Source organism: Papaver somniferum, unplaced genomic scaffold (assembly GCF_003573695.1).
Source record: "Papaver somniferum cultivar HN1 unplaced genomic scaffold, ASM357369v1 unplaced-scaffold_137, whole genome shotgun sequence".
Lineage (NCBI taxonomy): Eukaryota > Viridiplantae > Streptophyta > Magnoliopsida > Ranunculales > Papaveraceae > Papaver > Papaver somniferum.
The window spans coordinates 15,308,251-15,369,803 of record NW_020622934.1 but is presented as its reverse complement, the minus strand read 5'-3'; the positions used below and the strand labels follow the sequence as shown (position 1 = coordinate 15,369,803).

The 61,553-nt window shown below is 36.0% G+C and overlaps 5 protein-coding genes across 7 annotated transcripts; 4 read left to right on the top strand and 1 right to left on the bottom strand.

The window, feature by feature from the left end:
• Positions 1 to 3,448: 3,448 nt before the first annotated feature.
• On the top strand, positions 3,449 to 7,886 carry LOC113334427 (importin subunit alpha-like). Of its 2 annotated transcripts, none has more exons than XM_026580683.1 (10): positions 3,449 to 3,860; positions 4,698 to 4,794; positions 4,904 to 4,995; positions 5,096 to 5,227; positions 5,304 to 5,522; positions 5,638 to 5,801; positions 5,941 to 6,019; positions 6,289 to 6,417; positions 6,702 to 6,829; positions 7,200 to 7,886. In XM_026580683.1, exons 1-10 carry the CDS (start codon positions 3,576 to 3,578, stop codon positions 7,495 to 7,497), a joined length of 1,623 nt encoding a protein of 540 aa, XP_026436468.1. In that variant the 5' UTR covers positions 3,449 to 3,575; the 3' UTR covers positions 7,498 to 7,886. The 2 variants fall into 2 exon arrangements, with proteins under 2 accessions (XP_026436468.1, XP_026436469.1); XM_026580684.1 differs by having other exon boundaries at positions 3,450 to 3,860; positions 5,340 to 5,522.
• Positions 7,887 to 8,429: 543 nt separating this feature from the next.
• LOC113334428 (long chain acyl-CoA synthetase 1-like) lies at positions 8,430 to 12,884 on the bottom strand. The gene is made up of 19 exons (XM_026580685.1): positions 12,462 to 12,884; positions 12,237 to 12,300; positions 12,056 to 12,145; positions 11,896 to 11,952; positions 11,738 to 11,786; positions 11,552 to 11,628; positions 11,409 to 11,448; positions 11,210 to 11,304; positions 10,934 to 11,099; positions 10,713 to 10,825; positions 10,526 to 10,613; positions 10,346 to 10,412; positions 10,179 to 10,254; positions 9,942 to 10,059; positions 9,585 to 9,830; positions 9,351 to 9,490; positions 9,083 to 9,265; positions 8,863 to 8,982; positions 8,430 to 8,777 (listed from the first exon to the last, which is right to left on the bottom strand). The coding sequence occupies exons 1-19, from the start codon at positions 12,605 to 12,607 to the stop codon at positions 8,733 to 8,735; spliced, it is 1,980 nt and encodes a 659-aa protein (XP_026436470.1). The 5' UTR covers positions 12,608 to 12,884; the 3' UTR covers positions 8,430 to 8,732.
• Positions 12,885 to 14,512: 1,628 nt separating this feature from the next.
• On the top strand, positions 14,513 to 16,117 carry LOC113334612. Its single transcript, XM_026580828.1, has 2 exons — positions 14,513 to 15,446; positions 15,546 to 16,117. Exons 1-2 carry the CDS (start codon positions 14,513 to 14,515, stop codon positions 16,115 to 16,117), a joined length of 1,506 nt encoding a protein of 501 aa, XP_026436613.1.
• A 6,102-nt stretch (positions 16,118 to 22,219) lies between these two features.
• LOC113334611 lies at positions 22,220 to 23,008 on the top strand. Its single transcript, XM_026580827.1, has one exon. It carries the CDS (start codon positions 22,220 to 22,222, stop codon positions 23,006 to 23,008), a length of 789 nt encoding a protein of 262 aa, XP_026436612.1.
• Positions 23,009 to 40,014: 17,006 nt separating this feature from the next.
• Positions 40,015 to 43,735, top strand: LOC113334955 (metal-nicotianamine transporter YSL3-like). 2 transcript variants are annotated; one of them, XM_026581177.1, is made up of 8 exons: positions 40,015 to 40,108; positions 40,372 to 40,789; positions 40,922 to 41,094; positions 41,222 to 41,319; positions 41,406 to 41,540; positions 41,633 to 41,822; positions 41,934 to 42,042; positions 42,215 to 43,735. In XM_026581177.1, the coding sequence occupies exons 2-8, from the start codon at positions 40,417 to 40,419 to the stop codon at positions 43,153 to 43,155; spliced, it is 2,019 nt and encodes a 672-aa protein (XP_026436962.1). In that variant the 5' UTR covers positions 40,015 to 40,108; positions 40,372 to 40,416; the 3' UTR covers positions 43,156 to 43,735. The 2 variants fall into 2 exon arrangements, with proteins under 2 accessions (XP_026436962.1, XP_026436963.1); XM_026581178.1 differs by having other exon boundaries at positions 40,016 to 40,141.
• The last annotated feature ends 17,818 nt before the right edge of the window (positions 43,736 to 61,553 follow it).

Sequence of the window (61,553 nt, the reverse complement as noted above, 5' to 3'; positions counted from 1 at the left end):
ATAGTACCTCTGTGATGTTTTTGCCATGTTAAACCATTTCATCGATATGCATGTAATCGAACATATCCTTAAACAGGGTCAAAATCAAAACTACTTGTATCAAACATATTAATAAAACCTTCTTTTTTTTCCCTTCATCAGTCAAGCCTGGCCTTACGTCACTTATGTGTGGTTTGAGCTTGCCTTTTTTGACCCTCAAAAACAATGTTGATTTTGACATCTCAACAGCTGCCGCAAATGATCAAATATTAGTACGACGACACGATGGAACTCCTAATTTCAACACAAAATTGGTTAAAAAGATCAAAATCAACAATTCCTGGGTAAAAAGGATATTTAGATTTTGATATTGTTTAAATGGACAAAAATGTAAAAATAGTCAGGATGTAAACAGTTTCATCCTACCCATTTTCAAATACTTTTTCTTAATTTTAATTTACACCAGGATGCATCCAATTTCATCCTTATTATTTTTTAAGTTTAAGTCAGGATCCTTGCTATTTTTTTAGTGTCCATTTACCCATACTAATTTTTACTCGTCCATTTGAACCGTGTTTTAAAAATATTTGGACAAATGACCCATTTTTCATAATTTCAATACGTTTGCGACCGGCTCTTGTTGGTTTCCTAGAAGATACATCAATCAACATATTCAAATTTTGATTCTCTTTTTCTCGCAGCTATACGCGTTGCACAATACGATATGACATCTTGAAAATCAAGCAGTTATTGTAAAGGATCCCCCTTTTAGTTTTCCATCCTTGCTCATCTTCAACAAAAATTGGTAGACAGCTACCCATTCCTCATTTTTGGGTTCCCTTATTTTTTGTAGGATTGTGTTACAAATCATTTCTCCATGACTAGCAACCATCACTTCCCCATTAGAAAGTAACTATTCCTCAGCAATGATATCCTCATCATCAAAAACTAACTTTTCATCACTAGCAATCATTCTCTTCTTCTTCGTAATATGAAAATGAATTGTAAGGTTGGATGTTTTCTGAAGATGTATTCATGCTAATGGGAGTTGGAAGAGATAAAATGAGAAATGAAAGAGATAAAATGAGAAATTGAGTATATGGTAGGAAGATGTATTCTCTTCTTCCTCAGTAAAGAGCTAATGAGGAAAGTGTGATATTCAATTTGAAAATTTCAATCTGGGAAGAATAGGGGGGAAAGAAAGTTAATTTCAAATTTTGGGTTCAAACGAATTGTACTCATGTTTTGGTAAAAAAATTCAAATTAGTAGGAATAGGAGGGAACAAAGGAGGAATCAAAGAGAATTCTGATAGTCACGTAAATATGGAGGGAGTTTACAATCATTCTTTTGAGTTTTTCTTTTGACACAATTGTTTTTTTTTTTTTTGAGTTGTTCTAAGTTAAAAACAGAAAACTAGAATCTTTGAAAGCTAAGCACTTAAATGCTAGGCTTGAGTATTTGTGGAAAAATCTACGAAAAATGGGTTATTTGTCCAAATATTTTTAAAACACGGTTCTAATGAACGAGTAAAAATTAGTATGGGTGAAATGGATAAAAAAAAAAGCAAGGATGAAACTGAATTCATCCTACCTTAAACTTAAAAAATAGCGAGGATGAAACTGGATGAATCCTGTGTAAATTAAAAATAAGAAAATGTATTTGAAAATGGGCAGGATGAAACTGTTTACATCCTGGCTATTTTTACATTTTTGTCCATTTAAACAGTATCAAAATCTAAATGTCTTTTTCACCCAGAAATTGTTGATTTTGGTATTTTTAACTAATTTTGTGAAAAAACTACACTCTGTTACTATTTCGTGAGTCCGAATTTGTGCATACTCCTTAAGTAGTATGCACGTAACATCTCTATCTCTACCATTGATTTAATTTAGGGAATTATGTAACTAGGGTCAAAATTCTAAACATGAAGAGTAATTGAGGGTCGAGATTCTAAGCAATCAACCAATCAAAAGAATATGTTAAATATATACTCTTTAGAGGAGTGTGAACAAATTTGGACTCATATTTCTTAATCTTTTTGCAAAACCCTGTTAAAGCAAGTACTGTATAATAGGAAGGAGGGAGTATAAATGATGGGCCTTTTTTTGGAGTTTATTTAATAAAGGACTCAAATATGTAAATATATTCTGTGCAAGGGGCTACTCCTCGACAAAAATATCGTTTGGTCCTTTTTTAGGTGGTCCCAAGTCAGTTTGGTCCTTTAGGAAAACATCTTTACTGTTTGGTCCATAATTATTTAAAAATATTAAATGGACAAAAGTACCCTTCCGTGTTAATTTCTACTTATTTTTTTTCAGAAACCACCTAAAATACCAAAGTTCATTCCAGAAATGAATTCCATATAAAAACCTAAAAAAACAGAGTTCATTCCAGAAATGAACTCCATATGAAAACCTAAAACAAGGAATGAACTCCATATGAAAACCTAAAAAAACAGAGTTCATTCCAGAAATGAACTCCATATGAAAACCTAAAAAAACCAGAGTTCATTCCAGAAATGAACTCCATATAAGAACCTAAAAAAATAGAGTTCATTCCAGAAATGAACTCCATATAAAAACCTAAAAAACCAGAGTCCATTCCAAAAATGAACTCCAAATAAAAACCTAAAAAAACAGAGTTCATTTATGGAATGAACTGCAGCATCATCATTCGTCTTCAACAGCAAAACACGAGTTCATCTTCAACAACAACATCTTCATCACAAATCTTCGTAGTCTTCATCATCTTCATCGTCTCCACCATCTTCAACAACACTAGCAGCAAGAAAAAAGAAAAAAAAAACGCACAAATCTTCATCGTTCATCATCATGTTCATCATTTTCATCGTCTCCACCATCTTCAAGAACACTAGCAACAAGAAAAAAAGAAGAAAAACGCACAAATCTTCATCGTTCATCATCATGTTCTCCGTCTTCATCGTCTCCATCATATTCAACAACACCAGCAACAACAAAAAAGAAGAAAAACACACAAATTTTCATCATTAATCATCATGTGTTATCGTGTGCAAAAAAAAGAAAGAAAAAAAATGGAGAGGAGAAAACTAGATCTGAAAATAAAGAGGAGAGAATGTAAATCTGAGAATGAGATATATTATATTAATTTGTTTGTATATATGTGGTCCCAATAGGGTATTTCTGCCACTATAATATAAAAATTACATCATCCATGACGTCATTCTAGGACCAAACCATAATTTTTAGGAACAAACAATAATATTTATTTTAAAAAATGATCAAACAGACAATTGACTAGGTCAACTAGACCAAACTCACTATAATATATTATTATTAGGACCATGTGGTATTTCCTACCTCGACAATAACAAAATAAGAAATAAAAAGTAAGGACATAATTTTCAACAAATAAAATGACCAGACCCAATTCCGTCTGTTTGTTTATTCGTTTATTCTCTCCTAAATTAGTACTACTCGTGCACGAAACCGTTTCCACCTCTTCTGCTACAAATATCAGATTTCAGTACTACTAGTAATCTCTCTTTTCTTCACTCTCAAAACCCTCATTTGCAAAATTCTTCAGATAGTTTCAGAGAGAGAAGCAGTGAGCGAAAATGTCACTGAGACCACCAACTACGGCGGTTGGAAGTGGCGCCGGAAGGAGGGAGATGATGAGGAAAAAATCGTATAAAAGTGCAGTGGATGTTGAAGGCGGAAGAAGAAGAAGAGAAGATAATATGGTTGAGATTCGGAAGAGCAAAAGAGAAGATAATCTTAATAAGAAACGAAGAGAACAACTACCTTCTCTTCTTACTACTTTTGCTGTTTCTGGTTTTCGTTCCGATGGTAATCAGCAACAAGATGAACAAGGTTGTGCGATTACTGATCGTGCTAATCAGGTAAAATTTGTCAAATCACGATGTTTTTTTCTTTAGCGATTAGAATTTCAAACTGAATTTGCATTTGCTCTGCTTTTCGTTTCTGGTTTGAGTCTCGTTGATGTTTTGGAATCGAAGAATCTCAGATGGTGAAAGAACAAGAATGCTAGCATTTTAAGAGAATCTCAGGATTTTTTCGAAGGAAATAGAACTTTACAAGAAATAATTTGGATTTTAATGATTTTTTTAGTACAAATTGTATGTATGAATCTGTCTATATTTGGTCCTTCTGTAAAAAAAATGAGTGAGAAATGAAAGCATTGGGAGATTAATTAGGTCATTAATATGTAAACATGGTATTAGTACTGACTAAGTTGTGATTCTGTGGATTATGTTGAGAAATTAGGTATGAGGAAGTATTTTACATGCTGGTATAAGATTTCTTACTTTCGAAATCTCTGGACTAATGTGTAAAATGGTTTTCCTAGTTACGTTTTTGACATTTCATAACTTCATTACTTACTCATGAGGATATTTAGATGGGTTCCTAATAACACAGAGGCCACTGGCCTTACTGTACTCGTGTAACATGTTTGGTATGTTTAGTGTGTTTGGTGTCCCGGCTGTCCATACAGCATTGTTCTTCTTGGTTATTATAGACCTTGTTGTGTTAGTCAGCTGAAACTCCTAAAATTGATTGCATATGAAAACAATATTGTGAAATTATTGGATGCGAGCAATCTTTTAGTGAATCTGAGGTGCTTTAGTAGTATATGTTTGTTGCTGCATTCGGATTGAGATAAGTAGACTCATGATTTTTACAGTTTGGTAACTGAATGTCTTGTTTTCTGTTTACAGCTGGTAAAAATCTGGACAATGATAGAAGACATATGGTCTGGTTGTCCAGAAGCACAGTTGGAGTCAACCACTGCATATAGGAAGCTTTTATCGCGTGGTATGTAACTCTAAGATAAATTTCTATACAAGTGTGTATCCCAATTTTTTTGTTTCGCAACCTACTCACTTGCTTCATGGGTTTAAATTTGATTTACATATTTATGCAGAGTGTGATCCACTGATTGATGAGGTAGTTAGAGCAGGTGTTGTCCCACGGTTCGTAGAATTTCTTGCAAGGCACGATATGCCTCAACTCCAAGTATGAACCACTTACATGTATTTCTTCTTTAGGCTTATTCTAAGCAATGCAAAATTTGTTGTCTAATCTTGTCTAAAGCTTATTTATTTGTTCTGAGCAGTTTGAGGCAGCTTGGGCTTTGACAAATGTTGCATCAGGCACTTCGGAGCATACACTAGCTTTGATTAACCATGGTGCTGTTCCACTGCTAGTGAAAATTCTTAGCTCTGGGAGTGCTGATGTTTGTGAACAGGTCTACACCCGTATCTTAGCTTTTTACTAAAAACGTACTTCTTAGTCATAGACTCATAGATCCAGAAATTATACAGGGCCAATTTGGTTTTTGTTTCAAATCTAATCAACAGGCTGTGTGGGCATTGGGTAACGTTGCTGGTGACTCGACAAGCTGTAGAGATTTTGTTCTTTCTCATGATCCACTGTTGCCACTGCTATCTCAGTTTGAAAAGCCCAAACTATCTATGCGGAGGACTGCTACATGGACTTTATCTAACTTATGTCGTGGCCAGCCAGCAGTACCATTTGAGCAGGTGAGGGGGGTCGTTGTTGAAATCTTTGCTCGTCTTAATTAAGTGCTTACATTCAGTATTGATTGCTTTCTTTACTTTTATCTTTAGCTATTGTTTTTTCTTCACTTTTTATCAGGTCAAGCTTGTTTTGCCAGCTCTTCAGCACCTTATCCACTCAACTGATGAAGAAATTCTTACGTCTGCTTGCCGGACACTGTCGTATATCTCTAATGACACAAATGACAAGATCCAGGCTGTGCTTGAGGCGGGAGTCTGTCCACGACTTGTGGATCTTTTACTGTAAGAGGATCTATTTTGAAACACATACTCCTTTTGTGAAGCAAGAATCTGTGAGTTGGCCATTGAAGTGGTTGTTCTAAGAAGCTCGTTCTTTTTTGCTTCCTCTTTGGCTACTACTGATACGATTTACTTCTCTCAGTCATCCATCTCCTGCAGTTTATACACCATCTCTTCGAACCATTGGAAACATTGTTACGGGTGATGATGAACAGACTCAGGTAATTATCAAAGGTCTATGGTGCTATAGCTTGATGTAGGAGTCTTGAGTACAGTTGATTGGTTGGATACTGTGTTAGTTTAACTTAATTTCATCCGATGGTAGAAGGCCATTCTAACTGTGTCTGCCAGTTTGAAGCTTGTCAAATTATGTGTCTATGCATTTGTGTGCATTTGGTGGCATGCTCTTGTAGCATCATCTCTTTTTGACCTCTTTTTGTTTGCTTAGAGAGCATGGTCTAATCTTTTTGACCATTTTGTTTGTTTTCAGGTCGTAATTGACAATCAAGTGCTTTATTGTTTCCATCAACTTCTGACTCAAAATTACAGCAAGAACATCAAGAGAGAAACCTGTTGGGCCATCTCAAATATCACTGCTGGAAATATTGGTCAGATACAGGTCAAGTCACTGTTATTTCCTATATCTGGTTTAACCCGTTCAGAAATTTCAAGATACACACGTTATGCATATATGAATGCCGAAGGATTTTATGGTTACTTTCAACTTATGCTTGTCGTATAACACTAATTTTTTCAGTGGAAATGTTTTGTTTACAAGTAGCCCATTAATTTTGGGATCAAATGATAAACAGCCTATGCATAGTTACATACAGTGGTGCATCGATTATACGTGGTTTATGACATTGCTTGTAATGAAACTTAGATCACATGTATATGGAACAGGCTGTTATTGAAGCTAAGATCATTGGACCTGTAGTGCATCTTCTCCAGCATGAAGAATTTGAGATCAAGAAGGAAGCTGCATGGGCTATCACCAATATTTCCACCGGGGCAGCACATGAGCACATCCGGTATGTACTTCTTTTCCTCATTCTTGTATATACCCAAATTGACCATATACACATCAAACTATACCTGCATCAGTATCAATAAGAACAGCAAAAGTGATTTAGTCGGGCTGGAGCCCAAGAATAGTTCTCATAGACTTTGAAAACCCTTTATCACTTGATCCTCCCCAACATATACATGAACTTCCTCTGAAACTACACCTGAAAGGAGTAGGGTGATCTTGTGATAATTCACAGGTTCAGTCAAGGAGACCTACCAATATGTCTCATAGCAATTGACAAAGGGAGGGAAACATTAAAAATTCCATAGTCACATTATCTTGATTGACCTCCAATTGTTTGACACCTAATTCTAACAATTTTGTTCCTGTAGATATCTAGTGGAGCAAGGATGCATAAACCCACTCTACGATCTTTTGACATCCACAGATTCTAGAATTGTGATGGTATGCCTGAAAGGCCTTGAGAACATCCTGAGGGTTGGTGAATCTGATAACGAGTTGGGAAAGACTAGTGGAGGCAATATCTATGCAGAGATGATTGATTATTGTGGAGGTTTAGATAAAATAGAAGCTCTACAAAACCATGACAATAAGGATATCTACGATATGTCTGTCTATATCTTAGAGACATACTGGAGCAAGGATGAGGAAGATGATGTTCAAAGATAGATCTAATGCTGGACACTCCCCGAACCTGTTTCGCGCCTCATCAATTCCCCCCTCCAGTCTTCTTGTCTAGCAATCAGGCAGTCTAATAAGGGCATGGTATTTTTGTTCTCATACGATATCTCTCGATAACATTTTTGGTCGACTGTGCTCATTTTACAACTAAATCTGTGTTAATTTCTAGCTTCACCATTAGCTTTTAGGGAGAAAATATGTCCAATTTGATTGGTTATATCGCACACACCAAGGGTTTTGCTTGGACATCTCATACATCTTCAGCGTTACATATAGGTTGATCATATTGGATGTACATTGATCATCCATTTTTGGGTCAAAGAAGAAAGAACACTGTAAATTTGCTAAACGATTATAGAGAGCTTCACATTCACAAACGATTCTTATGTTTCTCTTTAAATTCTTACGATAGGTTCTGCTTATTTGATTCTATGAATTCAAGGATAACAGTAAGATCTTGTCACTTCACTTCATATCTTAAATTATCTGCACCCAGATGCAGTTCTTCATAGGATGCCATGGACGAGAGTGAAATCTTTCAGTAAAGTGCCCCTGCAATGACTGCATTATGTCAAATGCACACTGTCAATATAGCCCCTTCCATTTTCCTTTTTGCACCAGTATAGATTATACGACTCGACTCTGATTGTGTGCCAGAGGGCGTGCCTTGGGCCATCAGCAGACTCGACTAACTGGTCAAAATTAGTTTAAGAGGGTGTGCACAATATCTAGCTTGTAATTTTTTGACAAATGAGCGAAATTCCCATATCCAATAGGTACAGACAGACCCAAATCCCATAGATATTGATTTCTGGTATCCAGCTCTGCAAGCCTGTTTTCATTCTCAGCTTTTTTTATATGTGCTCTTCTGGCAACGCATCAAATTTCCCCCACCAGGCTTCTTGTTGTGCAAACATGTATTCTAGTAAGGTTTCGTTTTTTGTAGTTTTCATACAATTTGATCGATTATATCACACACACTTTTAAGGGTTTTGTTTTGTCATCTCATACATCTTATCCATTACATATAGATTGATCCTATATGATGTATATTCCCCATGCTTTATTGGAACGAAGGAACAATGTAAATTTGCTGAAACGATTACAGAAAGCTTCACATTCGCGCATAGAATTCATGCACCTCTCTTAAGTTCTTAAGACAGGTTTTGCTTAATTGCTACTATTATGCTAGCGCTAAGATCTTGTCACTTCCCTCGGTACGGTTAATGGGCTCGTCCTAAGCTTTCATAGAGTTCGTTGATTTCCACCTGCATTAGTTGGTAGTAGTTTCCATTATTAGCAGAACAGACTTAAAATAGGTCCTTAATAGGGTCAAGAAGTTGTTCCAGTCACCTGATAGTGTTTGAGTAGTTGATTTCTTTTCTTTTTCATGGTTGGAGTTACCAAATCCCTCTCCACGTCGAATGGTAGAGGGTCCAAAATAACTCCTTTGATATTCTCGAAACCTCTCAGCTGGTTAGAGCAACACATAAACACAGGCAAGCGTGTTAAAGGAGAAACAACATGCAACCAGTTCCAATAGCGTACGTGCCTACACGTATGAAAATTTTACCTTCTTTTGCTCGGCTGTGTGCTTTAGCTCTAAGAGAATGTGATTTCGCAGAGCTTCCAGCGAACATAGTTCAGAGACAGAACCTGTATGACCGTTTGAACTTGCCCAAGTCTTAGTATTTGCTACATTTGGTACAACCACTGCTACCAGCATCGACTTAAAGCTGTCCCCGTATACCCAGATCTGGAAAGGATGAGCAGAAACGAGATTAAATAGCTGAATTGTCTTGTTTGACAACTCTAGAATTGGTAGAACAAACAATGCTCACATCATCAACAATTGGGATAAATGAATAGACTTTCTCTAGATATTCCACAGAGACGTATTCTCCTTGGGAGAGTTTAAAGATATTCTTCTTTCTATCAATTATTTTCAAAGCTCCATTTGGTAATATTTCACCTATGTCCCCTGTTAAGGTACATAAATGATCAAAAAAATTGAACTTAGACTATGAATTTTTGATTGGGAAAATGTCTTATAACAGAAAAAGAAAATGTTTAACCTGTATGAAACCATCCATCTCGAAAGGCTTCCTTCGTCAGCTCAGGATTTTTGTGGTATCCTGAAAAAACTGTTCTTCCTCTCACGCATACCTCTCCGCATGGAGGATTACCGAGTGGATTGTAACCCATTTCTGGGACCTCCTTTAGGCGTACCTCGGAAAATACTGAGGGAACACCAACTGTTCCAGCCAGTGACATTTCATCTGGAAATCCAATTGTACTCAGCCCACAAGTTTCTGTCAATCCTGAATACAGCAGTAGAAAGTCATGTAAGGCTTTTATGCTGGTAAACCAAAACCTACATTTGCATATGGTTTGTATGTTTCTTGCAGACACTGAAAGCAGGGTTGTCTTACCATAGCCTTGGACAAAAAAAGCACAGCTTGTAACTCTCAAGAATTCTTCCAGTTCAAAACTCAACGGAGCACCTCCTGATACTATTAGGCGTACTCGACCACCTAATTTAGCCTTTACCTACACAAACAGAATCATCATAAAATTAGAACAGAAAACATTAGCTGAACTAAATATAAAGTTTTCAAACACAGAAAGTTTCTGGGGCAACAAGGAAAGTAGGATTCACGACTTCAGACCTTACGGAACGCTAGTAAATCTGACAGTGGAGACGCAAATTTGTGTTTATATCCCATACTCATCCATCCAAGCTTGCTGTATTGCGTAATGAAGATACAATGTCAGCTTGCCGAAGGGAAATGAACTCCTACATAAAATATAATACTTAAAAGGATACATAACTTACTATCTATAAAGAAGGTAAAAAATCTTCCTTCTTAATGGTCTAAGTTCTCGTAATGCCTTCACAACACCTGAAAGATAGTCAATGCGTACACATTCAACATATTTGTTCTCATGTGCTGGAATCTCCTACACTATTACTAAGTAAGACTGTAAATATAAAGTAAGTTTTGACTGTTCGTGCCTTCATGAACCCTTTCGAAAACTCTTGGCACACCAGCGAAGAATGTTGGCTTTAGCTCCATTAGATCTTCCACCAATGCATCGAGATCCTGTATCCGAGTAATTATTAAGTTACCAGAAATTATTTACCTTAGAAGTAAGTGTTCAGGTATAATTAGAAAGGATAGTGAGCTCAGTAGCATATATACCCCATGAAAGTACCCAACTGAAGCCCCCGAATGGAAAAAGTATTCTTCAATCATTCGATCCAGGATATGTGCAAGGGGAAGGAATGAAAGATACACATCATCCACAGTCATCTATGAATATCCATGGAAAAAAGAAAGAAGAGAGTTCTTGATATTATAGCTTATATTAATAACCCGAATCACACAGTAAAACCAAAAGATATTTGGAAAAAGAATCAGCTTGTCTTCAAATTGTGCCAAGAACAAATCAACTCCTTGTACATACATTGCGGTGTTCTCGTGAGTCAAAACAACACCTTTTGGATCACCACTAGTCCCACTTGTGTACATTATTGTGCATATATTGAAAGACTGAGGTGGACAAGGTTCTACTGGATTTTCTTTACCCTGATCCAATAGAAAGGCGTGAAATAAGCTAAAAGGGGGATCTTTAAGACTAACAACGCAAAAAAATCAACAATGACAATAACATCGAAGCAGAGGATTGAGAAGCAAACCATTTGAAGGAACTCATTCCAGGAATATGGTGTCATGCCAATGTTAACTGCATCATCTTTCTGTTCCTTTGTGAATGAACTAAAGCAAACAATCACTGAGACCACAACGGTACAATCACAGTTAGAAGCAGAGCCATATGACAATTGAAGAAAAACCAAACTCTCTCGCTCGCTTACTTTGCTGGACAAAAATGCTTACATTTCAATCTTTTGGCGGATTTGCATTCCGAGTTTAAAAGCTGAAAGAAGAAAGTATACAAATAAAAGATGCAAATCACAGAAAACTTGTATTCTCTAAGAAGTTAATTATGCAAATTGATCAAATTATGTAGAGGTTTTTACTTGTTTCACTTTTTTATCTTGGACAAAAACATAATCCACTTCCGCATGCTCTATAATATAATCAACAGCTCCAGACCCTTTCACAAGCGAAAGAATACAACAGTGATTAGTTCTTTCTACAAGATTGATCCAAACAATCCTACTCTCAAACTGAATGCCACATAACATGATAATAAAATAATTTACCAAGAGCATCATAGAGAGGAACACATATTAAGCTGTGAGCATTGCAAACCTACACAGCAAGGTTCAAATTCCTGGGTCATTACGGAAATGTTATCATCAAAAGTATGTGTGGGAAAGGAAAATCACGAAAAGGGAAGGTAGTAGAGTAATCGAAAGACCTCCATTGCAACGATCCACTGGGGACAGTTTGATCCATAAACTCCAATTCGGGCACCCTGCGGGAGTAGATCAAGAGATCAGCAGACAACATCATCAAATTGGATACATAGGTTTGATTTTACAGCATATCATAAAAACCAGAATTCAGTAAATGCTTACGGGTTCAGCACCAGATGCTCGTAATGCAGAACCGATATTCAGAACCTCGTCATAGACTTGTTTATATGTTTTCCATGCATAAGGACCAACCTAAAATGACTAGAACTAGTTACCAATCCATTTTTATAGATAAAACTGAAAAAATAAAAGATCCCCGGCTTCGAACAACAATATACATTACCTTTCCATCGACAATTTCACGCCATCCAAGCATTCTATTCCCTGGATACTTCTCTACAGAAGTCCTGCACATTATGACTCTTTTCAAAATCTCAAACAAACAATTGACTTGTTCATGATCATTCATCAACCCGTTTGCGTTCTCTCAATTTTCTCCTCTTTAAAGCTTAATTACAAATGTGCAACAAAATGAAAGACAAAATCTCGTAGAATTCTAATCATGTACCTGAAAATATCCCAGGAGGTATTTATGTCAGGATGTTGTGGTAGAAACCCATCCTTCTCTAGTAAATTCCGATAAATCGGACCAACCGAAGGCTCCCCATCTCGTCCTTCACGGCCACTCTCAACCTGAACAGCAAACTCCTTCATTTCTCTTCTTCTCCTGTATTACGATGTAACCCTGAAAACAAACACAGTGCACATTTCACAAAAGCAAAATCAGTATTGTACTTGAAGGTCAAGAACAGAATTCATGAAAAAACTCCATTAAAACAGCTCAAAAAACTGCCATTAAAGTGATGAATGACCGGAATTGCAGCCCTAGACAATCCAGCAAACAATACATGACCACCATTAATATACGGCAGGCTTACTGAAACCCACTTAGAACACATGACTTCAGTTAATAAATCATCAGAAAATATAGAAATCAATCTGTAGGAACCTACCAAAATGACTAAAATATCAGTCTAGAAAACGTTAAACCACCAGCAACAACAAGATTTCACCTAATTTTTCCTTTTTTCTTTTGAATATTTTAAGTAGTAGAAATAAAGAAGAAAGGAAAGTATAACTATAATAAAGCAAGGAACAGTACCTAGCCTGGAATTTCTTCTCAAGTATTTTCTGGAAGCGTATGCCGAGTACTGACATTTCAGTATTAGTAGTTATGCATTGCATTCATCTCTAAAAAGGCAGTCCCTCATGCAACGCAATTATATCAGACAGCTGACATCTTTCTGCTTTTAATTACTTTGTATATCAGTAATATTTTCAAACTACACATACATATCACCGGTTAGTGTCAAGTTTGTAGTGTAGAATGTAGAAAGGTTGAGAACAGAAAGAAAAAAGAAGGAAAAAAAGCCTAAAATATCACACGGCTTTTCAGTTTTTTTATCACACGGCTTTGCAGTTGGAATGTTAGCTGGTTAATGTTTTATTTAGTTAAACTGGAGTCTGGAATGACCATTCACCAAGTTGGAGCATAACTCAGCTGCCCCCATTAAAATGGTTTTAAGGCCAAATGCCGTACGGGAAACAGCAACAACCCTACTAAGTACTCCCTCCGTCTCACTCCTAAGTGACCTATTTGAAATTTGCACAATTTTTAAGACAAATAGGAGAGAGAGAGATTTCCAATTATATTTTACATATTTGTCCTTAAAAAATATTCTAATACCCCTTCCTCCAATCTCCAACTTTTCAATCACAACATCAAATTTCGTACAGAAAACAGAAACCCACCATATCCGTTTAGTCGGGTTTTCGTTCTCATTCGTTTGAGTTTGAAAAATTCTAAAAATCACTTTGATCAATTTAGTTTTTACAAAATCAAAAGTATACTGAACTTTCAAAAACAAGGTTCCAAAATCAAATTGAGATCTCTCTTCACTCAGGAGATTCAATCTGAGATCTCTCTTCACTCATAAACTTCAGGTGATTCATATGTATGCATGTACTCCATCTGAAAAATCAACAAGAAAAGTTCATCAAATCTCCACCTGGAATAAATTTCAAATCTGAAAAATATCAAATCAAATTCTCAAAGCAGGAGTACTGTACAGCAGGAAATCAATTTGAGATTCAAAATAAACAGAACTTTTAAGGTAAATCTCTAAATCTTTACCTCATTTTGAAGTCATCTTATCCAATAGTTATAGAAACTGCAAGTGTATTAGAACTATTATGACAATCGATATCAGACTACAGTACATTGATTACATTGTAACCATGGAGCCAAGCCAATTGTTGTGGATTTTAGACTAAAAGCAATTGTCATGTGTGATTGCTCAGATATTTATTGTGGTTACTTTGAGAGATAATCGTAAAGGTTTAAATCAACTACATTATCGTTTAATCTTCAACTGTAAGCAACTACATTATCTCTCGAAGTTTTCGAGAGATAATCCTAAAGGTTTAGACCAACTACACCCTTATTTTACATCAAAGATTTCTATGGTCAAACATCAGACTACTTGTCCAAGGTTGCATTCATAAACTAATGACCTCTAACTGAACTAATTGGCAATACCTTTTGAATTAATTAAGGTGATGGTGATAATCAAGGAGCTGGAGGAAATAGAGTTCATTACGAACAACGAAGAACTGGAGGAGTACATGATGAACAACGAGGAGCTGGATGAGATTGATTTCATCACAAACAACGAAGAAATGGAGGAGTACCTGATGAACAACGAAGAGCTGGAGGAGATGGAGTTCAGTATGAACAACGAAGAGATGGAGGAGATGGATTTAAACCCTTGTTTTTCAGAAACAATCACACATGTAGGAGAATCAGATGTTCCAACCAGAAATAAAAAGAATCTCACAAATGAACAACGTCTAGATATTTTCCATTTCTTATTGAAGGAGAGTAAGAAGGGACGACCGCAAAAACGCTCAGTCCCAATGGCAGCGCAACTATTTTCAACATCAGAATCTACAGTAAAACGTATATGGAAACGAGGAAAAGATTGTGAAGCAAAGAAATTACCTTTTGACGTGTCTTCACGAAAACCAACCAGAGTTCGTCCTAAACCCAAGAAGGTTGATTTCAGCAAGATAATGGAAATACCATTGCGAAGACGCACCACCATAAGATCCATTGCCGAAGCTTTGAACATGCCCAAGTCAACTGTCCATAGATACGTCAAGAAAGGAGCGATTAAAAAACACACGAACGCAATAAAACCAGCCTTCACAGTGGACACGAAGAAAGCACGGTTAGAATTCTGTTTTGGAATGCTTGAGCTTATCCCTTACAAGGATAATATGATGACCAATCCCATGTATGATGTTATACACATAGATGAGAAGTGGTTTTTTATGACAAAAGCAACAGAGAATTACTACCTTCATCCGGAAGAAACCGAACCATATCGTACATGCCAAAGTAAAAGATTCATTAAAAAGGTAATGTTTTTGGCAGCAGTAGCTCGTCCTAGATTTGATGAGTTCGGAAATGAAGTTTTTAATAGAAAGATAGGTATATTTCCTTTTGTAACAAAGGAGGCAGCAAAATGAACGAGCAAGAATCGTCCGGCTGGAACACTTGAAGATAAACCAATTGAATCTGTGAACAAAGACATTACAAGAGCTCGTTTGATTAACAAATTGTTACCATCCATTCGGGAAAAGTGGCCAAACTACAATGGGGAAACTATATACATCCAACAAGATAATGCAAAACCACATGTTAAAGTGGATGATGAAGAATTTTTAAAAGAAGCGGAAAAAGAAGGTTTTGATATTAGATTGAGATTCCAACCTTCACAAAGTCCCGATATGAACGTTCTCGATCTTGGGTTTTTCAGGTCTATACAATCATTACAGCACAAAGAGGCGCCCACTACTGTTGGCGAACTTTTATCGGCTGTGGATAAAGCATTTAATGAATTATCGGCACAAACTCTGAATGACGTATTCCTCTCGTTGCAACTATGCATGGTAGAGGTTCTAAAGCTTCGTGGAGGAAACAATTATAAATTGCAGCATATAGGGAAAAAGAAACTTGCACGCATTGGTGAACTTCCTACTCAAATCGAAGTGGATAAGAATTTGGTGAAGGATGCAACTAATTACCTTTCATGTTTAAGACATTTCTGCAAGGATGAGAGTATTGCCGGCGAAATACATGGCAACAATATCATTATGTAGTTTCTGCAACAAGCCTTCCAGCTGCTAGCATACATTGTGTTGGAGACTTGGAGTAGAATGGTTCAGTCAAATTTTTCATGTGGAATTATCAAAACAGAAAAGAAAAACAAACATGCATACTGTATTATTCAAATTTTTGGACATACCAGGAACCCGGCATCTGTAACATATGTAGCCTTCTCATGGTACCCTGAAATTTCCTTGCCCTATCAAACAAACTTAAATGCGAAAAAAAAAAACACTTCGTAATGCCAAATGCCATATACAGGCGATTGCTACTAGGTAGGGTGCTAATGGGTTTATTACCTGCTCCACGCACGGGAGAGAAAGTATCACATAGTGCACGAACCGTAAATGCATTAATCAAGACTCCTTTCATCACATTCCTCCAATTCAGAAGGTGCAGAAATCCTGACAAAAGTGTTGTCCCTCTTTTGAGCAATATTTTCAGCAACTGGGTTTAAGCCACGAAGCGGATGAACAACTTTAGTGCCAGCATTACTTAACCAACACACAGATGCAACTAGTTATAGTACACAAATTGTATTTACAGTATAAAGACACACATATAGCATGTTTCAACTCACAATCCCATATAAACACACAAATTGTATTTACAGTATATACCAAACCAACATTCTGGTAGTATTGGTTTCCTCCCTTTCCAGTAACTTTAGAGCTACATTAAGACAAGTCATGGAATCAGTAAGAATACAAATAAGTATCAAAGACAAACATAACCAAAATACAGAGTAAAAGATTTTAGTTCTTCTCACCATTGAGAAAACTTGAAGTTTCTTCAAATAAGCCTTCTCTGTATCTATAGATCAAAAATAAAAACCCAATTAAAACCATTAGTGGATACGGACAATCTACAAACTTAAGAATCAAGAGCTTCAATCAGGAAACAAATGAAAACCCAATTAAAATCATTAGTGAATACAGAGGATCTATAAACTTAAAAATCAAGAGCTTCAATTAGGAATCAGTTGAAGTAAACAGGAAAAACAATACTTAAATCAAAACTATTACAAAAAAATCAAGAGCTTAAATTTACCCTAAAAAAAATTACATTTCTGAGATTGAAGATGACGAGACGGATGAGCCAAATAATTATCCAAAAGGGTAGTCACCCAATCACTAATCCATAGATAGGGTTTGCTATATCATGGATTTCTTTCAAGCAGCAACAGCAACAACCTCTGTGAAGTAAAACCGACAAGACTATTCAGATCTGATATCAACTGAGAGAAGATGAAATAAATTCAGAAAAAGAGCAGAAGAAAATTTAGCTTCACCTCAATTAGGGAAGAGGTTTCATGGTGGAGATTTTCTTCCTAGTCAGTGAAGAGAAAATACAGTACAAGTTTTTCTTCGGAGAGAGTATTTCATAAAAGAGAAAATACAAATTGTATTTACAGAATAAAGACACACAGATGCAACTAGTTAGAAACAACATTGGATGTCAAAAATGTTACCTCATCAAGATGAATCTGAGTCACCTTGCTGCTGCATCTATTAGCAAATCCAAATACCCTTTTTCACCTTTCTTTTCCATCACTCTGTTAAACCATTTCTTCTCCATCTTTCTCTGCATAATCTTCGATATCTATTGTATCCAGATTCGTAATCCAGATAGTTTTCTCTTTTCTTCTTCTTTTTAAACTTCGATTATATCGACCCTTTTCGAATCAAATAAAGGTTCGCAAAATCATCAGACCACCAAACAAAAAGGGAAAAAAAACCCAAGATCGTAAAAAACGCACCTTTGGAGTTAAGATCATTCCTTTGAGCTTGTAATCGATTTAGGTCACTAGTTTGCTGTTTTGGTCATAATATCTCTTCAAACCTTCACCAAAACTGCAGATATATCAGATTCAGCTTCAATCTTTGGAAGATCTATTCATAAAATCAGAAACCCACACAGAATAGGTTGAGTAATCTTTTTATCAGATTCAAATAAAACTGAAGATGAAAAGATGAAGATGAGAAAGGTGATGGCGGTCATCGTGGTAGAAAAAAGATTTTGTTTCATGGTGACGGTGGTGGTGGAGATACAACCGATGAAATGGAGAGTGAGAGTAAGGAGAAATGGAGACCGAGAGAGAGAGAGACGCGTGGAAAAATGCGTGAGATTTTGTGAGAAGGTTATTTTTGGAAATTTGTCCCATTTATTTGCAATAGATCACTTAACAGTGGGACAAAATTAAAAATCAAATAGGTCACTTAGGAATGGGACGGAGAGTATTAAAGAAACAATCTCAAGAATTACCATTATCTCTTACGTTCAGTGTTATTTTTAGGACCTATTATCAAAAAGCATGTTTTTATATGTCCTTTTTAGGACCTATTATCAAAAAGCATGTTTTTATTATCAAAAATATCTCCTCCACTCACCATAAAAAATATCTCCTCCACTCACCATAAAAAATTGTTCAAAATGTTTGATTTTCCTAGAGAAAAGTTAACCACAGAGTAAGTAGCAGTTCTTACATTTTGTCCTGAGACAGGTAAAATCATAAAAGCTCACACCTTCGCTGTGTTTCGAGGAAATTCTAAGTTCAAACCAGTGACCTATGCGTGGAGAGGAAATCTATACTCGGGGGTACCTTTTGAAATCCGTCGATTGAAGAACTATGATTTTAGTCATACCAAAAACTTTCAAGACATACAAAATAGTTTTCCTATCCTAGGTGACCTTATAAGGGATGTCTATTGAGTAATTTAATTACCTATATACCCTTGAAGCTAAAATCAAAAAATAAACTATCCTAAACATTTCTTCTTCTTCCTCCAGCTAAACCACATTCCTTTTCTCTCGGAATTTTTTTTTCATCACTGTAATTAATTATCGATTCGTGAAAATTCGATCATCGGTTAAATTGAACTATATAATGGATCGTACAAAGAAAAAAGCAAACGTCAGGTGTTCTAAATCTTCTTCCAATCCATGAATTAAAAAAGAAGAACCAATTGAAGATGAAGGTGTAAAAACTATAATTTAACCAGAAATTGAATCGAAAATTCAACCATTTGAAGCTCCAAATACTGAAATGAGGATATGAAGGTATTCCCTACAAACCCAATCTTTTATTTGTTGTTTTTCATGGACTGAATGGGTTAAATTGCTATAGGGTTTTTGACGGTTACAGTAGCGGGTTCGGCTGATATTTGAGTTGAGTTTTGAGCTGAACTGTTCTTGAAAGTTCACCTTGAAAGTGTCTATGAACAGTTCCGCTAAACCGTAAATGTCAATTTTTAGCCGAACCCCAAAATGTGTATTGAATACGTCCCAGAATAGTGTCAGGTTCGGCTAATACCTTGCAAACGTTCCCGGCCGAACCTGAGAAGTGAAATTTACTCCAGGTAGTTGTGAGGTTCGGCTGACTCGATTAGATCACTTTCAAGCCGAACCTCTCTCTGTAAACACTTCGAAAATATTGATTTGCAGGCTCTAGGTTCGGCTAGCTCGTGTTGTTGAGTTATCAGCCGAACCTTCTCTTTCCGCACTCAAGTTTTTCGATCTTGTTTTGGCCATAACTTTTTCGTCCGATGTCGGAATGACCTCATTCTTTTTTGCATTGTGTTTGTCTTTTCATTCTCTTGAAGTTGAAGATAAGATCTAATTGATTTTAATGATTTTAATATGGACCTTGGTATTCTCCATCATTAGACTTCATTTTCTTAACACTTTTAGTAATTTCCACTTTTTTTGTTTGGTTCATCCTATGAAAAGGCTGCACAATAGAAAAACATATGTAATAAAAAGCCTAACCCCTAAATGTGTATGAATTTAAGTGTTCATGGAAAATCAGTATCATGTTCGACTGATGTAATTTTTTGACTATGAGCCGAACTTGGAAAAATATATAGTTCGGCTGATACGATATTTAGAGCCAGAACCGAACCTAACTCTCAGGAATAAGTTCGGCTTGTTATTAGGATTTGATATAAGCCGAACTAGGATCTTGCAAATAGGTTGGAAGTTGGAAAATGAAGGTTCGGCGTATAACGTTAACAAATTCAGCTAGCCGAACTGTTCATCAATTTAGTGGGTTCGGCTTATATTTTTAAGCCGAACATAGTCCTGGTTCGCTGAACCATGATGAAAAATACAATTTTTTGATGATTTCAAGCTACAAAAGTGAGATTAAACATACAATAGAAGTGTACATGTGTGTTAGAAGCATTGGGTTCCTCATCTATGTATTCATCATCTGGATTTGGCTCATAAAAATCATCATCTTGAGTTTGAATTTGAGTTTGAGTAAAATCATTCTCATAATCTAAGAAATCAGCCATTTCTGGATCATTGTTGTAGTTGATATGTACTTTTCTAGGTTTTTTAGATGAAGAGTGACCCTCCTCATCCTCCATTGAATCAAGAAGAAAATTTTTCTCACATTCTCCTTCTCCTTCTCTCCTTCTCAATAAAAAACCCCAATTTTTTTCCCCCAATTTTTTTCATCTAAACAAACCTTTATAATTCTGAAAATTATCTTAATCACTAAACAAAAGTTTTAATCACTAATCCAGATTACTAACACTAATACGTAAAGGATAGATTTGCTATTATAAAAAAAATTTGGTTAAGAGGATTTCTGATTTTGTTATTTCACATTCTTTTTTATCTTTATTGAGTATGTTTAATAAGATTTCAGTACGCCCAAAATCATAATTTAATTCCAATTCAACGTGGTTGGAAAGGAGTAGTCAAAAGTACTGCCTTTAGTCAAGAGTTAAAGCTCCGTCTGCTACCAAAATAGTGCTGCTGACAGGACCATTAATGGCTAGCCTTCAACTTAGCTAATTAAGTTCATCTCGTACTGTAGTGGGCCAATTCTCATTATATAGTTAGTTGAAATTACTCAATTTGAACTTAGCTAATCAAGTTTTTCATAGGTCTTTTAAAGGCCAACTAATTCACGTGGAGAAGATAAATACCCACTAGCGAGTAGTTGCAAATTAATTAATGTAGTATTAAGTAATACAGTACCAAGATAATGTATGATAGAGTTCCTTGCAACATTAAACCTGATTTTTGGGTATGAGAACGGCGGTATGAGATCGATCAATCGTACTTGATTCATGTTGATTGCCTTTTTAAATGCTTCAGAAAAAATAATCGTACTTTGATTTACACAAACTGTCTCTCTTCTGCCATTTATAGCGAACAGATAAGAGGAGAAGGACTCTTAACGGTAAGAACCTCCACAACCAATGAAAGAGAAGCATGTGTAGGTCATATGGACCGTTGAGCTGTGAGAGAGTGTAAATAGGTGTAGCCAAGTATGACGCTAGGGTAAGAACTAGTGTGTTATTAGCTTACTTCTCAGAATAAAAACCTCTATTTTGCCCCCGAAGAAATCCAAATTGTGGGCTTCCCAAACTTTTAGTGAACAAAAATGGTTGGTGTACCGCAAAAAAAAAACGAACTATTGTAAAAGGGTTAGGTGGATGAGTCACCTAGTTACTCTTAGCCTTGATCCTAATCTCATCTTGTGAGATAAATTTGACGTGCATGCCTATCCATTAGAAAGCAACCTCTTATTCTCTTGGTCAAAAGGGTGAATTAAATCAGTTAGTATTATACTATTATCTACTACTGATAGTCCATCTTGTGTTGGATAAATATCTAATGCATACATGATGTTACCCACTAGTATGACCTATGTGTCATTCTAACAAATGAATTTACATCGCCGCACTAGCTGCGTGCAAAAATGCATGTAGTGGATGTTTAATTGTCGACACCAACAACAGGTGCGTGTTATGAGTTAGTTCATTAGAAAACACTATAAATACGCATGAGGGTTGTATCTTTAGTGGTATCTCATTTCTTATACAAGCTAATAAGAAGTCTCTCTTGCACTATCTTATACTGTTCACTGATAAGTACTTGAGAATATTAGTGCTTAGCTAATACTTAGTAGCTAATATTTAATAACTAAATTATTACATGTTATCAGCGACTAGCTATGCTCTGTTGTCTTTGAGCTTTGGGTTATTATTGGTTCTGGTAAAAGTTATTATTGGTTCTGGTAAAATAGGTGTTGCCAAAAATTTTGGAAGCCAAAGATAACTTTAATTACTATTATCGTTATGTCGTCGTCGAATTTAACTAAGCTAGACTTTGCGGCTTTAGATATTTTCGGTAACAACTATATTTCACGGGTTCTGGATGCGGAGTTACATCTCCAAGCTAAGAATCTTGCCCACACAATTAAAGAAGGAAATGTTGCATCCGAGCAGGATAGAGCATTGGTTTTAATTTTTCTTCGTCATCATATCCACAACGGGTTAAGATCAGAATATGCCGTTAAGGACCCTGAGGTTCTGTGGAGTTGCTTGAAAGATAGATGTGACCACCCGAAGATGGTTATTCTGCCTAAAGCCAAAAATGACAGGTTGAATTCTGCATTGTTTAAAATCACTTCACAACTGAAATTGTGTGGTGAAAATGTAACATATGAACAATTACTCGAGAAAACTTTTACCACTTTCCACGCCTCGAGTGTTGTCTTGCAGCAACAATATCGAGAGCGTCGTTTTAAGAAATACTCAGAGTTGATTTCATGTCTACTTGTTGCAAAACAGAATAATGAATTATTATTAAGAAATCATGAATCTCGTCCCGTGGGCTCTGTTTTTGTGCCTGAAGTACATGCAACAACGAGTTCTACCAATGGTAATGGACGGGGAAATAATAAGGGTAAAAGGAAACGTGGTCGTGGTAATAAAAAGAACCAAGACAAGAGTTCACGGTTTAATCCAAACCACCAGGAGGGGAAAGATGACACCCCAAAAAAAGAACAGAAGCCAGATAAAAGAAAAGATTCGTCTGACAAGCCTATAAAGAACAAGGAAGATATTGTTACCGTTGTGGTATGACTGATCATTGGTCACGTACTGTCGTACTTCCAAGCATATTGTTAATCTATATCAAGCATCCCTGAAGCGACCCGCAGTTGATATTGAGACAAATCTTATAGAGACTAATGAGGCTTCTACTAGTTTTCCACTTAGACTTTGATTTTCTTATAAAGTCAGAATAAGGAAAGTTCACAACTAGTTCTGTAAACTAGTTGTGAACTTGTCTATTTTGTAATATAGTTGTGTGTACTCTAAGTTGTATTTTGGTTTGTATACCATCTTTTGTATGTATAACTACATGTCTATATTATAAGGGATAATGGTGTTTTGCTGCATCGACGGCTCTCTATAGTTTGGACACATAAAGGATGGTCAATGTGTTTTGGGATATATAATGGTGTTTTTCTCCATCGACGGATCTCGATAGTTTGGACACATAAAGGACGGTCCAGATCCAACAACTAATATGTTTTGGGCATACAACTTAGGCATTTAAAGAACGATTACGATTTAGGAATTTAATGAAAAATGTAAAAAAATTAATTTTTTTCTTTCTACAACCATTATTATTTGGGACTTATTTGCCATATAAAACTAATGCTACAACCGTTACAACTATTAATATTTATTATACCAAGGGGGCCCATATAAAGCTCACGATAGTTTGACCTTTGTTCACATTCGTTTCTCAAATCTTGAGCAAACTAAAAAGTACCAAACCACTGTTTTATTTGGTGAGCACTCCTACTACTATACGTCTCTTGCTCAAACACCAGGTATTACTTTGTTTGGTTCAGTATGTTTTGATTTGAAAAATATGTATTGCTAATCCTTTTCTATCATTCAAACCATGCAGAACGCACTAATGGCGAGCCAAATCACATGTAGCCCCTCCAAAACTGTTCCAAGAAGCACCCACAAGAGCTTCAAGCAGTTGCCTGATATGGCGGAAGGGGAAATCACATGTAGCCCCCCCTCCCCCCGTCAAATAACCCTGTCATCCAATTGAGGGAATTTGACAACTGCATTTTTATTGTTTGACAACAGGAAGATAGTTTCTGAATAGTTGGTGCCAAATGGGATGCCGGTTGCAATGTACATTTCTAACTTTCACAATGACTTGGGGAGTTTTAATCCATGAAATTGTTTCGATGGAAGATCCAGGTTACGATTTACTATGGAGAATGGAAGTTTTAGTCCATGAAATTGGCTTAATGGAAGGTACAGACGTTATATAGCAAAACAGTCTGTGGTTTGATATAAAATTTGGAAACTACAACATTCTTACAGCTAACAGACATTTGAGCATGAGAACGGGAGCTTAAGATGCGAAAATTGTAAGAATGCTCATTGTACAAATTAGGTGATTCAACTCAGAAAACGGAAAATCATGTTACCATTTCTGTTCTGATTCGAATGGCTAAGAAACAAGGGCTTAGAAAAAATATTTATCAACCCTTGGCTCAAGCTAGGGTTAGGAAAGACCTAATAATGAATTTTTTTAGCCCTGACTAAAATTGAGATCTGATTGCTATAGTCTCATTGAACTTTACAGGCGTCATTAAGAATTAATCTTAAAAGTGGATTGTCGACGTTAGGCATTCAAAATTCTCTTATAATATAGTCTCACCGAACTTTACAGTTCAATCCCACTTTTTTGTACAGATGAAAGGCTATTAGGAACCATCAAAAGATATCCGTAATTGCTATAGTCTCATTGAACACTTAACAAAAATGGTAAAACATCTTATCTGTAATTTATGAGAAGTAACTAAATGATTCCTTTTGAAAAAGAGGAAATATTGTAAATCGAATTTTATAACGAAAGCATTAACACAAAAATTACAGTGAATCAGGCAAATACATCAATGCCCAGTTGTAATATGGAGGACTATATAAGTGATAAGGATCCACATCTCCCGCAAGTTCCATTAGAAATTACTACAACTATTGGCCAATCGAATCATATTTGTAAGGTATTTGTTTAACTACATCCACAGGAGCCACGACAGAACAGAGATAGTACTTGAAGGTATGTTCTTTTAAATTCAATGAACGAAAGTGATATATGTAAATTGATAGACACATTTTTGTGTCTGAATTTTCCTCAGTGTCTGTATTGCTAGTGCTTGACTTTGTACTTATTATAGTGTTTTTATGTTTGTGTAGGTGTTTTTGGAGAAATACACTTGTGTGGAAAAAGTTGCTCAAAAAGTGCTATTTGGACCCCCGGAGGACATTTGGTATATGGACCCCAGATTTGGCTAAGGGGCACCCAAGGTTATGCGTAGCCCAAATTCATCCTCAGCACCCAATTACTAAGGGGCACACTACCTGCTATTTTCACCCCCAGAGCGCCACCTGCTATTCGCACCCCTGGTTTGGTTAGGGGGACACCTTCTCCTTCGCTTAAAAAGAAAAAAATTGGCGGGAAAACTTTGTAGTGAACTGGCAGATTTTAATCAAGATTTTGACGATGTTCTACAAAGACTAAATGGCTGAAACTTCGTGGGTAGTTGTGATTTTTCATAATAGGCCTGTTATGGGTGTTCGTTTGGATCAGAATTGGCTGAATCGTGTCATGGAGAAAAACAGGGGAGTACGTGCAAAGGGAGAAAATTTTCACGCGTCTGCTGTTGCTGGTAGAGTTTGGAATGTTCTGGGAGAATTCTAGAGGCGTGTAAGAGTTAAACAAGGAGAGTTTGCAGCTGTAAAACGCTTAAGAAGCTAAAACAGGAGATTCGATGCATCTTTCGGGTATAAATAGAGTCCCTTGGGTCATATAATGCGTTACTGAGAGTTTGGGAGAGTTTTGGAGAAGACAGAGGCAATAATCAGAACCACCAGAAATACTTTTATGATGCTGCTCATCTGAAGAACACGAAGAACAGACCATCCAAGACAGTTGTTTTTCAAAAGTGGAAACGACACACAAGCGTGGGTCGAGAGCTACAGAATCAGCGACAATATTGTTCTATCGTTCTTTTCAGTTTATAACAAATATAACTGTTACAAACCCGGTTTTATCATTGTTTCTTTTCATCTTTTTAAACACCCTTTGAGCAATAAAAATGAATATTGAGCGTGTTTCCATGATGATGAGCTAATTCTCGCGCAACCAAGGCAATGGATGAAGCTATCTATGCATGAATGATTGGTAACAATTTTATTTTCTCTAATTTAAAATTTATAATTCATTCAATCACCGCTTTTGCGGAGTTCTAAATGTTCACATTATTTTCTTAATTACTTGTGATTCAATTTGATAGATTATACTTTGTTTAATCGATTGATAGTCTATTCTTAGGGAATACAATTAATATTTAGGAATATGTCTGATTATGTGTGAATTAAGAAATAAAGGACTTAAAGGATAGTTAGAGTTTTGAAACATATTTGGTATCGTTCATTCATGTGTAATAGTGGAATCTAGTGTCTTGGTTACTTTTAATATCTTGAAATCAATTTTACAATAAATTTTCTATTTTTAAGTTTCATAAGTCTAAAATCTTTTGCTTTCACAAGTCTCAACGAACTTATTACTACAACTCAATTGAAAATCAGATCCATTTTTGGCGCCGCCGACGCGGACTTGTCTTTAGGCTAGAGTTTTTTTTAATTTTTTTTTGTTTTTTTTTTTTTTTTTGTTCTTCTTTACGTTTTGGGTTTTTTCTTTTTTCTTTCAGATTTTGGATTTGGAGCGAAAGAAAATTTTCCAAAGCTTTTGGTGAATACTTAAAGACTGGAGTAAAAGGCAAAGCGAAAGGAGCGAAAGAAGAAGATTTTAAAAAAAAGAGAGAGACATTTTTATTTTTTATTATTTTTTTTAGACTCTTTTTCTTTTGCACTTTATATTTTGGACTTTGGACTTTAAATTTTGGGACTTATTTTTTTAAACCCTACGGAAGGGTAGTTTAAATATAAACTGTTTGCAGAGAAGGACGTGATTACGATATCACCTCGGCCCCTCGGGTTCGTACATGACATAGGAGTCGTGGCCCGAGTCGACTACAAAGGTTCATCCCCCTCTGGTACGGGAGGTAAGTTTGTCGAAACACTCGCGAATCCCCTGTCAGCGAGTTACTGTCTTCCTTCGTTGCATATATGTTGAGGACTTGAAAACGGCTGCTTTAATTTCCTAGTAAAGGGCAAGGACTGGCCATACAAGATAAGGGTTCGGATTTCATCACCGTTCCTTCTTGCCGCCTTAGGAAAACGACACCAAACGCGAACCTAAGCCTAAAATTTTGACTAGAACGAGACCGATAGGGTAACGAGCTTAACAGGAAAGTCATTCGAAAAATATTGGTTACTCTTTTAAGCATACTTCGAAGTTCTTGGTTTCTGTGTTGAATGCACCGCCTTGTAATACCGGTGAGGCCTTGGGTATCAAAGCTCCACCGAGCTTCCCTCGTCTATTCAACTTACTTAACTCGGATTGATTCCAGAGGGGTTTGCTTAAATTGTAACGAATTCCCTTCGAAGGATTAGAAGCTGGTCTAGAAACAATCTAAGTGGAGCCATCATGCTTTTTGTTTGCTAGAAATCAGTAGGTTTGCTGTGGTGGAGTCAGCCTTGTTTGTGTTTGCATAGAACATCCCTTCCTTTTAGGACTTTTCTTTTTTTTTGTTTTTCTAGTGTATGCCCGAAGTTTTAAAGGGCTTGGAAAAGAAACACTCTAGGTCGTTTGATTAGTGAAAACCTAGTAGTTCTTCTTGTGAAGGCGGGGAGCTCGAAGACTCTTCTTTTGAGAGCCCCGTTTTTGGAAACTTCAGTTTTGAGAATCTGTCTCTGTGAGAAAGTACCCTAGTCCTTTGGTAGTGCCATAAATGGCAACTTTAAAAGCTTTGTAAACCCAACTAGGACCTCTCGTCCGTCTTGTATCAAGTTAGCTGAAACCGAGGCAAATTATGAACTGAAACCTGGGACTTTACAGATGCTCCCAATTTTTAGGGAAGGAGAATGAGAACCCCTATTTTCATGTTAGGGAATTTGAGGAAGTTTGTAGTACTCTGAAAATTAAAAACCTAAGTGATGATGCGTTGAAACTTAGGTTATTCCCCTTTTCCTTAAAAGATAAAGCCAAATCTTGGCTGTATAGTTTGGACTCTGAGTCAATTGAAACCTATGACCAACTTACTTCTGCCTTTATACATAAGTTTTTCCCAAGGCAAAACATCGTCTATTAGGACACAATATGTACTTTTGCCCAACAAGAGGGAGAATCTTTATATAGGTACTTAGAAAGGTTCAATGACTTGATATCTCAATGTCCTCATCATGGTTTGGAGAAGGTTAGGTTAGTTCAGATCCTCTACGAGGGTTTAGATTATTCAACAACAACCATGGTTGAGTCCTTATGCACAGGTGGGTTTGAGAATAAAACTGTTGATGAAGCGATGACATTTTTGAATGAAATCGCCGATAAGACCCAACAATGGGAAAATAGTAGAGAACCCCATAAAACAATTCTTCTAAGTAGAGGAAATGTCAATAGGGTAGAAGGATCTTATGAGTCAGATGCTAAAATAGAAACCATAGCCAAAAGGTTAGAAGCCTTAGAATTAAGTCATTCTAGTGGTAATAATGGTAGAATAGAGCCTTCTTAGGAAGGCCATACTGTTGAGGAGCAAGCCAATGCTCTTTATAACAACACTAGATTCGATAACCGTCAGAAGTTTGAGCCATATTCAGAAACCTATAACCCTGGATGGAGAAACCATCCCAAACTTTCTTGGTCTAAGGGCCAGAATCAAGGTAAGTCTAGTAATGCTCCGGTTACCTCAGGTTTTGGCTATACTAAGAATCCTTCAGCTCCGGCACAGTTTCAGAACCCCTAGGATAAGAAAATTATGAGTTTAGAAGAGTCTCTTGCTTTGTTAACTCGTAACACTGTGCAATTTCAGCAATCTGTTTCTCAAAGTTTAGAAGAAAATAAGAGAATAGGTCAGGCTAACTCTCAGGCTATTTCCGAGTTGAAAACCCAGGTTAGTAAGATAAATGAGACATTGAGAGAAAAAGGAAAGTTTCATAGTCAACCACAATCCAACCCTAGGGGAGTCCATCAAATATCTTTAGCTGGTGATAAATCATCAAACCATGTGAACTCGATAACAACCCTTAGGAGTGGTAAAACGGTATACAATAAGGTATCCATGCCTAGTGGACATACTGTAGTTCCACCTTCTACTTCCCAAGAGGAGCCCGTAGACGAGGAAACTGAAACAGTCTCTAAAGATTCCCAAGAAATTCCTGATAGGTCTACCTTTGTTCCTAGAGCCCCATATCCACATTTGTTAGCCCCAACAAAGAAGGAGTCGACTTTCAACGAGATAATGGAAACATTTAAGCAGGTGAATATCAACATTCCGCTATTAGAAGCAATTAGGAAGATGCCTGCTTATGCCAAGTTCCTTAAAGATCTTTGTACACGAAAGCGTAAGCTTAATGTCCATAAGAAAGCTTTTTTAGCTGGTCAGGTAAGTTCCATTCTTCTGAACCAAACACCCCCTAAATATAAGGATCCTGGATGCCCCACCGTATGTTGTGCGATTGATAATCACATGATCGATAAAGCTTTACTTGACTTAGGATCTAGTGTTAATTTACTCCCGTATCATGTATACACCCAGCTAGGTCTTGGTAAGTTGAAACCGACTAAAATGACACTACAATTAGCTGATAGGTCTGTCAAAGTCCCTCGTGGTGTCATAGAGGATGTTCTGATTGAGGTTGATAAGTTTATTTATCCTGTGGATTTCGTTGTTCTAGACACCCAGCCTGTTCAGGACCCAAGTCGTCAAATCCCAGTGATTTTAGGTCGCCCATTTTTATCCACAGCTAACGCTGTCATCAACTGTAAGACTGGGCTTATGAACATATCCTTTGGTAATATGACCACTGAACTAAATGTCTTTAATGTTACTAGACAACCTTCTGAGAATGATGATTTACAAGAAGTGAACATGATTAGCACTTTAGTTCAGGATTTGGTTCAGGATAATTGGCTTGACACTTTACTGGTAGATTCTTTAGATGATTTTGAGGAAACCATTCTCTTAGATCAGATATGTGATCAATCTTTAGAAGAAGCTCTTGAGTATTTTAAAGATTCTATGGACCCAGAAATTTAGGCAATAGTTTTAGGTTTTTCTGAGAATAATGATGACACTAAGTTTGGGGGTAGAGAACTAGAAGAATCTCTTGAGTATTTTAAGGACTCTGAAGATCCGGAAATTCAAGAAATAGTTAGAGGTTTGTCTGTGAACCCTAAGTTCGGGGGTAGTGATGGTTCTTGTGATTGTATCGTATCCCTAATTATAGTCCCTAACTTGGGACTCGAGCCTTGTACATCTGAGATATTACTTGAGTCTTTTCAGACTTCGCAACCCGATCCTCCTGATACTGTCCAGGAGGTAACCCAGGTATTAGAGACCCTTTTTTCGGATGAATCTATTTATCGAGACACACATATGAAGTTCAATAAGGCGCCGCAGATAAACCCAGTTGTCTTGACAGAAACCTTAGATGAGGACGTGCTCATTCTTTTCATTTTTCTGAATCAGTGCAGTTGTCTCATACTGGTGTCATCTCTATTTGGTCTTATGGACCCACAATTTTTTCGACTATTGATATATGACTTTGGAAGGTGACAATCCTTTTTGAGGTATTTGATGTCTAGCTAAAGACATTAAATTTAGCATTTCCTGGGAGGTACTCATGCTTACGGTAATATCCTTCCTTATTTCTTTTTCCATCCATCAAGTGATAACATTTTCTTATTGTTCATGCTTTTAATTTTATCTTTAGAACATTGAGAACAATGTTAGATTTAAGTTTGGGGGCGGGGAAGAAACTTTTTGTTAGCTCTTAGCTGCAATAAATAAATTCCAGAGCCTAGAAATTTATGCTTATTAAGGTTGGCACTAACCAATCTAAGTGGATGGGAACATCTTGGTTGTAGGAGTTGAGGAACCAATCTGATTAGATGGAAACATCTAAAGAGTCTATTCATAAAAGCACAGAGCTCAGGTGTTAGAATTAAAAAAAAAAAAACATGGTAGTTTCGCCATATCTCGTTGAATCCTAATCCTTCTGTTTTTATTTTTTAAGTGATTTGGTGGGGCAAACGATTCAAGTTGTTACCTTTGCTAGGGTGGAATAGAGTGATTGAGATACCAAAAAAAAAAAAAAGACCAGACCATTAAACCAACCGGAATAAATTCAATAAAGTCGACCACTGGTGCCCTTGTATATGCCAGTTGTGTTGACCTAGAGTTAGGTTTATCGACCACTGGTCCCCTTGTATATGCCAGTTGTGTTGATATTAGTCAGACCGGTATCTCAGTCCATTAGGATAGGTTCTCCTTGGCAGAGGCCTTCAAACAGATATGGGAAACAACGTTCACTTTTAACCATCTCTTTATCCCATCTTCTTAATCTTTCCATGTGATTGGTTGACTCCGGTTATGATGTACAGAAACTATCTGAGTAGAGCTCTGTCACTTATATATGAATTTTAGTATGCTGAGTGCAAACTCGTGTACAACAATTGGAATTTCGCATCAGGGTACTTCCTCCTATAGTCAATGATTGTATGCCAACCAAGGAGATTCTTTAGTGCCTTCCAAGGTTCTGCGTAGATATCTAGGGTCTGGAGTAAAGGTTTTGTGGGTACACCTATGGTAAACCCTCCGGAGACAACACTCCGCCACTAGGGCCACCTAGCGGTTTAACGGCTTGCTGCACGTGCTAAGTGTAGTCATTTTTATTTTCTAGATTTGCTCGAGGACTAGAAAATAATAAGTTTGGGGGTATTTGATAGACACATTTTTGTGTCTACGTTGTCCTTAATTTCATGTATTGTTGGTACTCGATTTTTTGTACTTATTATGGTATTTTATGTGTTTTTAGGTATTTTTGGAAATAAACATTCTTGAAAAAATCGGTTCGAAAAATCGTCTAAAGCGCCGGAAGGAACGTGTTATTCATACTCTCACTTGTGGATAAGGGGCGCCCAAATGATAAGGGGTACCCAAAGGATATTTGCACCCAAGCAGCTGATCAGAGACACCCCTCATGGCATCTGCTATTCGCACCCTAGGACCGGATAGGGGTAACTCATCTTCTTCTTCACGGGATAGATATTTGGCGGGAAAAGAAATCTCAACTGTGTGAGATTCTGGTCATGATATTATGGGGGTATTTGTGTCTTTAAGACATGATTATCTTCTTACCATGATAGTAAGATTTTGTACGTGTCTTGAATGGAAGGAAATCGTATACTTTTGGATATTTTCGAAAACAGGGAAGGAATTATTCACGGAATTAATTGAAGATATTCTCTTCATTATTTGGCTCAATTAAATGAGAAGATTTGGATATACCATACAACTCAGAAGACGTGTGAAAATGGAGAGGAAATATTCCCGTGAAATACTTTCATTAACTGCAAAGATCTTTTGGAATAATTGAGATGATTGTCGACCTAAGATTGGCTTCACAGTATAAATAAGAGTGTCTTGGGTATCAGTGAGGAGATGGAGAGTTTGGGGATCGTTTAGAGCAAACCCGGTTTAATCATTATTTTCTCCCATTTAATCACTTGTAAACACTTTTGAGCAATGAAAAATTATTCTGAGTGTGTTTCCAATATGCGGAGCAAAATCCAATCCTTGGGGTTATGGAGGAAGCCGTTGTTTCGGTAAAAGTGATATATTTTTACTAATTAATTACAACAACTATATTATGATTTTTGCATTGAACTAAAAATTGTTTATATGATTTTGATTAGTTAGGTATATTTTCTCTTGATAGAATATGCTTGCTTTAGGGTTTTGATATTCTATGCTTGGATTAACATCTATTCTTTTGGAACTACATGTCTAGGCAATACTATTAGAATCAATCTGAATGTTGAGTTGCATAATTATTGTTTTATTAAATCACTAATATCAACCAATGGTGGAATCCTAGTCCTATTCTCTCCATAATTTTCACAACATCTTTTTAATTTAGTTCGCTATTTTTATTTATTAAAAAAAATCTAAAAATCCGCTTTCACAAGTCTTGAACGAATCATATTAGTACAACAACTTTGAAAATACATCAACATGTGCCATTAGTTGCCCGTTGTTTGCCTTTTTCCTGCGCAGCTGTCTTTTCTGCTTGGGGTTTTTGTATGATCGGGTTCGTGACTGTGCCTCGTATCAATGCTTCTTTGTTACTCTCCTCATGTTCGTCTTCTATTGTTACCTCATCAAGGTTGACTGCCCGATCGGTTAGCTGACTTCTTGACGCGCCTGTGCTGGTGCTTGCTGGGTGTGTCATGGTGGACGAGAGACGAGCCTTCGGGTGTGGTCGCCAAATGTTGATAGGTAAAGATGATATAGGTCCTGCACGTCCTAGTCACAACAATGACAACACCTTTTCTTAGAATAGTATGAGAGAAAACCTCCTTTCCATTGTACTATGTTCTTTCTTTTATAGGTTTTCCCCAAAATTCCTCTTCTCATGACGTTATGCCACATGTCATAGGTACCTTCTTATTTACCATTATTACCATTCCTCCTAATATAACCTTCCACTTCTTTATTAATTTCTTCCTTATCCTCCCTACTCCATGGATATACTCTTTTGGGCTTGGGCTGTAGTCCCCGTGCTAACTAGTGTGCTTACCTTTTCTCCAGGGACTCCTAATCCTATTAAAGGGTAACTACTTTTACGTATCAACGCGTATATCTCAGAGAGGTCGTCTACACTAGCCAATAGTAAAGCCCATATCAAAATAAGTCAAAATACACTAGGCCGTAATAGTAAAGCCTATATCAAAATAAGTCAAAAGCTGCTCAAACACTAGATGGTTGCAAGTAGGGGTGAGCATAAAAACCGGAACCGTGGATTTAACCCGTATCCGTCCGCAAAATTGCGGATTTCACCCAAACCGCAAGACGTATGGGCCGGATACGGGTGGGATTCTCAAATCCGCATGCGGTGCGGATGCGGTTGCGGTTGTTATTTGAAAACCGCGGATTACCGCAACCGTAGAAAGAAGCAAAGTTTTCTTACCTGAGTATGAACCTAGGCCCAAAGAGAAAGAAGTGAAGTTCTTTGATCACTTAGTTAACTAAATGAATTTAGGCCCAAAGAGAAAGAAGTAAAGTCCTTAAAACACTAACTGAATTTAGGCCCAACAAATAGAATCAAAACTAAGTTAACTAACTGAATACAATCAAAACTAAGTTAAGACACTAACTGAATTTAGGCCCAACAAGTACAATCAAAACTAGGTCAAATCCGCGGTTAATCCGCAACCGGCCCATACAATCCGCGGATCCGCAAAGGTTAATTCCGCGGGTGATTGGGCCGGTCACGGTTCAATTTTGCAAATCCGCAACTTTGACGGTTCGGTTACGAGTGACCACTAATTCGCAACCGTCCGTCCGTTACACATCCCTAGTTGCAAGACACAAGTGACATACACGACACTGAGTCTAGACTCTAAACCTATGGATGTAGAGACGTTCCAACAAGTAGGCTAACTATTTGTCCCCTCTAAATGATTTTCAATGGGAAGGATTCCTTTCTCCGTCTTTTCTTTTAGTATTATTAGATTGACTTTCTTTTGGCACACACTTAAGCACGAAGAACAACGATAACGACCACCCAACTAAATTCCCAAAGTTGTCTTTCTTATGTTGGAAAAACATTTTTGCTAAAGGCCATTGATGATTAATGTAAACGATCACCAACGAAATTAGCTGTTTTCTTTTGACGACGAAAAACATATATGTTTTTTTGGTTTTGATTAATGCAGACATGGAGGGAGCACATGTTGATGCAATTCAGATTCGAATACCTATATCTAAGCTCAATGCAAACAAAAATCATTCTGGATAACGCCAGTAGTAACGCAAAATTAATTGGTGTTCAGAACTTGATGAATCAGAATAAACTCCTCCAAAATTATCTTATAGACCATATTTTTCTTGGACATGTCCGGCGTGCGTCCAACCATTTTCAAAGGATTTATTAATTTCCTTTTTAAGCTGTATAGCGTTTAAACCTATGCTCCGATTGGAACTACTGCAACTTTTACACACAAGGCCAACATCAAAATAAACATGAAATGGGCTATATAGCCAAAAACACAAGTTTTCTGGGCCATATGGACTGGTAGAAGTTTCGTCTGGGTCAAATGGACAGTTCAACTTTTTAATTGAAACTGACCCAATTACCCTTTTGTAACTGCACGTTCTCCGTCTCCTCAACAAAACCACGTTCTCCTTCTCTCTTCAGATGAAAACCGCCAACATCCTTCTTCTTCATCTTCCCACAAACTAGAAGAGGAACAAATTCATCCACTGTTTCCCTACACCAAAAACCATCAGAAATCGATTTCCTCCACCGTCTCCTAACCATCAACAGTAGCAGATTCATCAGAAACCATCCGAAAATCAGTTTCCTCCACCGTCTGCTAGTTTCATCAACCTTCAACACCTTCGTGAAATTGGGTTTCATTCACCGTCAACACTTTCGTGAAATTGGTTTTCATTAACCGTTTTCAAACACCATCAACACTACTCTACAACATCAGAGGTTTCTAGGGTTTCAATCAATATATCAGTTCAGTGAAGAATCAGGATTTTAAATCAATTTGAAGAATCAGGGTTTCAAAATATATAGGATGTAACTGGGTTTCATCTGATTCCTGCAGAAACTGGTTTTCATCTAGCTTTGAAGATAGGATATAATTGAGTTTCATCCATATTTAAAAATATGATTTAACTGGTTTTGTGCCAAATTGTTGCAGGAAGCAGTAGCATAACTACTAATGCAGATAACCTAAACAATGCATAACATGTCATTCAGTTAATTTTGGATCTGCATAAGATGTTATGCAGTTAAACAATAAGTGACGCATTGAAGGCGTAAAAAACCTTTTATATGCATAACTACTTATGCAGATAACCTAAACAATGCATAACAGGTCATGCTGTCAATGTTGGATCTGCATAAGATGTTATGCAGTTAAACAATAAGTGATGCAGGGAAGGCGTAAAAAAAAATTTATATGCATAACTACTTATGCAGATAACCTAAACAATGCATAACTTGTCATGCTGTCAATGTTGGATCTGCATAAGATGTTATGCATTAAAACAATAAGTGACGCAGGGAAGGCGTAAAAACCCTTTTGTATGCATAACTACTTATGCAGATAACCTAAACAATGCATAACTTGTCATGCTGTCAATGTTGGATCTGCATAAGATGTTATGCATTAAAACAATAAGTGACGCATGGAATGCTTAAAAAAAAATAACACTTCTTATATGCATAACAAGTTATGCAGATACTCTAAACAATGCATAACAGGTCATGCAGTTATTTTTGGATCTGCATAAGATGTTATGCAGTTAAACAATAAGTGACGCATTGAAGGCGTAAAAAACCTTTTATATGCATAACTATTTATGCAGATAACCTAAACAATGCATAACAGGTCATGTTGTCAATGTTGGATCTGCATAAGATGTTATGCAGTTAAACAATAAGTGACGCAGGGAAGGCGTAAAAAAAAATTTATATGCATAACTACTTATGCAGATAACCTAAACAATGCATAACTTGTCATGCTGTCAATGTTGGATCTGCATAAGATGTTATGCATTAAAACAATAAGTGACGCAGGGAAGGCGTAAAAACCCTTTTATATGCATAACTACTTATGCAGATAACCTAAACAATGCATAACTTGTCATGCTGTCAATGTTGGATCTGCATAAGATGTTATGCATTAAAACAATAAGTGATGCAGGGAATGCGTAATAAAAACAATAACACTTCTTATATGCATAACAAGTTATGCAGATACTCTAAACAATGCATAACATGTCATGCAGTTATTTTTGGATCTGCATAAGATGTTATGCAATTAAACAATAAGTGACGCATTGAAGGCGTAAAAAACCTTTTATATGCATAACTACTTATGCAGATAACCTAAACAATGCATAACTTGTCATGCTGTCAATGTTGGATCTGCATAAGATGTTATTCATTAAAACAATAAGTGACACAGGGAAGGCGTAAAAACCCTTTTATATGCATAACTACTTATGCAGATAACCTAAACAATGCATAACTTGTCATGCTGTCAATGTTGGATCTGCATGAGTCTTGGGAGCTGCATGGAACATCCAGTCGCATTCCAATTTCTCCTTGTAATAACATTCGACCGTATATCGTTCTGGATTGCTCTTGACGACTCTCACCCTGCGACCAAAAAAATGGTTATATTTCTCAAAAACAAGACGAGCTTCATCTCGTCCTCCATAAAAATATTGACCAACACCTTTTATAATAAACTCTCATTCAGCCGCCTTGCAAGATCTTTTAATTGCCAACTTTCCATTGTATGTACGTTCTTGAGACATGGGGATATCTTGAGAAGAAACAAGCTCTTGAGAGGAAGGAAAAGGTGACTGAGCTAAAAGCAACTCCGTCATTGTAGGTGTAGGAGTAACTTTACTGCTGCTCGGAAGATGACAAGGATTAACCAACTGAGCTCTGCTAGGAACTGGTGCTAAACGAAACTCGCTCATTCTACTGCTGCTCGGAAGATGACAAGGATTAACCAACTGAGATCTGCTAGGGTCTGGTGCTAAACGAAACTCGTTCATTCTACTGCTGCTCGGAAGATGACAAGGATTAACCAACTGAGCTCTGCTAGGGTCTGGTGCTAAACTAAACTCGCTCGTAGTAGGTTCACGAACCAAATCAGGAGCACGAAGAGGAACACGTTCAAATAAACGAAGCTCCAAGAAAGACAACTGGTTAACAATACACAATGACAAGAAAGAACAGAGCTTCACATCACTGTCGACAACATTGCTTCTCCCCTCATAGTCAAATACAAACTGAATTGAGTCTGGTAAAATGCTATTCTAATAAGAACAGACATGCGCTTTCAACTCATCAACTGTTGACTTCGTAGTAACTTGGTATGGACACGCATCGGTACCCCGGATAACCACACAGAGAAAATGACGATCCATCTACAGGGAATATATAAAACAAATATAAATGAATCTGGATGTATTCAATTGACAATAAACAAAGACAAAAATAATATGTAAACAAATAAGCAGAAGTTACAAGCATACAATGTGACCACCAACTGCATTCATACAACCCATACTCCAACATCTCTTCCACTCTCTCAACAACCATTATAATCTCGCTACAGCAACATCTCCGAACGCAGATGTTCTCCTCCCTGGAATCCAGATTTGCTCATCATGAATAAACGAACATTTGTGTACAATGCCCTATAAATTAACTAAAACCAAAAATGGTTTGCATCTGTGTACCATCAAAGTACCATTTTGGCACAATGTACCACCAAAGAAGCTGTCATAAATTACTATGTACTTCTACGACTACGAGTACTGCTCTAAACAGTTCCATATAATACTTTCTCCTTCATCAAGTTACTATGTACTTACTAGCAAAGTTCTATTTCCCTTAAGCCTCTAACACTCAACCAAGTTATCATCAGTAAATACCCAAAAAAACAAGAACCAATCAATCAATCCAGAGTTCATCACCAATATTGAAAGTAACATAAGCATCAACAACTGCATGCATAATCTGTGGTTGTGTAAGGTATTTTTGATTCCAATTGCTCACAATAACATCTCTAGGTCTTTCAAGGTTGTGTAACGTAAAGGAGAAATCCTAATAATAACCTAAACCCAAAATTGGTTTGCATATGTGTATATTGCATTGAAAATAAGATTACTAAACCCTAGAAAACATGATTCGAGACAAACCCAAATAATGTCACATAATCAACTAAACCCTGGATATTCCAAATGAACAACTAAAATAAAAAATTAACAAAGATTAATCTTCAAATTCATAAAAAATCATCAACAACTAAAGATTACTTCAAAATCGACAGAGAAACTTCAATTGGACAAAAACCAAATCAAAATTATTTCAATTGAAATTTATCGTTCGACGCTATTAGATGAAACTTCGATTCAACAGTTGAAACTCCAATTGAAACTTCGATTCAACAGTCATTAATCACCATGATTGATCAACCAGATCTGAAAAAGACACGAGCTCTGAAACTTTGATCGAATTCTGCAGGTGAGGAATAAACGAGCTCTGCCGGGACGGTGAGGTTTTGAAAAGAGAAATAAATTCTCTTTGAAAAGAAGAGTTTAGAAGGTTAGGGGTATTTTAGGTAAGACATATTTTTTTATTTTAATTTTCCTGGACCAAATATCCAAATTGGCTATATAAACAGTATATTTCTGATGTTTGGCTATATAAACAGTATCAAAAGCTAAGAATCTATTTCACCTAGGAATTTTGTGTTTTGGTCTTTTTGACCAATTTTGTGCAAAATAAAACGACATAGAAACCGCTCAAAACACTAGATTATTACAATCAAAATAAAATGACATAACCGATCAAAACACTAGATGATTACAAGATACACATACACAGACAAGTGGCACACATGGCACGAGTCAGGAGATAGTCTGACACGCTCGGCACGAGCTAACTATTTTTATTTTTATTTTTTACATCTGACTTTTCCTAGCATAAACCAGTTTACATCTTATGTACAACGAAAACGAAAACGACAACCAACCAACCAACTTCCAAGTTGTTTCTTTTTCGGAGGAAAAACATTTTTGCTACTGATTAATGTAAATAATCAGCAATTAAATTCCAAAATGATTCTTTTATCGAGCAATAACATTTTTCCTACTTGCTAATGTTAGCGATCGCGCACATATTACAGGAGATAAAACCACGTATATTGGAGGTCAAACATTATAAGGATATAAGAAAATGTGCAAATGAGGACATATGTGGTCACACACATATAGTATATCTTAGTAGACTTAGTTTGATGCAATTTAAAAAAATCATAATTTGATGGAAGACTTGATGTTTAAAAAGGGATTGAAGAACATGATTTTTTATCAAACTCGTTTTGTCATTTGTGTTCTGGTTAAACGTAGTACTACTACTACCTTCCAAGATCGAAAAAATTGAGGGGAAAACAAGCCAACAAGACCCTGCAAGTCAAAAGTGAGAATCCTCCGCTTCTCCTTTTCTGTAGAGGTTAGAATTTTTAAAAGTTGGATTGGGAAGGTCCAGCCACAAACATCCACAAAGTTTTTGTTATCTTGTGCACCCGTACATAAGAGCGAGGGTCGAGACATCACCCTCATGCAACGCACTATGCCACTCACATGAACATCATTTTGTCACATAAACATCTGTTAATTCGGTTTGATTTTGAGTTCACGAGTTGGTTTATCATTAATTTTGCAACTATATTCTTAATGCAGGGATAAAGAAATATATAGACAAGTGTCCTACTTGGAGCCAGAAGTATGGATCAGCAGGAGATGAGGGAGAGGAGTAATGGGATCGAAAAAGAAGAATACCAAGAGTCCGATGGTAAACCACAAGATGATGACGAGCTTTCGAGGAGCGTTCCACATTGGAGGAGCCAACTAACAGTGAGAGGATTGGTTGCAAGTTTCATTATTGGGATAATTTACAGTGTGATAGTACACAAGCTCAGTCTCACAACAGGACTTATTCCTAATCTTAATGTTTCGGCTGCTCTTGTAGCATATGTTTTCATTAAGGGGTGGACTAAATTGCTTGGTAAATTTGGTTTTGATTCTACTCCATTTACTAAGCAAGAGAATACAGTAGTTCAAACTTGCGCGGTTGCTTGTTATAGTGTTGCTATTGCAGGTATAGTCTCTCCCTCTCTGTTTGGATTTTCTACCATACTTAAGAAATCAGACATTACGTAGGTCGACCGGTGAATGCTTTTGAGGTGTATGGATGTGTTTAATTTATTCCATTTTGATGGTGAAACTGCAGGTGGATTTGGATCGTTTTTATTGGGGTTGAATAAGAAAACATACGAGCTAGCAGGGGTTGATACTCCAGGAAACAGTCCAGGGAGTTACAAGGATCCAGGAATTGGATGGATGACTGTTTTTCTTTTTACTACAGGATTTGTTGGCCTTTTATCTTTGGTTCCCCTTAGAAAGGTAAAATTATTTGCTACCAGTATAATTTTTTTTTTTTTTTACCATTAACATAGAGTTTATTTTGTGCATGCAAAAACTGTATGATATGTCTTTCTGACTGATGAGGCTTTTGTTTGGTTTTGTGAAGATTCTGATAATCGACTACAGGTTAGCTTATCCAAGTGGGATTGCAACGGCAGTTCTCATAAATGGGTTCCATACACCTAAAGCAGATAAGACGTCTAAGTAAGATTTACTTATTCAACGGTCGGTTATTAGTCTCGGGTTTAAGTTTGGATTATAATTTATTTGTAATATCTTGATCTATTCAGGGAGCAAATTCGAGGATTTGCAAAGTTCTTTTCGTTCAGTTTCGTGTGGGGTTTCTTCCAATGGTTCTACGCTGGTGGAGACCTGTGTGGATTCGTGCAATTTCCAACTTTTGGGTTACAAGCATGGAAGGAATCGTACGTGTTACTTCTTATTAGCTTCCTCCTGTATTCCTGTTTTCTCTTGGTATTAGACTTTTGTAAAATTTTGGGATTGTTCGGTTTTGCAGATTTTTCTTCGATTTCAGCATGACTTATGTTGGAGCAGGGATGATTTGCTCACATCTTGTGAACTTGTCTACTCTTCTTGGAGCCGTTCTTTCTTGGGGAGTTATGTGGCCACTTATACGCGGCCTAAAAGGAGAATGGTATCCGGCAACTATATCAGAAGGCAGCATGAGGAGTTTGAATGGTTATAAGGTCTCTACATTAAAATGTTGACATTATTATTATCATAAAATGGCAATTGTTTTCTGTATATAGACTATCCATTGACACTCAAACTTTCTAACCTCGCTCACGCCATTGCAGGTTTTTGTCTCCATTGCGCTCATTCTTGGAGATGGGCTGTATAATTTTCTCAAAGTTGTATATCTTACCAGCAAGAGTATTAAAGGCACAATTAAAATCGCCAATGAAGGTAAAAGAAAAAATAATATTTCGATGGAGTAGTTCCAAAGACTTTTCCTTGGGTTTGACCATTTTACACTTTAATGCATTGCCTGTTTGAAATCTACAACTTTCCTATAAACATCATGGAAATTGTCAACATAGATGAACTTAACTTTTTATTATTTGTTTTTGTTTTTCAGTTACTGATCCGTCAGCTCAATCTCTCGAGGAACTTAAGCGAGATGAGATCTTCATGAAGGACAGTATTCCCATATGGGTTGCATGTGTTGGATACGTTCTTCTCTCCATTGTTTCCATCATTGCAATCCCACTCATGTTCCCACTGAAATGGTATCACGTGGTGGTATGCTACATCCTTGCTCCATTTCTAGGATTTTGTAACGCATATGGAGCAGGTCTAACCGACATGAACATGGCATATAACTATGGGAAAGTGGCTTTGTTTATTCTAGCAGCAATATCGGGGAAAGAAAATGGTGTAGTTGCAGGGCTTGTAGGTTGTGGCCTTATAAAAGCAATTGTTTCCATCTCCTCTGATCTTATGCACGATTTTAAATCTGGTCACCTCACACTTACTTCCCCTCGTTCAATGGTTATAAGCCAGGCTGCCGGAACAGTAATGGGTTGTATTGTAGCTCCTCTATCATTCTTTCTTTACTGGAAAGCCTTTGACATAGGAAACCCTACTGGAGAATATAAAGCTCCATATGCTTTAATTTATAGAAATATGGCAATTCTCGGAGTGCAAGGTTTCTCTGCATTGCCTAACCATTGTTTGCAGCTCTGTTACGGGTTTTTCGCGTTTGCATTTCTAGCCAACTTGTTCAGAGATCTTGCTCCACCGAAGATCAGGAAGTGGGTTCCCCTACCTATGGCTATGGCGGTTCCATTTCTTGTCGGTGCAAGTTTTGCAATTGATATGTCTATTGGGAGCTTGATTGTGTACATATATGAAAAACTTGAGAAAAAGAAGGCCAAGTTAATGATTCCTGTTATTGCTTCCGGTTTAATGTGTGGAGAAGGATTATGGATGCTCCCTTCAGCAATTCTTGGTCTGGCTCAGGTAAAGCCTCCCATATGCATGAAATTTGTGTCCGCCGCTGCGCAGAAATCATATTAGTCTGCTTTATCTTGTATATGGAATTTAAGTGCAAGCGATGGAGGTGTTGAAACTAAGTCTTAGGTTCAGAAGATTTCAACTTGGAAAGTAATACAAGTTGATACTATGAACTGGCCACTTAAGTTTACTTATTCAAGATAGTATTGGAGATTCTTGCTTTGAATACCCTTGACAAAAGGTAATTGGTTGTTTTTCAAGATTAATGTTAACTGTTGAATAAGGTTACTAATGGAGCTAGCTAATTGGATATGAAGATGAAGATGATGAACAAATTGTGTTGAATATGTAGAGTAGTACTTGACAAGGGATTGAGTCTTGCATGGTCAGTTGCTGCTTATCAAAGGTTCTTGTTGTAAGATTGCATATGCGATGGTATGTAATATTGTTTGTGACATTAATTGGTGTGCGAGTGGTGTGAGTGTTTGGATTGGCTGTGAAACGTTGTTGTGTGTGCGTCAGGGTCGAGTTCTTTGGTCCGACGAAGAAGGAAGAAAAGAAACTCTTTGTTATCGTTTATACAATACGGAGGGATATTTTGTACTATTGTTTTAAGTGATGTCATCAATCATTAATATTATTCAAATAACCCTCTTAGTTTTATTTCGTTACTACCAAATCTAGACCTAGATGTCATCCAATCCGAAACCAGTGTCGATTCTGTCGTTCAATAGATTTTAACGGGGGGAGGGGTGGATATTGAGGTGCGCAGCCAGAATTTAAAATGAGGGGACTAAAAAAACATGTCTTGGACATTTGTGAACTATATATAAAAAAATTAGGTGGACTAAATCCAAAATACTTGATAAAACTAAGGGTTTTATTATGGATTTTCTAATTTTAGGGGCTAGAGTCAGGGATAGTCAACCCTTGGCTCGTCCCAGAGTGGATTGGATGCGGGTGGATCCGATATTTTTCTTTACATATATAAAAAAAATTAGATTTTAAAAATGGAAAATCAATGGATGTAGTTTGCTTAAGTTGTACAGGGGCAACTACACTCGAGGAATAAAGGAAATACGAGGAGAGGACTCAGAAGAGTGCTGCTTTTGAAAGAAGATTTCATCAAGTTTATGTTGTTATTTAGAGAACTGAGACACAAATACGAAGGACATCATGGTGTTCAGATACAAGATCAAGCTCGTGTAAGTGCTGCTTAGCCATATATCCCATTGATATATTGTCGGTACATTTTCTTACTATAGTTGATTTACTATTGGTTCTGGATTATTTACGTACAGATGCACTGTAAAAAGTAAAAACTATGAATTAAGTGAATTATACCTTTGTTGGTACTAAACCTACAAGCAGAGTGTACGTGCGTTGAACGAATGAAAGCGTTAGTTTTCATTTTCGCTTTTCAAAGTCCGTCAAATATCACGGGAAAATGTATACAAAGAGCAATGAAAAATAAATTTGTTAAAAATAGAAATTCAATACTCTTGTTTATACTTGTTGCGTAGATAATTTTAATAATTTTCCGAATATAATACGAAAGTCCGATATATAGATCCAAAAATATGACATTTTTCAATTTTTATCTCGATTCTTATAAAAATGGCATTTTTTGTAAATACGTGAAAGTTAATCCAACGGTTGGCCGTAAGAGAAATCAACGCATGGAGTCAATAGTTCAGGCGGAAAAATTATATTCTTATCCAAAGGTCGAGTTTTAAACCTGAAAAATCTAATGGTTGAGATCTAAAAATTGGTTAGTGTTTTGATCATTGTTGCTCTCATTAAAAGGGGGATACTGACTGAAACTAAGTTAAAAGAAAACAACAAAGTATATACCACCTCCTAGTTATTAGACTATTCTTACAGCTATATACTTATAAAATAGTAGTGTTTGGGAATCACTGGACAGCTCGATATACTGGTTTTTCTTAGTAATGGTTGTGATATTCCCCTCTCAAATTCCATCTTAGTTTTTCGCGATCTAATAGAAAACGTCATTATTTGTCTACTAAAATTGTGTCCACAACGTAGAATTGTCTTGCGCCTACAAGAGCATCCAAATTTAAGGTGGAGGCTTTATTTTCTTAATGATACGTACGAATTTACACCCCCATTTGAAACAAATTTTTTTCCAGTAGAATCCTACAAAATTGGAGGGATGTCATACTAAATAAGAAGATTTTAAAGAAAGTGTTATCTAGACTTTCGACTAGACCAATACAAAAGAAAGTCTTATCATTTTTATTAACTATTTTCTAAAAAGAAATTATTAATATTATAAAGTAAAATGAAATGAGTTGGTGGGTAGCCTGGCAACAAGCTGACCAACATCCTTTTGGATAACTAAACTTATTCTATGAAAAAGAGCACCGCCTACCTTATAACTAGCGTCATGATACAATTCTTCAACCTCTTCAAGAAAATGATAGTTTTTGAAAAGACGAGGGTACCTAAATATAACTCAATCTAAAAATTTCCACCTATAAGTCTTTTCTTCGAAAGTGATTGTATATGGACAGAGTCGAGATAATACAACTAATCGGTTCACACTTCGTGTGTTCGTCTATGGATACGAGATAGAGACAATACGACAACAAGATAACTTGCGTGATTGACTATGGATACAAGATCGAGACAATACAACAACGAAGTATGTTTACTTGATAAATGGTTCGGACTTAACCAAACACAACAGGATTACTATCAAGTAAATAGGAATTAACGTTTATGTAGTTTACTTTAAAATATAATAACAACAATTATAATTACGGAAAATAAAAGTAAATGACACAGCAAGATTTTGTTAACGAGGAAACCGCAAATGCAGAAAAAACTCGGGACCTTTTCCATAATTGAATACTCTCAGGATTAAGACGCTATAAAAAATCAAATCAACTTCGTAACCAAGCAACTAAACCTGTAGTTCACCTAGTTCCGTCTGTATTCCCACGCCTCCGACTTGTAGTAATTCACGTACTTGGAACAATTCCTTTGGTTCGTATTCCAAACAGTAAAGGAACAACAAATCTGTTCGGTAACAACTCTTTTCAATCAAGTGATATGAGTACGACAAAAGGCTCATCCGTTTATCCCAATAAACTCGGGTCCTTAGATCTATCTAATAACAACTACCAAAGTAACTGTCAAGATTTCGCAATCAATACTTTGAATCACAAAGAATTGTATTGATTCCGATATACTCAACTAATCAATCAATCTACCACAAGGATAAACCGATTATAGTTAGATCCTCTTTACCCGAAACAAGTATTGTCCACACCAAAGATTATGAACCCAAATCATAAATCTTCTTCGTCTTAGATATTTAATAAACACCTGCACATAATCAACTTGAATCCCTTGTGATCAATCACACACAGAACGGAGTCTGTTAACAATGGATTATCACAAGACGTATTTAGATCTACAAACAGTCTAAAGATTCCAGTCGAAACTTTGATCTAGTTTGAGTGAATCTTATATCTTAAGAGAAGATTCTCAAGCATAAACAAACTATGTGCAATCAAAGTTCAACAACCGTTAGTCAATCAAATCAATCGAAAACAAAAGATAAACCGCAATTTTCTAGTTTCCCACCAACGGTACTAATAGAGCTTCTCAATCCCAACGAAGTCTTTAAACCGAGGTGGACGTAAGAGATTTCACCTAATTAGGTTACTTTCCTTTCCGAATAGGCGGCTCCACCAGTAACAACACAACTTGCTGGCTCTAAGGATTAGTTTGCTCGAAATACAAACTTTGATATTTATAGACCAAGGAAGTTTGGACACCAAGGAATTTCCAAAACCGAAAATACTCTCAAGATATGCAATATATTTCCAAATTCGGTTTCCATAATTCCTGGAAATGCTTTGTCAAAATATTGACCTAAATTTCTAAGAAAATCTCCAATTAGTAAATGCACATTACTAATTTTTATTTTCCAAATATAAAATTAAAAACCTTAATTATAAGATTCTCAATTTATTTTCGATCCGGGATTCTCATTTAGTTATTAAGGAATATCTTTGAACAATAAAAGATAAGCGTTACTGCACATGTTCAAAGTATGTCGACATCTTTACTTTGTAAGTCCTCTTTCATACTTACAATCTTGGAATCGATTTGCCACACTTCCAAACAAGTTTAGAATTGGTTCATCTGACTTCCAAGAATCATGTGATTAATTATCCTATCAAATCAGCAAACATGAGTTTCACGGTTCTACCAAAACAAGTTTCCTTTCTACCTCCATGTGGGTACTAGAATTAGTCACGCTAGTTACCATAACTTGGTTGACTAGGTATTAGGATCGGTTCCCACATATATATGGTATCTAACTTGTATTTGTTGCACATGTCCATAGGATCGGTTCCCAATATCTAAAAACGTGTTGCACATGTTCATAGGATCGGTTCTCAATATCTAGAAACTTGTTGCACCTCTTACAAGGATCAATTACCCTCTTGTGATCGGTTGCACCTCTTACTATGATCGGTTCCCCTTTGCCTAGAGTTGGTCATACCAATAACACTAAATCGATCATACCATCTCAGGTGATTACTTAAGATCGGTTTCACTAATAAAAGTCATACCAATACAAAAGTCAGGTCTTGTGAATAGTTTTACCAATAACATAATAAAGTCATGAGCGGTTATACTAATCACACATATTGGTAGTTCAAAAGATATGCAATGAATAACAATACCAATAATCTTAGTGATTTCCCTTTCCATTCACAAAACAAGTTCATGAATTTACTTCCTTTAAACGAATGTAAAACATTGTTTCCTAGGATGAAATCTTCACCTCATACCCATACATAATCACAATGGCATTCAAACTATTATGTCGATGTCTTATATACGAAGTTCAAAAGATAAGCGTTATACTTCGTATTGTATTCCTTAATATTACGTGTAACTAGAGTATAATCATTCATAGCTTCGCATTATGTTTTCAATATGCACGACTTGAAAGATACGTTAGGGAATGAAATAGTTCAAGTCAAATATTACTAACCTCAAGTGGAAGTATGATGTCGTCGTTGTAGCTTTGTACTTCTTCACATTCTTCAAGTCTTCACGTAATACTTATAATGTCTCATATCCTAATACTTTCAAACTAAACCATACGAAGTTAACTCTAGTATATAATCAAGCGAATCTTTAAATGAGTTATGGTTCACTAAAATATGACAACCAAACTTGACATACCAACGCTTGGTGGGTTCAACCGAGCTATGCTCTAACAGTTTTTTTCCTCAACTCGCCCAAAGTCGAGAAACCTAAAACACTAAAGCCATAATCATGAAGGGTGCACTTGTCTAAGTATTTTTTTTGCATTTACGCGGAGTAGCACTAGATGTTACCTGGACGGGTATGAAAGTACGAAATCCACCACCAGTGAATGGTTAAACACCAGCAACATCGAAACAGACATCCTGACCGTTCTCCTAAGAGTAAACAAGAATATCTGCAGGTCTCAAGGAAGTATCATTGTCCGATAAAAAAAACCAAGGACTACCTCCTTCCTTGCATGCACACCAGCCTTGTAACAAATATTGTCAAATACGTCCCTCACAATATCATGAAGATATTTGAGACCAACATCACTAGCGCAGTGCAAAGCATGGTCACCGAAACTATTCATCTTTTTATTACAACTTGAGCAGTAACTATCCTCGCTGAACAAAGGTATGCCCAATCTGTAACTTAAAATGGACCTAAATTTCCCATGCCCCAAACTTTGAATAGAAATCGCCTTAAGAAAGTCCTGAGCATGAGCCAACCTATTACTTTTCCATAAAACAGAATCACGACTAGACAAAGAGAAGTTTACCGGAATGTTCTTTTCAAAAAATTAAAAAGTAAAAATAAAAATTTCTAAACCAATAGAAGAAAGGAAATCACTTTTATTCTTTATCCAAAATTCAAATCCTAAAAATAAGGGTCTAGGTAAGACCTCCACGTAGGAATTTAACGCATATTGTTGGAAATGCTCTAAACCACTATGATTTAGGTAGGTGAATAATTTAGAACAAAAGGGTCATTTGGACTATCAAACTTAATAATTATGGTAATTCAATTCATAAATTTGGTTTGGGGATAAAACTCTATATATTTCCTTTCTAACTCTGAATTTGTTTTTGATGTGGGAGAATTTTTGATATGGGTATGTGGGATAATTTGGCTTTAGTTTTAACAGTTTTTAGTAAAAAAAAAATTAAAATTTTTTTACTTCAAATATACACTTCCACAGATCTAGACATCTAGTATTATATTCATCCCAATTAGTCATGTGTTAAGACTATATTAGGGACCACAATTAGTGTCGGTGGAACAAGACGATAAACAAACCGTCACTAATACTTTTTGTGACTTTTGGACACTTTTTTCCCATTCCAAGAGGCCTTCTATTTTATAGTGTGAATGACCATTTTTAATCTAAAATATATTTAACCAAGCCTTTCTCACTGTTTTTTTTCTTCCCTTTTTTTTTTGTTCACGCAACCATTGAAAAGTTACAAAATCATACATCAATAGTATTTCCCGTGAGTTTTGATTATCAAAATAATTTTTGCCGCCAGATTAATGGTTATTGGAGGGAATTTCAGTTCTGACAGATATATTTTAATCAAGTAAAATATAACAGAATCTAATTAAACCTTAAATTGACTTGAAAATAAAATTTACACCTAAGCAAAGAAGTTGTTAAATAACATTACTGTTGAACGTTAACATTTTCCCCTAAACTTGAAGGAAAAATTAAGACAAAATAAGTTTGAGGATATTTTGTATGCTTTTCCATATATTTTTTTCTAGGATATACTTATATATATAAGTATCTCCTTCTATATTATAAATGACAGTGTTTTTATAAGGGGTGGGTGAGATGCAATCTAATCAATTACATTCGACTGTCCTAGAAATGTGTCTCTTGAAATTGTGGTTGTTAGAGCATAGCTTGGTTGAACCCACCAACCGTTGGTATGTCAAGTTTGGTTGTCATATTTTAGTGAATCCAAACTTATTTAAAGAGTCGCTTGATTATATACTAGAGTCAACTTCGTATATGTTAGCTTGAAAGTATTAGGATATGAGACATTTACAAGTATTACGTGAAGACTTGAAGAATGTGAAGAAGTACGACGCTACAACGATGACATCATCCTTCCACTTGAGGTTAGTAATATTTTACTTGAAATGTTTCATTCCCTAACGTATCTTTCAAGTCATGCATATTGAAAACATAACTGCGAAGCTATGAATGACTATACTCTAGTTAGATGTAGTATTAAGGAATACAATACGAAGTATAAGGTTTATCTTTTGAACTTCATATATAAGACATCGACATAATCGTTTGAATGCTATTGTGATTATGTATGGGCATGAGGTGAAGATTCCATCCTAGAAAACAATGTTTTACATTCGTTTAAAGGAAGTAAATTCATAACTTGTTTTGTGAATCTAAAGAGAAATCGCTGGGCTTATTGGAATTGTTATTCATTGTATATATTTTGAACTACCAATATGTGTGATTAGTATAACCGCCCATGACTTGCTTATGTTCTTAGTAAAACGATTCACAAGGCCTGACTTTTGTATTGGTATGACTTTTATTAGTGAAACTAATCTTAAGTAATCACCTGAGATGGTATGATCGATTTAGTGTTATTGGTATGACCAACTCTAGGCAAAGGGGAACCGATCCTAGTAAGAGGTGAAACCGATCACAAGAGGGGAATCAATCCTTGTAATAAGTACATCAAGTTTATAGATATTGGGAACCGATCCTATGAACATGTGCAACACGTTTTTAGATATTAGGAACCGATCCTATGGACATGTGCAACAAATACAAGTTAGATACCATATATATGTGGGAACCGATCCTAGTACCTAGTCAACCAAGTTTAGGTAACTAGCGTGACTAATTATAGTACCCACATGGAGGTAGAACCGAAATTTGTTTTGGTAGAACCGTGAAACCCATGTTTGGTGATTTGATAGGATAATCAATCACATAATTCTTGGAAGTCAGATGAACCAATTCTAAACTTGTTTGGAAATGTGGAAAATCGATTTCAAGATTGTAAGTATGAAAGAGGACTTACAAAGTAAAGATGTCGACATACTTTGAACATGTGCAATAACGCCTATCTTTTATTGTTCAAAGATATTCCTTTATCGCTAAAGGAGAATCCCGGATCAAAAATAAATTGAGAATCTTTTACTTAAGGTTTTTAATTTTATATTTGGAAAATAAAAATTAGTAATGTGCATTTACTAATTGGAGATTTTCTTAGAGAGTTTCGGTCAATATTTGGACAAAGCATTTCCAGGAATTATGGAAACCGAATTTGGAAATATAATGCATATCTTGAGAATATTTTCAGTTTTGGAAATTTCCTGGTGCCAAAACTTCCTTGATCTATAAATATCAAAGTTTTCATTTCGAGCAAACTAATCCTTAGAGCCAGCGAAACTACCTAGTTGTGTTTTTACTGGTGGAGCCGCCTATCCGGAGATTAAAGTAACCTAATTGGGAGAAATCTCTTACGACCGGTCGGTTTAAAGACCTCTTTGGGATTGAGAAGCTCTATTAGTATCGTTGGTGGGAAACTAGATAATTGCGGTTTATCTTTTGTTTTCGATTGATTTGATTGACTAACGGTTGTTGAACTTTGATTGCACCTAGTTTGTTTACGCTTGAGAATCTTCTCTTCTGATATAAGATTCACTCAAACTAGATCGAAGTTTCGACGGGGATCGTTAGACTGTTTGTAGATCTAAAGACGTCTTGTGATAATCCATTGTTAACATACTCCATTCTGTGTGTGATTGATCACAAGAGATTAAAGTTAATTGTGTTCGGGTGTTTATTGAAGATCTAAGAAGATTTGAAGATGAAGAAGATTTCTGATTTGGGTTCATAATCTTTGGTGTGCATAATACTTGTTTCGGGTAAAGAGGATCCAACTATAATCAGTTTATCCTTGTGGTAGATTGGATTGATTATTTGAGTAGATCGGAATCAATACAATTCTTTGTGATTCAAAGTATTGATTGCAAAATCTTGACAATTACTTTGGTAGTTGTTATTAGATAGATCTAAGGACTTAACAAAGGAGTTTATTGGGATAAACAGAAGAGCCTTTTGTCGAACTCATATCACTTGGTTGAAAAGAGTTGTTACCGAACAGATTTGTTGTTGCTTTACTGTTTGGAATACGAACCAAAGGAATTGTTCCAAGTACGTGACTTACTACAAGTCGGAGGCATGGGAATTACAGACGGAACTAGGTAAACTATAGTTTTAGTTGCTTGGTCTCAACCATACGAAGTTGGTTTGATTTTGTATAGCGGCTTAATCCTGAGAGTATTCAATTCTGGACAAGGTCCCGGGGTTTTTCTGGATTTGCGGTTTCCTCGTGAACAAAATATTGATGTGTCTTTTACTTTTCTATTTCCGCAATTATAATTATTTTATTATAATTAGAAGTAAAATACACAAACGTTAATTCCTATTTACTTGATAGTAATCCTATTGTGTTTGGTTAAGTCCGAACTATATATCAAGTAAACATGCTTCGTTGTATTGTCTCGATCTTGTATCCATAGTTAATCACGCAAGTTATCTTGTTGTCGTATTGTCTCGATCTTGTATCCATAGTCAATCACGCAAGTTATCTTGTTGTCGTATTGTCTCGATCTCGTATCCATAGACGATCACACAAAGTGTGAACCGATTGGTTGTATTATCTCGACTCAATCTATAGACAATCACTTTCGGAGAAATGACTTATAGGTGGAAAGTTTTAGATTGAGGTATATTTAGGTACTTTCGTCTTTCAATTGGTGTCAGATCAGGATAACACGAAAAGATCTAATAATCTGTGTTTGGTGCGATCCAACCTATAATAATTGAATCTATGTCTGATTCAGTTAGCATAAGGGATGGATTTGACTACTTCACAAAATCGTGGTGGAAGACACGAATGAAGTATGTAATACTCTTATTCCTAAATATTTTAGGAATTGGAATTATGTCTATGTATGTCTTGGGTGACTTACATAATTCTTTGGATCTGATAGAGTTGTATATCATTATGTTTGTTACTGATTGTGACAATGATACAATTCTATATGAGACATGATGTATCTTGAAAATGCATAAGATTCCACTCAAAAAATTTCATTATTATATGAACCATGACTTTTGTGTTCATGAAAAATTTGGAATCTTAAGTATATTTTGGAAGGACTACCAAAGTATATATGTACAATTTCTGAACAAAGACTGCCAATGTATCGCTATCTAGGATGCAATTTTGGAAATTGTGTAACATTACAAGGAATGTTTTTCGGTTAATAATTCTATTAACAATGGATTGCTTCATACACCTCACAACTAGGGCTGCCAATGGATACCCATTTACCCGGAACGGGACCTGACCTGGCTCATCCGGGTTCGATTCCGGGTACTTATATTGGACCCATTAGCATTTTTGGTACCCGACGGGTACCCAGCGGTTCTCGGGTACCCGAGATAACGTATAAAAAATCCAAAAATAATCATCCATCTTGATAATCCTTGTTCTACCCTCACAACTTTACTAACTTTCTACAAATTTATCACTTTCTGTTCAACAGCCATAAGATTCCCTCTGTTCTTTTTTCCTCCAAGCTCATGACACAAACAAAAAAAATTCACAAACCCATCTTTTGTTCTCACTTGGGTTTATACAAATTATCTTCTTTTCACATGGGTTCGGATCTGTTTTCTAAGATTTTTTTTTTATGATTTTGTTCCTAGAAATGAGTTTAAGCATGAAGTCTGCAAGTACTAGCAGATGGAAAAGAAAAGGAAGGAAATAAAACATGGGTAGTGGCTGGAATAGTGGAACACTATATAAAACTCCATTATACTTGTCTTCACAGTTCCCAGTGTGTTTAAATTTTTTTGTACACTTCTTGTTCGTGGCTTTTGATGTGTAGGATTTATTTATGGATCTAAGTAATTGATTGGATTTTTACGTTAAAGTTATTGCAAATCAAGATCTTGATTGTTGCTTTTTTGGTGTATGAATTCCTTTGTACAGTATGATGAGTTAATAAGGTAGATTGTTTAGCTATCTTCTTTCTTACTATATGAGCTTGAAGATGTATGAACTATGAAGGGTACTGGTTGATGGCAGCGTCATTAGAGATGGGGAAGATAAAGATTAGGTTTTAATGATTTTTGAACAGCTGTTCACTTACGGTGTGATGGTTGGTATAGGTGTCCATTTCTTAGACAGAAAGAATTCTTAAAAGTCGTACTATTTGTCATTTCAGAAATATCATGCATCTTCCTATATAGGAATTACTGTTTAATCCAGTTTTTCATGATCTATTTAATGGCTAGTCCACCCGTAAAATTAATTTATTCGCTAGTCCAAAAATATGTTTTTGGACTAGATTATTTACTCGTTGGTCTGAAAACTTTGTGAAGATTATAAAGTGTGTTTCCTAAATGTCTAAAACATCCTTCCAGATTTAATTAGTATGTAGTAACATATGTTATAACATAACATATGTAGTATCAATACATAACAATTTTTTGATATGTAGTATCAATACATAACAGTATCAATATATAAGATCCTACATATTAATATGTAGATCAATACATAACATAACAATATTGAACATAACATGTTGAAACCACATATTAATATGTAGTATCAATATATAACATACTACATAACATACTACATATTAATATATAACATACTACATATTAATATGTAATATCAATATATAACATATTACTACTAGTAACATATGTAGTAACATACATAATATTATATGTTAGGGTTAGTGGAGTAATTTTATTCTTTTCAAACCTTTTTTGGACTAGCGAGAGTAAATATGTTTTCCCCCTGGACTAGCCATTAATCCGGGTCGGGTTTAGTCAGCAAAGTTCTCTCTTCCTAAATTATGTAATCATCCAATAAATACCCGGACCCGATAAATACCCGTTGTTTTATCGGGTCCGGTTATGGGTCCATCAAATTTAAGAACCGTACCTGGAACTGTTAAGACCCGAACCCGGTTAAAATAATAGGGTCCGGTTCCGGGTCCTATGTTACCCGGACCCGATGGGACCCGTTGGCACCCCTACTCACAACTGTTTTAGTGAAGCAAGTGATCTTTTGAAATATTAGACCGGGTCTAGTGGGCATTCCCAGGCACTTCCCAAACACTTTTACACCTCAGCCTGGGAAGGGCCTGACTCTTGCGGTTTTTCCCAAATAAATCCAGGGACGGCTAACCATTAGCCGTTCCAAGCAAAGAAAATGATAAATCATCAACCGTTCTTCTTATAACGGTCATTGATCACCCGTTTCGGTGAAAACGGTTATTCATTAACCGTTCTTCTTATCTTGACCAGTCAACCTCCGTTGAAACGGCTAACCATTAACCGTTCTACAATTTCACCTAAAAGTTACAAAAACTCGACAAAGTTTTGTTCTTCATCCTTTTTCTTTTTCCCCCCCTCAGTTCATCTTCTTCCACTCAGTAAAAAATCAAACACCATTGTTTTCTCCATTCTTTTTCAATGGGTTTGTTGATGGAAGGGTGAATTCGCATTTGCCTATGATTGGAAGGGATTTTAACCATTGAATCCCTAATTTTAACCTTAAACCCTAGTTTCCATTTTTGTTTTCAATTAGGATTAATTTGGTAAAATTGATAGGTTATTAACACAAATTTAATTCCACAACTATTAGTTACTGCTTTATGTTTGTTTAAAATGAATTTAACATGATAAATTTTTATTACTTATTGATGAATATGATTGATTGTTTAGATATTGATGAACATGGTTTATTTGTAGTGACATTTGATTTTAAATTATCGTAATGATGTTGCATGTCTTGTAATCTGTATAATACACAATTGATAGAACCGTTGGAATGAAAATTTGTTAGTAAAATATGCTTTTGAGTATATAGTTAAGTTTTTCTTCCAAGAGGTTTATATTTGTTTGTTGATTTTAAATAATTGATTTTCATACGTTTCTATTTGTTTGTTTGGTGCATTTAGATAATGATATGGAGTACCCGACGGATCAAAAATTGTCAGTAAAAGGTAAAGATGGCCATATATCCGGTAAAGATGCACTGAAGATGAAAATGAGGACTAGTTGGGGAAGTCTTAAGGATTATTATGATGTCATTGTTTGGAATAATCCACGCACACGTCAGGTACTAGGTAATTGTGGGTTTTCCTAGATATTTTCGTTTAATTTTAAGAATTCAGATGTGCAACTCACAAATGCTCTAGTAGCTAGATGGTGGCATACAACTAAGACTTTCCATTTCCCAGGCTTTGAAATAGGATTGACACCTTTAGACTTTGTAATGTTAACTGGAATTCCTATAGGTAAAGGTGAGCCTATAAATTACTCTAAGACGTTAACCAGAGAATATTATGAAAGTTTAGATGATTTGTACTTTAGAGGTGTGATCTCCAACCTAAATAGTCAATCTGCAAATACTGAAGATGATGCTCAACCCCCCCCCCCCTTGGAGAAGCGAAGACTTCTAAAAAACCCAGGGATAGTAAATCCTCAGTTGCATGTCTCTCTCACCTTTCATCTTATATAAACAGTAGGAAACTCATGGACAACTCTAAGAACTGGGAGGAATTGACTAGGATTTTTCTTCTTTGGGTTATTAGTCAAGTATTCACCGGAACGACTTCCTCTAACGCTTCAAAAGCATGGTTGGTTATTTTGGGAGATTCAGAAAGCTTACAAAATGTTGGTAGGTTTGATTGGGGTTCATTTATTTATGGTAGACTGTTAAACAACTTGGATAAGGTTTCTAGTGGTGTTGATAATAACATGGCAGCAATGTGGATGATATTAGAGTATTGGTACTATATTTACTTTCGTAATTGTCAACCATTACTGAAATTTGGATCATTCGTACCAGAACAAATGTACCATGCGATTAATATGTTTAAATCAACCCATAAAGAGGGTGTGCAACAATCATACTCCGGGAAACATTCTGTGAACAATGCTAAAAGACAGATGGATCTGAGAGTGTCACCTGGAGTAGTTTTTTGGCAACCATGGGTATGCAATGCCCACTATGAAGATGAGGAAGTAGTTTTATCAAGAGAGGTTAGTCGAAAGAGAATATATTTCAGGGAGTAGTCGAAACGAAATATGAGGTCCTTTATCTTGGAGAGAGATGTTTGAGACAGGTGTTAGGTATAATTTCAATTCCTTGTTTTTCAATCACTAGAACTGAGGATATAAGAGAAGGGGTTCATTACTTGCTAGCAAATGATACCGAATATGTCGGTTGGTGGACAACTGTTAGCATGGGACCTTTGTTGCCAGATTTTAGTCGTGTTCAAAACCACATAGAGGTTGGTATTGGTAACATTGGAAGCTCTCGTTTCGTTCCTAATGTACCTGGTCCAAGTCAGTTTGCAGAAACATTTGTTTATACCCAACCAGAGACGCCATTTACATTTCCTAGGATAGAGCGGTCATTTTCGTATGTCAACTCGGATGGAATTCGTGAAATACATCATCTTCCAAATATCACCCATCGTCGTGATTGGAGTAACATCCATGGCACTGAGGTTAGTTATTAATACACCTTATTTTTGTAAATTTATTAGTACAAATATAATTTATTCTTGTACTTTTTATTTACCAATCAATAATGTAACATGATCAGTAGAAAGGCTTGGCACAACAAAGTTTTGAAAAGAATGATGCACTCGAGAAGTTATTGTATAACCATTTTAGTATGGCCATTCCGATATTGGCGTTACATATCCTAGTGATTTTAGCACTGACCAATCCAAAGATGAATCTTCTCTGCACGGGACATTTCATATGTTGGGCTTAGGTGGTTTTGGTGAGTGTAGCCGTAAGTGTCAAGCTACTTCTACTTTGGATGATCATGGAACAGGGTATCACCCAGTTGTGAGGGACACTGGTATTAGTCCTGAGTACTCAACCCCTGGTTTGAGTCAAGAAGAAAATCCTTACTTCAACAGTAGTGTCGATTTAAATACAGATATGGATTTTGTTGTGGAAATCCAGGTTGAGAACACATAAAAAAGGCCGTTTGATTTCTTCCCAGAAACATAGTTGTATGACTTTTTTGTTGTTTTAATATGTATTAAACTCTTTTATAATATGTATGAAACTCTGTTTAAATATGTATCAAACTTTTATGCTTTTCTTTGTTACAATAGATTTTAAATTTTCATGGGAACTTACATTTCTTTTAAAATCTATAGTATCCATGAATAATAACTTCTGACATTGTTTGTCTGCAGATGTGCAGTGACATTTGTTTTCAAATCTATAGTATCCATGAATAATACCTTCTGACATTGTTTGTCTGTTGATGTGCAGTGACATTTCTTTTCAAATATACAGTATACATAGATAATGACATCTGACATTGTTTGTCTGTTGCATTAAAATTGATTTTATTTTGCTTTAATAAAAGATGGTTCACACTTATCCATAGAGACCTTTTTATCATGTAGAATCCTTTAAAAGACTATGTAGCCTCTAAATAATTCACACCAAAAAACAACTCCTTTGTTCAATCGTCCTTCAACATATCACTCCCTTGAAAATTTTTTTTTGAAAATGGTTGCGTTTGATTCATCTGAAGATTTGGTCATCATGAAATCTTGGGTGAAAATTAGCTCCCTCCGTGAAGTTGTGCTTGGTTTCTTACCAACTAAAACTTTTTGGGAGATGGTGTGGGAGAATTATAAGTTAGAGTTTGGAAATTCCCGCCAAAGAACCATGGATAACTTAAAGGACATATATGGAGTAATTCAGGAGGAAATGCAATTATATTATGCCTACCAAGTTGAAACTGTCGTGAGTTGCCGCGATCCCCAATCCATAACAACTCAAATTATGGTAAATATAAACATTTCTGTAGATGTTTTGTTTTAATAGATAAACATTGATATTAAAGTTTTTTTTTCCTTACAGGAAATAATGGATGATTTGAAGTACCGACAAGTTAAAGGCGTTGAGTTTCCCCACCGGGAAGTTTTTATATTTCTAAAGACCAAGTTACCAGATTTCCTAACAGAGATTAAAACTTCTGGTGATTCATGAATTCAAATGTATACACTGGTTACGATAGGTTTTGTGGGCACACCTCTCTGTAAACCCTCACGAGGTAGCAATCGCCCTTTAGGGTCACCTAAAGGTTTAATTTATGCTATAATTGTAACCGCGATGACTGAGAAATTGATCTATGGTTTAATAAAACTATATATTGTATTGTGTTATATTATTTGTGCTACACTTATTGTATTGTCATTCCATCAATCCGGTTCATCTAGGCATAGACAAGACCATTCCATCATTTATTTTATTTACTTTTAAAATTAAATTTTTTTCAGTAACTTACAAGTCACTTTATCTATGCAAGGTCATTCAGTCAATTGAAAGACATGAGGATCATTTAACAGTATATGTAAACCCTATAAATTTAGTTGTCCATACAACAATCAACACACACCAAACAATATATTTTCATCTCCTACAAATTTCATCTCCTCAAAAAATATCTCCATCTTTTTGTATTAGCGTTTCTGTAAGTAATTCAAAAGAATCCATAATGCCTTTGTATACCACAGAAGAAGATATAGCCATCATAAATGCTTGGATAAATGTTGTTACTCTCCCGGAGGTTCGTCGTCATTTGGTGCCGGCAACTAGATTTTGGAGACAGTTTTTCGATAACTATAGAGATGTTTTTATAAACGTTCATCGAAGAACAGAAGCAAATATAAGAGTAGGGTTGGTGTAATAAAAAAAAGTGTAAGCCAATACATACGCATCCAAAAAGATATTTATGAGCAACATAATAGATCTTCTTCATTGACCGTTGAAAAACTTGTAAATGTATCTTGTCCATCTATCCACTTCATATCCATTTTTTTTCTTTACTTACCTAAATTATTGCTGATTATAAGAAACTCTTGCGACTACTATGTACCTATAAATACCAGGAGAGAGTTCAAGTATTACGAATGCTACGTTATCTTGAAAAATAAATTTCCGGAGTTATGCGTGGTACAACCACCACATAATCCCCCTCAAAATGGTGATGAAGATCAGTGGTTCAACAATTATTGGATAAGTTTTGTGGGTACATCTCTGGCAAACCTTCCAGGGACTAAAATCGGCCGTTAGGGACACAGACCGGTTCAAAGGCTCGTTGCACCGGCTAAGTGCAATCGTATTTCCTGTTACAGTGAGTTAGGCTTTGTTTTATGTAATTATGATGTATTAGACTACGTCATAAAGATATTTAAATAAAATTATTTTATTTATGCGTAGTTGTCACTTATCGACAAAAGCCTTACACCACCAATTTTTTGTGGCCTCACACATAAAGATAAAACAGTCAACACAGTATTGATAAAGTACATAGTGTAACGGGAGTCTCTGGCATATGCAATTTTCAATAAACATCAATGAACGATGACATTGAGTTTTCAATATCGTCCCAGTGAGTTGTCCACCAATAGCAGTGATACTTCAAATCACTTCTTCAATAGTCTGTAGATGCTTTTGCTTTATTCACGTGGAGTGAAATTTAAAACTTAGTTTTAGTTCATTTAAAATTATAGATGCTTGGCTATAAATAGGCATAAAATTGGAACACTTCTACAACCAATCCTCTTTTTTTTATTATTATTATCTTTCATACATTTTTTTCTTTTTCAAACATGGTTAGGTTCTCTCTGGAGGAAGATGAGGCTCTTATTATGGCTTAATGTTCAGTTTCAAATCGTCAAATTCAACAAAGAAACCAGCATGCTGGGTTTTTTGGGAGCTGGTGATGCGAGAGTTTACCGACATAATAGGAAATATTAATGGGCAGTCTAATAAAACAATTTCTTGTCGCGTGTCCATAACAAAAATAAGGTTAAGAAATTCATATCACTACAAATACCACTATATCGTAATGTTTCTGCTGGATGGAATGAAGCGAGAATTGTAGTTACACCGCTGTAAAACTATATATCATATTTTAAAGAGCTACTTCTGTTAAAATAATATATGTTCATATGTGTGTATTATTGCAGGAGGGTCATGCGAGGGAGTTATACATGCAACAAAAAGGAACAGAATTTAAGTTCTATAATTGCTACCTTAGTTTGAGACAATAATTTACTCATCTGAAACCACGGCTGTTAGCACTTGAGAACTATGATGTCGGTGAAGTCGGTGAAGACTAATTCCGACAACTATTTGGTTTTGTGGGCACACCTATATGACAAACCCTCACGAGACTAAAACTCGTCCGTCCACTTAATGGTTTAAAGGCTTGTTGCACATGCTAAGTGCAGACGCGTTGCCTGCGACAGTGAGT

Bases quoted from the DNA above. Each gene is read 5' to 3' on its own strand.
- LOC113334428 (XM_026580685.1), bottom strand. From the start codon at position 12,607: ATGAAGGAGTTTGCTGTTCAGGTTGAGAGTGGCCGTGAAGGACGAGAT. The intron at 12,146-12,236 runs GTAATGTATATT...TAGTCATTTTAG, and splicing joins GTGAAATTGTCGATGGAAAG to GTTGGTCCTTATGCATGGAA. The intron at 10,826-10,933 runs AGCTGATTCTTT...ATGGATATTCAT, and splicing joins CTTGGCACAATTTGAAGACA to AGATGACTGTGGATGATGTG.
- LOC113334955 (XM_026581177.1), top strand. From the start codon at position 40,417: ATGGATCAGCAGGAGATGAGGGAGAGGAGTAATGGGATCGAAAAAGAA. The intron at 41,095-41,221 runs GTAAAATTATTT...GGTTTTGTGAAG, and splicing joins CTTTGGTTCCCCTTAGAAAG to ATTCTGATAATCGACTACAG. The intron at 41,320-41,405 runs GTAAGATTTACT...TGATCTATTCAG, and splicing joins AAAGCAGATAAGACGTCTAA to GGAGCAAATTCGAGGATTTG.
- LOC113334427 (XM_026580683.1), top strand. From the start codon at position 3,576: ATGTCACTGAGACCACCAACTACGGCGGTTGGAAGTGGCGCCGGAAGG. The intron at 3,861-4,697 runs GTAAAATTTGTC...TTCTGTTTACAG, and splicing joins TTACTGATCGTGCTAATCAG to CTGGTAAAAATCTGGACAAT. The intron at 4,795-4,903 runs GTATGTAACTCT...ATATTTATGCAG, and splicing joins TAGGAAGCTTTTATCGCGTG to AGTGTGATCCACTGATTGAT.
- LOC113334611 (XM_026580827.1), top strand. From the start codon at position 22,220: ATGTCGTCGTCGAATTTAACTAAGCTAGACTTTGCGGCTTTAGATATT.
- LOC113334612 (XM_026580828.1), top strand. From the start codon at position 14,513: ATGGTGATAATCAAGGAGCTGGAGGAAATAGAGTTCATTACGAACAAC. The intron at 15,447-15,545 runs GTATATTTCCTT...CTGTGAACAAAG, and splicing joins AGTTTTTAATAGAAAGATAG to ACATTACAAGAGCTCGTTTG.